Below are 72,089 nucleotides of genomic sequence, written 5' to 3' on the forward strand. Positions count from 1 at the left end.
CAAGCAATCTCCATAGACAAACATTGGCAGTAGAATGGCCTTACTGAAAAGCTCAGTGACTTTCAAAGTGGCACCGTCATAGGATGCCACCATTCCAACAAGTCAGTTAGTCAAATGTTTTGCCCTGCTAGAACTACCCTGGTCAACTGTAAGTGTTGTTATTGTGAAGTGGAAATGTCTAGGAGCAACAACGGCTCAGCAGTGAAGTAGTAGGGCAAACAAGCTCACAGAACGGGACCGCCGAGAGCTGACTACCGAGTTCCAAACTACATCTGGAAGCAACGTCAGCACAAGAACTGTTCGTCGGGAGCTTCATGAAATGGGTTTCCATGGCTGAGCAGCCACACACAAGCCTAAGATCACCATGCGCAATGACAAGCGTCGGCTGGAGTGGTGTAAGTCTTGCTGCCATTTGACTCTGGAACAGTGGAAATGAGTTCTCTGGAGTGATGAATCACGCTTCATCATCTGGCAGTCCGAAGGATGAATCATGGGTTTGGCAGATGCCAGGAGAATGCTACCTAACCCAATGAGTAGTGCCAACTGTAAAGTTTGGTGGAGGAGGAATAATGGTCTGGGGCTGTTTTTCATGGTTCGGGCTAGGCCCCTTAGATCCAGTGAAGGGAAATCTTAATGCTACAGCCTACAATTACATTCTAGATGATTTTGTGCTTCCAACTTTGGGGAAGGGGAAGGCCCTTTCCTGTTTCAGCATGACAATGCCCCCGTGCACAAAGCGAGGTCCGAGAAGAAATGGTTTGTCAAGATCGGTGCAGAAGAATTTGACTGGCCTGCACAGAACCTTGACCTCAACCCCATCAAACACCTTTGGGATGAATTGGAACACCGAAAGCGAGCCAGGCCTAATCGCCCAACATCAGTGCCCGACCTCACAAATGCTCTTGTGGCTGAATGGAAGCAAGTCCCCGCAGCAATGTTCCAACATCTCGTGGAAAGCCTTCCCATCAGAGTGGAGGCTGTTATAGTAGCAAAGGGCGGACCAACCTTATATTAATGCCCATGATTTTGGAATGAGATGTTTGACAACCAGGTGTCCACATACTTTTGATCATGTAGTGTGTATAGAGATGGGCAATGAAGAGGATTTTTTTAGGTGTCATTGGACTCAGTCAAAGGTTTACAGTTTCTGCAGGAGAAGAAAAAAGAGAGCGGTAGTATAAAGAAAAACAGTGGAGGAATCCTGGTGTCTTTGGTGACAGCATGGGGCAGACGCGGGAGGCTTTGACTCTCTCTCTGGCAGAGAGAGAACTTGCCTCCTTAGACAAATAGACTAACACACAACCCACATCCCTTTTTCCACCTCCGTAACCTGCTAATGTAGGAAATACAAGTCATTATTTGGAGAGGTCTGTGGTTAGAAGGTTCAATGATAAAACACAAGAATACGCTAGAGTTGGAAATATTCAACAACAAAAAAACATTTATACAAAAAAATGTACATTTACTGGTTCAGGTAACCCATAAACAAGGCAAAACACTTTGAAAGCTCGTAACGTGTGGTATATACCAAGGTCAATCATTTTGGGGGGAATGGGTGAAGCCTTTAAGAGCAAATTGTCTATCATTTCCGAGGGGAAAGAGTGTTGTCAGCCAACAAACTACTTTGTAATGACTTCTATCTGTCTCACTATTCAGCCTGCCCTAGAGTGTAGATGTGGGGGAGGGGTATCTGGAGAGGTTGGGAGTGGAAAGCACAAACATGTTCTAGCAAGGCAATAAAATCTTTTTTTCAACCCAAGACACATTTTTCTTGTATCATCACAATCTATCACAGCAGCCCATGCAAAATATTATTTTTTGCATGACCTAATGAAAGGAAGTGCAATGCAGGCAAAGTACTTTTTGTGGTTAGATGACAGTTGAAAGATTAGGGAAGCTTTGGTGTTCATCTGTCTGCATAACGTTACACACACATTGGCTTATCCTCACACACACCTCCTACCTCAGGGCCCCCCGGAGCTTACTGGCTCCTGACTCACCTGCACTGCAGATGCACAGGTAGTGTCAAGGTTAAAGGTGAGATCCTCTTACTGTGGTTGTCCAAACCAGGCTGAACTCTCTCCCTTTGGGCAAGGATCAGAGTTCCCTCTGTATTCTGCACTTCAATTATTTGACTTATCATCCCTCATCACATAAAACCCTCACAAACTTTTACAGATGCACAATTGAGAGCATCCTGTCGGGCTGTATCACCGCCTGGTAAGGCAACTGCACCGCCCTCAACCGCAAGGCTCTCCAGAGGGTGGTGCGGTCTGCACAGCACATCACCGGGGGCAAATGACCTGCCCTCCAGGACACCTACAGCACCCGATGTCACAGGAAGGCCAAAAAGATCATCAAGGACAACAACCATCTGAGCCACTGTCTGTTCACCCCGCTACCATCCAGAAGGCGAGGTCAGTACAGGTGCATCAAAGCTGGGACAGAGAGACTAAAAAACAGCTTCTATCTCAAGGAGTTCACACTAAACAGCAATCACTAACACAGAGGCTGCTGCCTACATACAGATTCATCATTAGCCACTTTAATAAATGGATCGCTAGTCACTTTAAAAAATGCCACTTTAATAATATTTACATATCTTACATTACTCATCTCATATGTACAGTATATACTGTATTGTATACCATCTATTGCATCTTGCCTATGCCACTCGGCCATCGCTCATCCATAAATGTATGGATATATTTACAGGGCGGCAGGTAGCCTAATGGTTAGAGTATTGGGCCAGTAACCAAAAGGTTGCTAGATTGAATCCCTGAGCTGACAAGGTAAAACATTGGTTGTTCTGCACCTGAACAAGGCAGTTTAACCCACTGTTCCTAGGCCGTCACTGTAAATAAGAATTTGTTCTTAACTGACTTGCCTAGTTAAATAAAAAAAACATGTACATATTCTAATTCCATCCCTTTACATTTGTGTGTATTAGGTAGTTGTTGGAAAATTGTTAGATTACTTGTTAGATATTACTGCACTGTTTGAACTAGAAGCACAAGTATTTCGCTACACTCGCATTAACATCTGCTAACCATGTGTATGTGACAAATAAAATTTGATTTGGATTTCATCAGTGCAGGAAGACCCCCTGACCCAAAATCTAAGGTTACCTGTTAGTTGACTGTCTATTGAAAGGCACTGAGCTTGACGCTATGTCAACAACATTTGTTCTGTTGAGGAGGGGAGGGGGGGCTTATTATTAGGGTGAGCGATGAACAGAAAATCCAGTGATATTTTCTTTTTAGATTAGGATTAGGTTAAGGGTTTATAGACAGAATTTATATATGTTTTTATTGTATGCCCCTAGTCAAGATAATACAGTTATGAACAATGTTTGATTCATTGAACACTGGTCACTTAAATAATGTTTACATACTGTTTTACCCACTTAATTTCCTAGTCAAGACTCATCCTATATAACTACTGCTGTACACACCTTTTCTATTCATATACTGTCTATACGCACCATCATATACATATATATTTATATTCCGGACTCTGACATGGCTTCTTCTGATATATTTCTTAATTCCTTTCTTTGACTCTTTTTGATTTATGTGTATTGTTTTGTATTGTTCGGTATTACTTCACTGTTGGCATCAGATACATAAGCATTTTGCTGCATCTGCAATGTGTATGCAACCAATAACAATTGATTTGATGTTTTATCTACTCTCTTGATCAACAGTTAGTCTATGCAAACTTCATTTGTTCAGATAGGAGATCTGAAATGGTGACCTCATGACAGAACCGCCTTCACATGACCCACAAATTTTCTGGCGATCCCAGTATGCATTTAAAAAATTCTTTGCTAATAAAAATCAGTGACCACATAACTTGTTCTAAAAGCATAGCCCTCCTGGGCGGCGCAGCGGTCTAAGGTACTGCATCTCAGTGCTTGAGGCGTCACAACAGACCCAGGTTTTATCCTTGGCTGTGTCACAGCAGGCCGTGACCGGGAGACCAATGAGGCGGCGCACAATTGGCCCAGTGTTAGGGGAGGATTTGGCTGGCCGGGATTTCCTTGTACAATCGCACTCTAGCAACTCCTTGTGGCGGGCCGGGTCAAGCAGTGCTGCTTGGCAGGGTCGTGTTTTGACCCTGCCAAGCCTCTCCTGAGTCCGTAGGGGAGACTGTAACTACCAATTGGATATCACTAAATTAGGGAGAAAAAGGGGTCAACAACAAAAAATAATAATAACATTTAAAAAAAAGCATAGACGCTAAAAGTAGATATACAGCTCCTTGATAATAACTTATGTTGACTCAGGCGCAGATGCATGCATGGCCTCCTACAGAGAGGGCTGCAAAGCAGCTATAAAAACACTGTGAGGATCCCCCTCTGTGCTCTGTCAGGTATCAATCATGGCCCGTAAGTGGGATCCTTGAGAGGAGATGTTATCAGGGCAGCCCCGTACACACTCACACCACTGGATCTATTATCTGCCTCCAGATAACAATCTCTTTGCTGTGAGTGGCCTACCCTGGTGCCATGTAGCCACACGCTCCCTACTGCTGCTCACTCATACAAACAAGGTACTAGGGTAACTAGGCCACTTCACCCCAGATAGGAGCACTTGATAAGCAAAGGTGCACACTTTCCACATTAGGCTTTAATCTTATCCATCATATTACAGGTTCTGTATTATGTCATGTTTCATGTTTTGTGTGGACCTCAGGAAGAGTAGCTGATGCTTTCGAAACAGCTAATGGGAATCCTAATAAAATACCAAAATACCAAATAAAGCATTTATCTAGATTCTGTTTTCAGATTTAATCCCAAAACATCAAGTTCAAGTTAAGTTTATTTGTCATATGCACAGGAACACATGGTGAACACAGTACAATGACATGCTTACTTGCAGGTTCACCTCTCGACAATGCAAAAACAATAAGAATAGAAAAATAATAAAGTAATAAAATAAAATAAATTGCAGCTCAATGGAATAACACAATAGGATTACATTTTTTGGGGCAGATGTATAAATACAAGGAAGGCACTCAAACAATTCACATTACAATATTTAGACGTGGGCTGGGGAAGGGGGATATGGAGAGCAAAGTGTTTTATGTAATATTTGGCAATAATAAATAGAAGTCAGGAGGCTACATCTGGATTTCAGTGGACAAATTAGTGTGAAATAAAACAAAAAACACGGTTTATTTAAGATCATAATCTTTCAGAAGAGGATTGCTCTAAACAAGGGGTGTATACTACACTGAACACAAATATAAACTCAACATGTAAAGTGTTGGTTCCATGTTTCATGAGCTGAAATAAAAGACTCTAGAAATGTTCCATACGCACAAAAAACATATTTCTCTCAATTTTTTGGCACAAATTTGTTTATATCCCTGTGAGCATATCTCCTTTGCCAAGATAATCCATCCACCTGACAGGTGTGGCATATCAATAAGGTGCACCTTGTGCTGGGGACAATAAAAGGCTACTTTAAAATGTGCAGTTTTTTCACAAAACAGAATCACACAGCTGTCTCAAGTTTTGAGGGATCATACAATTGGCATGCTGACTGCAGGAATGTCCACCAGAGCTGTTTCCAGATATTTGAATGTTCATTCCTTTACCATAAGCCACCTCCAACGTCATTTTAGAGAATTTGTCAGTACGTGCAACCGGCCTCCCAAATGCAGACCATGTGTAACCACGCTAGCCCAGGACCTCCACATTCGGCTTCCTCACCTGTGGAATCGTCTGAGGGAGGGAGGGGTGGTGGGTGCTGAGGAGTATTTCTGTCTGTAATTAAGCACTTTTGTGTGGAAAAACCCATTCTGATTGGTTGGGCCTTGTTTCCCAGTCGGTGGGTCTGGCTCCCCAGTGGGTGGGCTTATACATCCCAGGCCCACCCAAGGATGTGCCACTGCCTAGTAATGTGAAATCGTTATATTCGGGCCATTTCATCTATTTCAATTGACTGATTTCCTTTTATGAACTGTAACTCAGTAAAATCATTGAAATTGTTGTGATTATATTTTTGTTCACTATAGTTTGCAAAGGTTTTCAGGAGAGAGGAGACGTCTATAGCACTTGCCCAGTTTAGATTTCTACTAGACCACAGCACGTTGGGCCTAATGACAAAACAGGCCTAGTTGGTCTCGCCGTGTTAGGACCTTAATGAGGAACATGTGGAGCTGCCCAGACACAGAGGAAATCCAATCCTTCTCCTTTTCTTCCCCCTCTCCTCCCCCTCTCCTGCTGCTACACACTCCTCCTCACAGTCTCCAACATAGCTGCCTTCTCATTTCACTCTTCTTCTCTTCTATTGCCAGATTCCTGGGGATCTTTCTCGCTGTCTGACTCTCAAAACCCTTTCACTCTTCTTTACTTCTAGTTTCCTTACCCACAATACTCATTCTCTTCCAACCCCATGTTTTTGTCAGTTAGGCAACTCTCCCCTTATTCCTTTTTTAGTATGGGAATTTTTTTTAAATTGTTTCCACGTTTTCCAAAATATCTGCTCCGAATTTAGATTCAACAATGTCTGCAGAAAGAATGGGGTGTCAGCTATGACATGACAAATTGACTTTGAAAAATCTATTTTAATTATTGAACTAGAGTAAGTTAAGTGGATTTACACGCCCCGTAACGGAATTGTGGTAACAGAATTTCATCATGGGTCCCTGATCTGTACGACACAGAAATGCATAATTATGGATATGAATGTGTCATTCTCTTCTTCATGGTGATGTATCCTAAATAGGTACACAAAAGGTCGAAATATGTGTCACGCCCTGACCTTAGATATCTCTGTTTTTCTATATATTTTGGTTAGGTCAGGGTGTGACTAGGGTGGGTACGCTAGTTTGTATGTCTAGGGTTTTTGTATGTCTAGGGTTTTTGTATGTCTAGGGGTGTTGTATGTCTATGTTGGCCTGATATGGTTCCCAATCAGAGACAGCTGTTTATCGTTGTCTCTGATTGGGGATCATATTTAGGTAGCCATTTTCATCGTTTGTGTTGTGGGATCTTGTCTACAGTAAGTTGCCTTTGTGCACTCCAGTAGCTTCATGTTTCGTTTGTTCTTTATTGTTTTGTGAGTTTCTCTTTATTAAAATTATGTGGAACTCTATGCACGCTGCGCCTTGGTCTCATCATTACGACGAGCGTGACAATATGCAATATCTTAATTTGCATTATTCTACACACTGGCTATTATTTTAATGTGCTCTGCCTCCAAACAAGACAAAATTTGGTTGGTCCAGGCCGGACCAAATCTGAACCAATCATAGACGTCTATGTTTCACAAGTTTGGACATCAAAGTAAAGCTCAGAGTACAGTAGAGCACAGTACAATACAGAAGCTTGACACTACAAGCTTGGCACACCTGTATTTGGGGAGTTTCTCCCATTTTTCTCTGCAGATCCTCTCAAGCTCTGTCAGTTTGGATGGGGAGCGTAGCCGCACAGCTATTTTCAGGTCTCGCCAGAGATGTTAGATGGAGTATGAGTCCGGACTCTGGCTGGGCCACTCAAGGACATGTAGAGACTTGTCCCTGAAGCCACTCCTGCATTGTCATGGCTGTGTGCTTAGGGTCGTTGTCCTGTTGGAAGGTGAACCTTCGCCCCAGTCTGAGGTCCTGAGTGCTCTGGAGCAGGTTTCCATCAAGGATCTCCCTGTACTTTGCTCTGTTCATCTTTCCCTCCATCCTGACCAGTCTCCCAGTCCCTGTCGCTGACAAATATCCCCAAAGCATGATGCTGACACCACCATACCTCACCGTATGGATGGTATTGCCAGGTGATGAGTGGTGCCAGGTTTCCACCAGACGTGATGCTTGGCATTCAGGCCAAATAGTTCAATCTTGGTTTTATCAGACCAGAGAATCTTGTTTCTCATGGTCTGAGAGTCCTTTAGGTGCCTTTGGCAAACTCCAAGCGGGCTGTCATGTGCCTTTTACTGAGGAGTGACTTCCGTCTGGCCACTCTACCATAAAGGCCTACTTGGTGGAGTGCTGCAGAGATGGTTGTCCTTCTGGAAGGTTTTGCAATCTCCACAGAGGAACTCTGGAGCTCTGTCAGAGTGACCATCGGGTTCTTGGTCACCTCCCTGACCAAGGCCCTTCTGCCCCGATTGCTCAGGTTGGCCGGGCGGCCAAATAGCTAGTTGGCGGGCTTCCTCTTCTAGCAAGAGTCTTGGTGGTTCCAAAGTCTTCAATTTAAGAATGATGGAGGCCACTGTGTTCTTGGGGACCTTCAACGCAGCAGTCATTTTATGGTACCCTTCCCCAGATCTGTGCCTCGACACAATCCTGTCTCAGAGCTCTACGGACAATTCCTTCAACCTCATGGCTTGGTTATTGCTCTGACATGAACAGTCAACTGTGGGACCTTATATAGGCAGGTGTGTGCCTTTCAAATCATGTCCAATCAATATAATTTACCACAGGTAGACTCCAATCAAGTTGTAAAAACATCTCAAGGATGATCAATGGAAACACGATGCACCTGAGCTCAATTTCGAGTCTCATAGCAAAGGATCTGAATACTTATGTAAATAAGGTATTTCTGTTTTTGTTTTATAAAGTTGCAAAAATATCTAAAAACCTGTTTTTCCTTTTCATTATGAGGTATTGTGTGTAGCTTGATGACCAAAAATGTTAATTTAATCAATTTTAGAATAAGGCTGTAGCATAACAAATGTGGAAAAATTAAAGAGGTCTGAATACTTTCCGAATGCACTGTACGTGGGTTTTTGTTAATATCATTTCAAAGCAATGTTTCTTAAACCTACAGTACAGAAGGCAGGAAAATGTATCCAAAACAAAATACTTCAATATTATTGTTTTTTGATGTATTTCTAATACCTTTTAAGGCTTTTTAAGTAGATGTTTTCTAGACCTCTTTTCCATCTGTTTGACCAGAAATCAAAGCCTTTGCTAATTCCACATTTTTAGGGTGGAAAATGTATATACAGTTGAAGTCGGAAGTTTACATACACCTTAGCCAAATAATTTTAAACTCAGGTTTTCACAATTCCTGACATTTAATCGAAGTAAAAATTCCCTGTCTTTGGTCAGTTAGGATCACCACTTTATTTTAAGAATGTGAAATGTCAGAACAATAGTAGAGAATTATTTATTTCATCACATTCCCAGTAGGCCAGAAGTTTACATACACTCAATTAGTATTTGGTAGCATTGCCTTTAAATTGTTTAACTTGGGTCAAAAATGTCAGGTAGCCTTCCACAAGCTTCCCACAATAAGTTGGGTGAATTTTGGCCCATTCCTCCTGACAGAGCTGGTGTAACTGAGTCAGGTTTGTAGGCCTCCTTGCTCGCACACGCGGTTTCAGTTCTGCCCACCAATTTCCAATACCTTGACTTTGTTGTCCTTAAGCCATTTTGCCACAACTTTGGAAGTATGCTTGGGGTCATTGTCCATTTGGAAGACCCATTTGCGACCAAGCCTTAACCTCCTGACGGATGTCTTGAGATGTTGCTTCAATATATCCACATAATTTCCCTGCCTCATGATGCCATCTATTTTGTGAAGTGCACCAGTCCCTCCTGCATCAAAGCACCACCACAACATGATGCTGCCACTCCCGTGCTTCACGGTTGGGATGGTGTTCTTCGGCTTGCAAGTCTCACACTTTTTCCTCAAAACAAACGATGGTCATTATGGCCAAACAGTTCTATTTTTGTTTCATCAGACCAGAGGACATTTCTCCGAAAAGTACAATCTTTGTCCCCATGTGCAGTTGCAAACCGTAGTCTGGCTTTTTTAACCTGATGAGGATAGAGGGCGCTATTTACACTTTGGGGGAAAATCGTGCCCAATTTAAACGGCCTCGTACTCTATTCTTGCTCGTACAATATGCATATTATTATTACTATTGGATAGAAAACACTCTCTAGTTTCTAAAACCGTTTGAATTTTGTCTGTGAGTAAAACAGAACTCATTTGGCAGCACATTTTCTGACCAGGAGGTGGAAAGTCTGAAAATGATGCTCTGTTCAAGGGCCTGCCTATAAATGGGCATGATACGTATGAGTATACATGCACGTCATACACCTTCCCCTAGATGTCAAGAGGAAGTGAGAGAAGAAATGAAGTGTTTATCTTGGTCTGAGGTGGAATAAATCCTCTTGGCACGACGAGTCATCCATTTCCTGTTTTCTGGAAAGCGCGAAGATGGACCTGGAATTGCCTTCTGAAAAGCTGTCGTTATAGGCGACTACTATCTCCGGCTTTGATTTTATTTGATACATGTCACAATATCATCGTAAAGTATGTTTTTTCAATATAGTTTTATTAGATTATTGAAATTTTTTCGGGACGTTAGGCGTGTTGCGTTGTCTGTGTTTGTTGACGATGGAGAGCTTCGCGCCACTTGGCCAGTGTGCTTGCTAATTCAAGAGGGAAAAAGGACGTTCTAAATCCAAACAACGATTGTTCTTGACAAAGGACACCTTGTACAACATTCTGATGGAAGATCACCAAAAGTAGGACCCATTTTGTGATGCTATTTCATATATCTGTCGAACTGTGTACTAGTAGTTTTGCGCCCAGGTTTTGGCCACTCTCTCGCTATAACATAAGCCTTATGTCGTAATGAAGATATTTTTAGAATTCTAACACTGCGATTGCATTAAGAACTAGTATATCTATCATTTCCTATACAACATGAATTTTTTTGTAATGTTTATGAATAGCTATTTGGTCAGAATAGGTGAGAGTCTAATAGAAATATCCGCACATTCTGGGAAAAAGAAGCTACGTTAGCATAATGGATAACCACTGATTTCAGCTCTAAATATGCACATTTTCGAACAAAACATAAGTGTATGTATAACCTGATGTTATAGGACTGTCATCTGAGGAAGGTTTATGAAGGTTAGTGAAAATTAATATCTTTTGCTGGTTTATTCGCTAACGCTAACGTGCCTATTGCTATCGCTAACGTGCCTTGATGAATGAATGCGGTAGTGTGGTAGGCTATTGTAGTAAGCTAATATAATGCTATATTGTGTTTTCGCTGTAAAACACTTAAAAAATCTGAAATATTGGCTGGATTCACAAGATGCTTGTCTTTCATTTGCTGTACACGATGCATTTTTCAGAAATGTTTTATGATGAGTATTTAGGTATTCCACGTTGGTCTCTATAATTACTCTGGCTGCTTCGGTGCTATTTTTGACAGTAGCTGTGATGGTAGCTGCAATGTAAAACTGATTTATACCTCAAATATGCACATTTTTCGAACAAAACATAGATTTATTGTGTAACATGTTATAAGACTGTCATCTGATGAAGTTGTTTCTTGGTTAGTTTGGTTGGTTCTTGGTTAGTTAGGTTGGCTTTGTGCATGCTACCTGTGCTGTGAAAAATGTCTGTCCTTTTTTGTATTTGGTGGTGAGCTAACATAAATATACGTGCTGTTTTCGCTGTAAAACATTTAAAAAATCGGACATGTTGACTGGATTCACAAGATGTGTATCTTTCATTTGCTGTATTGGACTTGTTAATGTGTGAAAGTTAAATATTTCTAAAAAATATTTTTTGAATTTCGCGCTCTGCCTTTTCAGTGGAATGTGGGAGGAGTTCCGCTAGCGGAACGCCGGGGCCAGACAGGCTAATGGCGGTTTTGGAGCAGTGGCTTCTTCCTTGCTGAGCGGCCTTCAGGTTATGTCCATATAGGACTTGTTTTACTGTGGATATAGATACTTTTGTACCTGTTTCCTCCAGCATCTTCACAAGGTCCTTTGCTGTTGTTCTGGGATTGATTTGCACTTTTCGCACCAAAGTACGTTCATCTCTAGGAGACAGAACATATCTCCTTCCTGAGCGGTATGACAGCTGCATGGTCCCATGGTGTTTATACTTGCGTACTATTGTTTGTGCAGAGGAACGTGGTACCTTCAGGCGTTTGGAATTTGCTCCCAAGGATGAACCAGACTTGTGGAGGTCTACCTTTTGTTTTCTGAGGTCTTGGCTGATTTCTTTTGATTTTCCCATGATGTCAAGCAAAGAGGCACTGCGTTTGAAGGTAGGCCTTGAAATACATCCACAGGTACACCTCCAATTGACTCAAATTACTCAATTAGCCTATCAGAATCTTCTAAAGCCATGACATCATTTTCTGGAATTTTCCAAGATGTTTAAAGGCACAGTCAATTTAGTGTATGTAAACTTCTGACCCACTGGACTTGTGATAGTGAAATAATCTGTCTGTAAACAATTGTTGGAAAAATTACTTGTGTCATGCACAAAGTAGATAGTCCTAACCGACTTGTCAAAACTATAGTTTGTTAACAAGACATTTGTGAAGTTGTTGAAAACCGAATTTCAATGACTCCAACATAAGTGTATGTAAACTTCCGACTTCAACTGTATGCCTTAATAAAAAATTAAAATATATACTCTTAGCTTTCATTTGAAATCCAATTTGACTCGCTCCTATGAAAGGGAAAGGGGGATAGTAAATTGTCCAACTGAATGTATTCAACTGAAACGTGTGTTCCGCATTTAACCCAACCACTTTACATGTTGGTGCTCATGGGTCCTTTTACATGGAAATGACCCTATATACTATCACTCTTCCAATACCTATCTTTGCTTCATACCAAAATACCTCTGATTTCCCTTTTTTCCCTTTATTTCTCTAATTTCTCCAACTCACAAATGGAGCCCAACTGTTCCTTCTCACTGGCCTGGCATTCAGGCCTGCAGTTAAGCGGATGGCTAATTTTACCAGACTGACCTCATTTTTATATTGTATTAGAACAAGTGATCCAGTGTCAGTAGAAATGCACTGGCTTCAGATAAATATTTTTACATGATCACCCCTCCTCCTTATTTTGAGAGGAAGAATATGCATATTTGCTGGGACATGCAATGCCATATACTCAGGGGGTCTTTTTCATGTGAAGAATGAATCTGGTCACCTGGATTAATTAACTGTTTGCTTCACTGAGCGGTGTTTGAATGATGCCAAAGTCCTATCAATTCTTCAAAGACAAACAGAGAGTCAAAATTAATTTAGAGAGGATCCATTCACAATTCAGGGTAAAGCTGGAGAATTGTTATAATTTACAACTGGCGTCTTTCAGTTATTGTTTGGATTCAGTTACTAAAGTAGGCTAAAGAGATAACATAAACAGTGAAAAAGGTAGCTCTAAGCATCGGATTGGTTTCTTTTTCCTAAAACCACATTCAACAATAATTGTGTTCAATAAAACATTTCACTTTTTTTCTTGCAGGAAATGATGTCTCCGGATCCTGAAGATGTTGACAGGTGAGAGACAACCTGACAACCTTTGTTATAAATAAATCCACATCCGTTGCTACAGTATTTCATGTCTTATAGACCTAATGAATATCTGAAAACATGTGCAGCAGGGGGTTTGAAATGTGTCCGTTGAAGAACCAGCCATAAAGCAGATCAAGACCAAAATTAGCTGAACAAACATGGTAAAGTTGACCCTCAGGGGACAGACTTGGCAGAACAGAACAATCCAAAATTCCACTTGGGTTGAGATGTCTTCATTTCCCCCTCCACTATATACAGTGCCTTCGGAAAGTACTCAGACCACTTGACTTTTTCCACATTTTGTTACGTTACAGCCTTATTCTAAAATGTATTAATTTTCAATCTAAAAACCGTGTTTTTTCAGCTAATTATGGTCTTGATCTATGGCTGGTTTGTAAACAGACACATTTCAAACCCCCTGCTGCACAAGTTTTAGATATTCATTAGGTCTATAAGACATTAAATATTGTAGCAACGCATGTGGATTTATTCATAACAAAGATTGTCACAGACTGGAATATGTTCCGGGATTCTTCGAGGACGTTGTCCCCACAGTGACTGTATGTACATATCCCAACCAGAAGCCATTGATTACAGGCAATATTCGCACTGAGATAAAGGGTAGAGCTGCCGCTTTCAAGGTGCGGGACTCTAACCCGGAAGCTTATAAGAAATCCTGCTATGCCCTCCAACGAACCATCAAACAGGCAAAGCGCAAATACAGGACTAAGATTGAATCGTACTACACTGGCTCCGACGCTCGTCGGATGTGGCAGGGCCTGCAAACTACTACAGACTACAAAGGGAAGCACAGCCATGAGCTGCCCAATGACACGAGTCTAGCAGACGAGCTAAATCACTTTTATGCTCGCTTCGAGGCAAGCAACACTGAAGCATGCATGAGAGCATCAGCTGTTCCGGACGACTGTGTGATCACTCTCTCCGTAGCCGACGAAAGTAAGACCTTTAAACAGATCAACATTCACAAGGCCGCTGGGCCAGACGGATTACCAGGACATGTGCTCCGGGCATGTGCTGACTAACTGGCAGGTGTCTTTACTAACATTTTCAACATGTCCCTGATTGATTCTGTAAAACGAACATACTTCAAGCAGACCACCATAGTCCCTGTGCCCAAGAGCACCAAGGTAACCTGCCTAACTCCAACATCATCATTAAGTTTGCAGATGACACAACAGTGGTAAGTCTGATTACCGACGACGAGACAGCCAATAGGGAGGAGGTTAGAGACCTGGCCGGGTGGTCCCAGAATAACAACGTATCCCTCAACGTCATCAAGACAAAGGAGATTATTGTGGACTACAGGAAAAGGAGGACCGAGCACGCCCCCATTCTCATCGATGGGGCTGTAGTGGAGCAGGTTTGGAGCTTAGAGCACATCACCAAGGAACTTGAATGGTCCAAACACACCAAGACAGTTGTGAAGAGGGCACGACAAAACCTATTCCCCCTCAGGAGACTGAAAAGATTTGGCATGGGTCCTCAGATCCTCAAAAGGTTCTACAGTTGCAACATCGAGAGCATACTGACTGGTGGCATCACTGCCTGGTATGGCAACTGCTCGGCCTCCGACCGCAAGGCACTACAGAGGGTAGTGCGTACGGCCCAGAACATCACTGTGGCTAAGCTGCCTGCCATCCAGGACCCCTACACCAGGCGCTGTCAGAGAAAAGCCCTAAAAACTGTCAAAGACCCCAGCCACCCAAGTCATAGACTGTTCTCTCTGCTACCGCATGGCAAGCGGTACCGGAGCGCCAAGTCTATGACCAAAAGGCTTCTCAACAGCTTTTACCCCCAAGCCATAAGACTCCTGAACAGGTAATCAAATGGCTACCCGGACTATTTGCATTGTGTCCCGCCTGATTTGATTTGAATACCCTATGATGACGAAGCAAAAACAGGTTTTAGAAATGTTTGCTAATTTATTTTAAAAAATGTAAACTGAAATGTACATAAGTATTCAGACCCTTTTCTCAGTACTTTGGCAGCGACTACAGCATCGCGTCTTTTTGGGTATGATGCTAAAAGCTTGGAACACCTGTATATGGGGATTTTCTCCCTTTCTTCTCCGCAGATCCTCTCAAGTTCTGTCAGGTTGGGTGGGGAGCGTTGCTGCACAGCTATTTTAAGGTCTCTCCAGAGATGTTCGATCAGGTTCAAGTCCGGGCTCTGGCTGGGCCACTCAAGGACATTCAGAGACTTGTCCCGAAGCCACTCCTGCGTTGTCTTGGCTGTGTGCTTATGTAACGGATGTGAAATGGCTAGCTAGTTAGCGGGTACGCGCTAATAGCGTTTCAATCGGTTACGTCACTTGCTCTGAGACTTGAAGTAGGGTTTCCCCTTGCTCTGCAAGGGCCGCGGCTTTTGTGGGGCGATGGGTAACGATGCTTCGTGGGTGACTGTTGTTGATGTGTGCAGAGGGTCCCTGGTTCGCGCCCAGGAATGGGTGAGGGGACGCACTAAAGTTATACTGTTACATTGATGCTGTTGACCCGGATCACTGGTTGCTGCGGAAAAGGAGGAGGTCGAAAGGGGGGTGAGTGTAACGGATGTGAAATGGCTAGCTAGTTAGCGGGTACGCGCTAATAGCGTTTCAATCGGTTACGTCACTTGCTCTGAGACTTGAAGTAGGGTTTCCCCTTGCTCTGCAAGGGCCGTGGCTTTTGTGGAGCGATGGGTAACGATGCTTCGCGGGTGACCGTTGTTGATGTGTGCAGAGGGTCCCTGGTTCGCGCCCGGGTCGGGGCGAGAGGACGCACTAAAGTTATACTGTTACACTTAGAGTCGTTGTCCTGTTGGAAGGTGAACTTTCGCACCAATCTGAGGTCCTGAGTGCTCCGGAGCGGGTTTTCATCAAGGACCTCTCTGTACTTTGCTCCGTCCCTGCCGTTGAAAAAGATCCCTACAGCATGATGCTACCACCACCATGCTTCACCGTATGGACGGTGCCAGGTGTCCTCCAGATGTATCGCTTGGCATTCAGGCCAAAGAGTTCATTCTTGGTTTCATCAACCAGAGAATCTTGTTTCTCATGGTCTGAGAGTATTTTGGTGCCTTTTGGAAAACTCCAAGCGGGCTGTCATGTGCCTTTATACTGAGGAGTGGCTTCCATCTGGCCACTCCACCATAAAGGCCTGATTGGTGGAGTGATGCAGATATAGTTGTCCTTCTGGAAGGTTCTCATCTCCACAGAGGAACTCTACAGCTCTGTCAGTGTGACCATCAGGTTCTTAGTCACCTCCCTGACCAAGGCCCTTCCCCGACTGCTTAGTTTGGCCGGGCAGCCAGCTCTAGGAAGAGTCTTGGTGGTTCCAAACATCTTTCATTTAAGAATGATGGAGGCCACTGTGTTCTTCGGGACCTTCAATGCTGCAGAAATGTTTTGGTACCCTTCCCCAGATCTGTGCCTCGACACAATCCTGTCTCTGAGCTCTATGGACAATTCCTTCGACCTCATGGCTTGGTTTTTGCTCTGACATGCACTGTCAACTGTGGGACCTTATATCGACAGGTGCTTGCCTTTCCAAATCATGTCCAATCATTTGAATTTACCACAGGTGAACTCCAATCAAGTTTTAGAATTATCTCAAGGATGATTCATGGAAAACGGGATGCACCTGAGCTCAATTTTGAATCTCATCGCAAAGGGGCTGAATACTTATGTAAATAAGATTTTTTTTTAATGTGCAAACATTTCTAAAAACCTGTTTTGGCTTTGTCATTATGGGATATTGTGTGTAGATTGCGGAGGGATTTTTTTTCTTTCACCCATTTTAGAATAAAGCTGTAATGCAACAAAATGTGGAAAAAGTCAAGCAGTCTGAATACTTTCCGAAGGCACTGTATATCAACCACACATCGACAAGGACTGTGAGGACCTTTCACAAGACTGACACAGCACCTGAATCACACAATTGTGTGGGCCAGAGGAGCCATCATGTGTAAAGATAAACCAGTGATCCAATACCTGTCTAAGTTCAGTTGCTTCTAATAAAGTCAGAAGAGGTATGTCGCCGATGCACAGAATGTACAAATTGTCCGAGTTAATTCAGTTTTAAACCCAATTAAGAAATTATGCAGAGTATGATTGTTGATCTTCTTTACACCAATATTTGATTGGGTAATTGGTTGTCCATAAAATAAATTACAATCACATGACACGAGAACCACAGAAACACTGTGGTGGTCATGCATCAAAACCCACTGATTCTTTAAGCGCTGCTCTGTACAGGTGGCCCGGCTTTGCAGCTGTGCAAATGAAAGACGCAGTGTCGTTCGAGGCAAGGGATGGAAAGTTGGCCACAAATGGAGGAGTAACATACAAGTTGCTAACTGAAAATGTAATGGAAAAAATAATAGCAGAGGTTAGCTGAGAGAAAATAATTAATGGAAAAGTTTCTCTCCTGTATTGTGTGTGTTCAAATGACAAGCTGTTCATCTTTATAGAGATGTAATACTAAGGGGGAAATGCCACATATTGACCAGATTTACCATCTCTGGCAATGCTTAGTGACCTCCGGTATGAAACAACATCCAGGGTAACATATGAGCAATTCCATAATAACAGAGTGATGCTGAGACTTCTCAATTTAAAATGAATGCCAAACAAAAACCAAGGACAGCAAAGTTAAACAAACCAAGTCTATGCACAAGATGACTATTTCCACTGAAAATGTTACAGATTCGTCCGTCTAACTGCCAGAAGGTGAAGCGTGATTCATCAATCCAGAGAACGCGTTTGCACTGCTCCAGAGTCCAATTGAGTCGAGCTATACACCACTCCAGCCGATGCTTGGCATTGCGCATGGTGATCTTAGGATTGTGTGCGGCTGCTCGGCCATGGAAACCCATTTCATTAAGCTCTCGACAAACAGTTCTTGTGCTGATGTTGCTTCCAGAGGCAGTTTGGAAATCGGTAGCGAGTGTTGCAACGAAGGACAGTTTGTACGCACTACGTGCTTCAGCACTCGGTCCCGTTCTGTGAGCTTGTGTGGCTAGCATGGCTAGTGGCTAACATTAGCCAGCTTGAGCTAGCTAACGAGCTAGCATTCGAACTCGGTAGCACAGAGTAGATTCTCCATATAACGTTGAGAAATAGTGCATTGTGGGTAATTTAGAAGATATCTGGAAATTAGTTAATAAATATTTAAAAACAGAACTATGTTTTTACTTACAAGTATTTTTAAAATGTTTACTAGGCAAGTCAGTTAAGAACAAATTCTTATTTACAATGACAGCCTACACTGGCCAAACCCCGACAACGCTGGGCCAATTGTGCGCCGCCCTATGGGACTCCCAATCACGTCCGGTTGTGATACAGCCTGGATTTGAACCAGGGTGTCTGTAGTGATGCCTCTAGCACTGGGGTGCAGTGCCTTAGACAGCTGTGCCACTCGGGAGCCCGTCAGCAACAGGTGTGGCTGAAATAACCAAATCCACTAAATTGAAGGGGTGTTCACATACTTTTGGCCATGTAGTGTACATTTCAGCATCATTGTTACTGTAACGGATGTGAAATGGCTAGCTAGTTAGCGGTGGTGCGCGCTAATAGCCTTTCAATCGGTGACGTCACTTGCTCTGAGACCTTGAAGTAGTGGTTCCCCTTGCTCTGCAAGAGCCGCGGCCTTTGTGGAGCGATGGGTAACGATGCATAACGACGCCATAAAAGTTGCGGCTGTTGCAATGTAACAGTTTAACTTTAGTCCGTCCCCTCGGGCGCGAACCAGGGACCCTCTGCACACATCAACAACAGTCACCCACGAAGCATCGTTACCCATCGCTCCACAAAGGCCGCGGCTCTTGCAGAGCAAGGGGAACCACTACTTCAAGGTCTCAGAGCAAGTGACGTCACCGATTGAAAGGCTATTAGCGCGCACCACCGCTAACTAGCTAGCCATTTCACATCCGTTACACTACCTTAGAATTTTCCACATGCAAATCCATATGTGTGCATACATTAACACAGGTCACCTCTGGACAAGTATGACGTGACCTGCCTCTCCTTACAAAGCTTCAGCGTAATAGCAAAGTGACAAAAGTATCTTGAAGCTCACTCCCTTTATGCATTCATGCTGATATATGTGACACATCTGTATTCAAACCTTGGGTCGTTTACTACCATGTAACACCTAGCATGAATAGCAAAGCTAGACATTAATGACACCATTGTCATCCTGGGTGAGAATTTTCTTCAGCGGGTGGAGAAAGTAATGTAATGCTTAGAGCAGAGAAACAACACGATTGTTTGCATTGGGCAATTTGCTCCGCAGCTCTGTTGAGACCCAGGGAGCTCAAACAGGACAACTGCCACAGCTGAATGCGTTATAGTGCAGAGGGGCATGCTATGTGGACATAGCTACAACTCCTATCTCAAACCATCCACAGAAAGAGGTTCACTATTTCAGGCTTGAGAGAAATCACGTTGGCTGCAAAAAAATCATGCTATATTTAGGTGAGAAAAACTATAATTTTCATCATCACACTTTCCTGACCGGGTACATATTATTTTAACTCCCTCCCAAATACTACACAACAAATATTTTGTACCGCCTTCATTGTCTTTAGAAACACTTTCCATTGGCTTGGTCCCAATATTCCATGATTGCCACAAACCGCTTATGTAAATATCAAGTGGTTAACGAATAGTTAGTGTTTCATTGGCGAACAACCACCTCTGATCCCCGTCTACTCTGTTAGACCCCTCCCACGTAGAGCCGCCCTGAAGACTAGACCCCTTTTGAAAGACAGCGCAGGGGAAAGATACGAATTTTTGTCTAATTTCCCGCAGCTACAGCGTCGATGAGCAGCAGTCGAAGAACTCCATTCTAACTGAATGGATTGGCATGGGGAGAAGCGGACCTCAAAACTTGGCTAAGCGGCAGCTTTGGAATTATATTACTTTTACGATGGCTTTACTTTCGCTGTTGCTCAGACCAGGTAAGGCAACATTCATATATGTTCTCCTGTGTGCATGCAAAACATTTTCCCCGCACCCCGAATGGATGATGGAAAACTTTCTTGGCTGTGCTAAATGGTGCGAGATGAGCGAGACTTGTTCACAAAAACTCGCTTTCTTAAATATTTATGAACTAAAATATGGCAGTGTGTTTTGTAAATAGCTACAAGTTAAATCGGTCATCAGCGGTCTTTTGCTGTGTGCCTAGACCTTCAAATATAACGGTAGTCATTGGCCTATACCAGGCTAGCTAGCAGCCATCGTCGCGAACCAACAGGCTGCAGTTGCTAGTTAGCTGGCTAGCTAGACAACACGAGCTACTTCGGTCGAACTTTTAGCTACATTCGCTAAATCCGTCAAGTAACATGAATCACGAACAGTCTTCATTTATGTATTTTTTTTCACGATCGTAGTACTTTATCGATACTATATTCACACACAAAGTCTTGAATAAAGTTCGAGCTTGTAGAAGTCCGCTAATAAAGATCGTTAGCATTTGGCTTGATAACCTATTCACGTTGTATTCAAACATGTTGTTTGTACAAAGTAGCAACACATTGCTAATACGTTTTAACACGTAACACGCTAACCAACTGTTAATGCCGCGACTAGTTTACCTTGTAAAATTAAACGTTAGATGGTGTTTTGTTCATGCTTAATTTGTTACCATGCATGGCATGGTGTCAGACTTCTCGGCCTCTGAATGTGTCCATCGTACAGTAACTAGACTTTTTTTTTTGCCTGAGCTTTGTTGTGTGCATGCGCGATACATCGTCAGACGTTTGGGTGCTTTGTTACCAAAACATGCATCTAACTAACGAAACAAAGTGTTTATGTGGGGTGATTTGCTTTTTGACTTTAAATTACATTTGAACGTCTTTGAAAACTCGCATAATATTACCTACACAAGTTTCACTCACAAAAGAGTGGTAGAAATGGGAAGGTCAACAAATCAATGGGGCGTTGAGACGTGAATGTGTAACGTGTTGATGCTTTTCTCCATAGATCATTAGATACACTTCACATAAAGTTGGGCGCCATGAATTCTAATTTAATGGATATCAATTAGGGACGTTTACGCATTGCAAAACAGTAGCCTATGTTGTTAGTGATAGTTGAATCATTTTCAATGTAGTTCAGCATAATAATCATGGAATATTCATTGTCCATTAATCATCCCCAGTTAACTTATTACTTCCCCATAATGTGGTAGACTGCTATGACAAGGTTATTGTGCATTTTGGGTGTATACATGTACATAGCAGGATGATGATAATTCTTATAAAACTGGATATGCCATGCTTGCCTTGTTTACATACTAAAGCCATCCTCTATTCCACAGATTATTTCAGTTTATTTTGTTTCCCTTAAATTGTTCTCAATCCTATTGAAATATGTTGTTATAAATGCAAATTCTTCCTATTCTCTTCTTAATCCTTTCCCATGTTTTCCGCACATGGTTGTCACGTTGCCTCTTGTCAAAGGCTGGCCATAAAGAGCCTTTAGAGATAGACATGGTTGTTTATTGCTCTATCTGCCGTGATTGTCAAAAATGAACAATCATAACCGAGTTTGGTGACCCCAGTGCTTGCAGGGAGATCATTGGCGGAAATCAGACGAGGGATGGTAGAATGCTTCTGAGTTGACCTCTCACACTCATCTCAGTTTTGATTAACAGTTGCCAAGACCCATGTGGGCTTCAGTTACTAGAGAATGTATGCACACAGTTTGCAACCAAGGATCTTTTCGAACTCTCTGGGGGAAAATATTTCAATATTTTTATTATTGGCAAGTTCATTATGCCCGTTGGATTTAAAACAGTTTGGAGGACTTGTTGATTAGCCTATGTCAGATCTTCTTTCAATGTTGATAAAAAATATTGTTTATATTTATGTTTTCAGTCTTATTGAGGCTGTTTATTTAAGTGTGTGTTATGTCTGTGACATCTTATGACACTTGCACAGGCAATAAGTTGATGTAATGCAAATGCACCTGGCATCTAGAGCTTCAAGATAAGACTATAATATTCTCAAAACATCAAACATTGGAATACATAGTCTCCTTGTCGCCCCCAACATATTCACTGACAGATGCACAGTACTGAGTAATAACTTCACACAGGAAGTGCCAAATGTATACACTCCCAACATCTTTGGCCAGCTGTTGCTCAATGCTGAACAAGCATGGCTCTTTGTGCAGTTCCTCTTGGGTCTGAATTCAGCCTCGTATACAGTGGTCATGTGCCATGCTCCTTAATGCCCCCCATATTGACCCAGCAACAGCCAAACCATATTCAACACCCTTAAGCAAACTACACAGATTGGCTTCCTCCAGCAGTGAAGCACTGTGTTATTTCAGTGAGGGTGAGTTGAGGGAAATATGTTTTGACTGACCATTCCGGTGTGGGCTGGTGTAGTTGGGTTTTAATGAGCTCTTTATTGACGTAAACTCCATAGGTGGAAAAGTTTGGCTGTCCTGCTGCACGTAGCTAGGCTGTACAGCTAACGTGTTTAGACCCTGAAAATTCACTACAACAAAGTTATTAGGCAGTGAACAAACTAATAAGAGTGATTTCTATTGGACTTTTTAAAATTTATTATATGGTCGTTACAGTTGTGTTAAGCAGTTTTTTCATTATCAATGTTCATTCTTACAATGAGTTGAGACACAAAACACATTTGTATACACTACCATGAACTAGGCCTAGCTATATCTTCGCTTTGACTTACACACGAATGGTTCAAATTCTAAATAAAATACTTTCCCCCTAATGTTTCTGGTCACCTGTTATTGGGGGGGTTGTTGGCAACTTTAGCGATGATAAACATGTAACACCTGCCTACTGTTTTCTCCCTCCCCACAGCACACTGCCAGCAGTGCCGTATCCAGCGCTGCAATGCGGAGTACGTGGCCTCTACCTCGCCCTCTAGTGGTCTCCAAGAGGACTCCCTGTCCGATGTGGACTACTGCATCGCCCTGCGCGCCTACGCCCTGTGTACCCGACGCACGGCGCGCAGCTGCAGGGGCGACCTGGTCTACCACTCAGCTGTGTTCCGCATCAAGGAGCTCTTCTCCCAGCAAAACTGCTCCAGCGACGGGCCCACCTCCTCGGCCAAGGCCACCAGCACCTCCAGGCCGGCCGTGTCCGAGCTATGCGACTACGAGAGCCGTGTGCTGGCCTTGGGCCCCGCAGGCCAGGGGGAAAAGTACGCCCACTGTGGATTATTCGGGGACCCACACCTGCGGACGTTCCGCGACGAGTTCCAGACGTGCAAGGTGGAGGGGGCATGGCCTCTCATCGATAACCGCTACCTGTCAGTGCAGGTGACTAACGTGCCTGTTGTCCTGGGCTCCAGTGCCACCGCCACCAGCAAGGTAAGCTGTGCTATGGGTTCACATCTGGTCATGTTGCTGACAGTAATGTCATTAAAACACTGAAAAACTTAGGGCTCAATCATAACAAAGATACCTGAACTTTTAATGTACAGTACCAGTCAAACGTTTGGACATACGTACTCATTCAAGGGTTTTTCTTTATTTTTACTATTTTCTACATTGTAGAATAATTGTGAAGACATTAAAACTATGAAATAATACATATGGAATCATGTAGTAACCAAAAAAGAGTTAAACAGATAAAAATATATTTTATATTTAAGTTTCTTCAAAGTAGCCATCCTTTTCCTTGATGACAGCATTGCACAGTCTTGGCATTCTCTCAACCAGCTTCATGAGGTAGTCACCTGGAATGGATTTCAATTAACAGGTGTGCCTTGTTAACCTCTCTGGGATAGGTGGGACGCTTGCGTCCCAAGAGCCATGTTAAAATGTAGAGCGCCAGATTCAAAAAAATTATATAAAATTAAACTTGATTAAATCACACATATAAGATACCAAATTAAAGCTACACTCGTTGTGAATCCAGCCAACATGTCAGATTTCAAAAAGGCTTTTCGGCGAAAGCATAAGATGCTATTATCTGATGATAGCCCAATGTAAACAAGAGAGTGTAGCCTATTTCAACCATGCATGCGCTACTCAAAATGCGAATATAAAATATAAAACATGCATTACCTTTGACGAGATTCTTTTGTTGGCACTCCAATATGTCCCATAAACATCACAAATGGTCCTTTTGTTCGATTAATTCCGTCCATATATATCCAAATTGTCCATTTATTTGGCGCCGTTGTACCAGAAAAAGCATCGTCCAATTTGCACAGTCACGACAAAATATCTAAAAAAATTACCTCTAAACTTTGCCAAAACATTTCAAAGTACTTTTGTAATACAACTGTAGGTATTTGTAAACGTTAATAATCGATCAAATTGAAGACGGGTCAATCTGTTTTCAATAAAGGATATCAACAAACTCACGGTACTTTTCAAGTCTTGCTCAACTCTCAAACATAAATACAAGACGTCACTCCACTTCCGGGTCAATATCTTTCTCAGTTCTCTAATGAAAAATCTTAACCATTTTCCATACAATGGCGACATCCAGTGTAAGCAGTAGAAACTGCGTGGGTAGTGATTAGAATTCTGGTTTGCCCATGATAATCCATTGAACACAGTGACTTAAAAAAAAAAAAGTTGGTCCTCAGGGTTTTGACTGCTATATAAGTTCTGTTATACTTACAGATATGATTCCAACAGTTTTAGAAACTTCAGAGTGTTTTCTATCCAAATATACTAATAATATGCATATCTTATATTCTGGGGATGAGTAGGACGAAGTTGAAATTGTGCACGCTATTTTTCCATATGTGAAAACTCTGCCCCCTATCCCCAAGAAGTTAAAAGGTAATTTGTGGATTTTTTTTTTTTTTATGCATTTGAGCCAATCAGTTGTGTTGTGACAAGGTTGGGGTGGTATACAGAAGATCGCCTTAATAGGTAAAAGACCAAGTCCATATTATGGCAAGAACGGCTAAAAAAAAGCAAAGAGAAACTACAGTCCATCATTACTTTAAGACATGAAGGTCAATAAATCCAGAAAATGTCAATAACTTTGAGTGCAGTTGCAAAAACCATAAAGCGCTATGATGAAACTGGCTCTCATGAGGACCGCCACAGGAAGGAAAACAGAGTTACCTCTGCTGCAGAGGAAAGGTTCATTAGAGTTAACTGCACCTCAGATTGCAGCCCAAATAAATGCTTCACAGAGCTCACGTAACAGACACATCTCAACATCAACTGTTAAGAGGAGATGGTGTGGATCAGGCCTTTATGGCTGAATTGCTGCAAAGAAACCACTACTAAAGGACACCAATAATAAGAAGAGACTTGCTTGGGCCAAGAAACACAAGTAATGAACATTAGACCGGTGGAAATCTGTCCTTTGGGCTGATGATTCCAAATTTGAGATTTTTGGTTCCAAGCACCATGTCTTTGTGAGACGCAGAGTAGGTGCACGGATGATCTCCGCATGTGTGGTTCCAACCATGAAGCATGGAGGAGGCGGTGTGGGGGTGTTTTGCTGGTGACACTGTCTGTGATTTATTTAGAATTCAAGGCACACTTAACCGGCATGGCTACTACAGCATTCTGCAGCGATACTCTATCCCATCTGGTTTGCGCTTAGTAGGACTATCATTTGTTTTTCTCCGGGACAATGACCCAACACATCTACAGGCTGTGTAAGGGCTATTTGTCCAAGAAGTAGGGTGATAGAGTGCTGCATCAGATGACCTGGCCTCCACAATCACCCGACCTCGACCCAATTGAGATGGTTTGGGATGAGTTGGACCGCGGAGTGAAGGAAAAGTAGCCAACAAGTGCTCAGTATATGTGGGAACTCCTTCAAGACTGTTGGAAAAGCATTCCTCATGAAGCTGGTTGAGAGAATGCCAAGAGTGTGCAAAGCTGTCATCAAGGCAAAGGGTGGCTACTTTGAAGAATATAAAATGTACATAATATTTTGATTTGTTTAACACTTTTTTGGTTAATACATGATTCCATATGTGTTATTTCATTGTTTTTGATGTCTTCACTATTATGCTACAATGTAGAAAATAGTAAAAATAAAGATATCTCTTGAATGATTAGGTATGTCCAAACTTTTGACTGGTACTGTATGTCATACATTGAAGTCAACGGGAGATGGTTCAATATATAGAAATATTATCTCAAGTTAGGATTCAATCTGTCTCTACTGCCTCCAGGGACCCTACCTCTGACCTTCCTCTTCCAGACACTAGTGGAAAGACTGGGTCATTCAGTGGGTGTCTCACCCTGACCATAGAGAGCTTTTTATTCTCTATGTTGGTTAGGTCGGGGTGTGACTAGGGTGGGTCATCTAGAAAATTATATTTCTATGTTGGCCTGGTATGGTTCCCAATCAGAGGCAGCTGTTTATCGTTGTCTCTGATTGGGGATCATATTTAGGCAGCCATTTCCCCTTTGTGGGATCTTGTTTTTGTGTAGTGCCTGTGAGCACTGCATTTTTCTTCACATTTCATTTATTCATTTATTGTTTTGTTTTGCTTTGAGTTTCACATAGAAATAAAAGATGTGGAACCCAGAGCACGCTGCGCTTTGGTTCAGTTATTATGACGATCGTGACAGTGGGGTTGGATCAGGGACATGCTTGAGCGCTTTATCTTTAACACATGGGTAGTCATATGGTAGTGATTAACGCTTGCTCAAACATTTTCCTCTCCCACAATTGGATAACCTTTTTCAGCTCTCTAGTCAAATAATTAACAGATCTTTTTGTGTAAATATGGAATTATTTGGATAAATAACTACGTTTTTTGGTAGAAGCAGCATATTTTTGATTCTACTGATTGAGTTTGGCTTTTCATAATATAATCTGATCCCTGAAGTCTGAATTTAAGTCTGGTTCTTTGGCTATATTTATACTGAAGACATTACTTGGAGCTCAATGTATTATTTGTAGATATGCACTAGATGAATACAACACTTGGTAGACACTAAAAAGTAGGCCTATCAATTTTACTAGTGCTAGCCCACCTTGCCACATTTGCTTTTTTTCTAAGATAATCTATTTTTATCAGTACTGTTATTTTCAGCTCCATGTGAATTACAAGCAACAGCACCAACGATTTGGTTTTGGACTAGCCAGACTATGAGAAGACCAATAGAAATTGGCCTAGGCCAAATCATATAGGCTATATTCTATAAAAACAAAGTTATACTAACTGTGGTCTGCAACTTTCTTTCATATCAGAGTTTGTTGAAATCCATGAACCTCAAGGATTTTAGTAAATAACCTTCGTTAGATTGCATATGCGTTTTCAAAGTAATCCAAAGACTACTAAAAAGAGAACTGTTTGAACAGATTTCAGACCCAATTATTTAAAATAGTTTTGAGTGCATATGAGGGGAAAAATACAAAGCTGTAAGTCAGGGCGCCGGTGCCAACACCCGCATGCCCTCACCGTCCGCTTGAAATGGGGTAATTTTCAACTGTTACAGTAGAGAAAGGAAATCGTTCATCAAAAACGGTATCCCCTTAACTGTAAAGTTAACCATAGCCACCTCTTTTACGAACAGCTTTGATGAAATGTCGGCCTACTACAAAAAATCTAGACATGACTCCAGAGTTGTCAGAGAGTAGTCCAGACCCTGTGGCAGTTGTAGTGGAAGGTATTTCTGATTTATGGGTCTATCAGACAGCTGGGTTTGTTTGATCCTGCACTCTCTCAAGAAAAAGTATGGAGCCATACATATGCAATGGTTTATGACATTTACATTGATATTTGTTTTAGAAGGCACATATTGAGTAGGCCTAGTTGTTTCTTTGGGGTTGATTATCTCTAAATTGGTGGGCCAAGACATCATCTATGTGTTAGTGATGTTTTCTAGTCCATATTTACTGTCTGATTATGTTAGGTCAGTACCTAGTCACAGAAACACAGCCATTTTTCCAGCCAAAGAGAGGAGTCACAAAAAGCAGAAATAGAGATAAAATGAATCACTAACCTTTGATCTTCATCAGATGACACTCATAGGAGTTCATGTTACACAATACATGTATGTTTTGTTCGATAAAGTTCATATTTATATCCAAAAATCTTAGTTTACATTGGCGCGTTATGTTCAGTAATGTTTTGCCTCCAAAACATCTGGTGATTTTGCAGAGAGCCACATCAATTTACAGAAATACTCATAATAAACATTGATAAAAGATACAAGTATTATACATGGAACTTAGGGATAGGGGGGAGCATTTTCACTTTGGATGAATAGCGTGCCCAAAGTGAACTGCCTCCTACTCTGTCCCAGATGCTAATATATGCATATTATTATTACTATTGGATAGAAAACACGGACGTTTCTAAAACTGTTTGAATGATGTCTGTGAGTATAACAGTATAATATGTCAGGCAAAAACCCAAACAGGAAGTGGGAATTCTGAGGCTGGTCGATTTTCAACTCATCGCCTATTGAAATCCCAGTGGGATATGGATCTGTTTGCACTTCCTACGCCTTCCACTAGATGTCAACAGTCTGTAGAGCTACTGTGATGTTGAGCTGGATGGGAGCTGTTTTAGTCAGTGGTCTGGCAGAGTGCCAGGTCCTAGTCACGCGCATTCCAAATGATATCCACTTGTGTTCCATTACTTCTACAGACACAAAGGAATTCTCCGGTTGGAACGTTATTGAATATTTAGGATAACAACATCCTAAAGATTGATTCTATAGTTAGTTTGACAAGTTTATTCGAACTGTAATATAACTTTTGGAAGTTTTCGTCCGACGTTCACCTGGACCTGCACGAGCGTTTGGATGTGTGTACTAAACGCGCTAACAAAGTAGCTACTGCAATATGCAGTATGACCCCATAGACACTGTATATTGGATAGGCAAACCTACAAACCTCAGATTTCCCACTTCCTGGTTGGATTTTTTTCTCAGGTTTTTGCCTGCTATATGAGTTATGTTATACTCACAGACATCATTCAAACAGTTTTAGAAACTTCAGAGTGTTTTCTATCCAAATCTACTAATAATATGCATATCTTAGCTTCTGGGCCTGAGTAGCAGGCAGTTTACTCTGGGCACCTTATTCATCCAAGCTACTCAATACTACCCCCAGCCATAAGAAGTTTTAAATCAGGAATGGACTTTCATTCACTGGCATCTCTTTGTTTGTGTCTTCCAGATAACGGTGATCTTCAAGTCGTACCATGGCTGTACGGAGCAGAAGGTGTACCAGGCTACCACAGAGGACCTACCCTCTGCCTTCCAGGATGGCACACGGAGTGGCGGGGAGGGCGGCAGTCTGTGGATCGTAGAGAAGGGCGACTCCGGGGGTCGCCTGGTGAAGATCCAGGCCCGCTACATCGGGACGTCCATCATAGTGCGCCGGGTGGGCCGCTACCTTACCTTTGCCATCCGCATGCCGGAGGACACCCTTGACTTTTCTGAGGAGAACAGTGGGCTGCAGCTCTGTCTGCATGGATGCCCGCGCAACGAGCTCATCAAGGAGCACATGCTGGGGCGCCAGCCTCTTCACCCCCGCCTCCCAGGCTCCGGGTCTAACCCCGAGCTGGGGCCCCTCCTGCCCCCACACCAGATCTACACAGTGGAGCATGCCACAGCCAAGTGCAGAGAGACCCTGCAGGTGGAGGACGTGTACTTCCAGTCCTGTGTGTTTGACCTGCTCACCACGGGGGACCCTGAGTTCTCCATGGCAGCCTACGGGGCCCTGGAGGATCTGAAGGCCCTTCCTCCCAGCAAACTGAAGCAGAACTCTCCGAGGACTCCTCGTGTCCAACTCAACAGAGGGGGGCCACACATGCTGGCTACAGCCACCCCCAGTCTGGTCACATTCCTGCTCCTGGTTCTGCTGCTTTTGTAATGGGAAAATAGGAATCAAAGTTGAAGTGACCCCAGCTTGAGGACAGAGTGCCTAGAAGTCAGAGATGTTTCTCTTTTGCATTTGTGAATGTTGTGGTTCTTTTCCTGTCACTGAACCATTTGAAGGATTTAACACTCAAAAAGGATCCCAATGCTTCTTGTCCCCCATATACATGATGGCTGCCAGCATCTGCCACTTAATTGAGTATGAGTCTGAATGCACGCAATCATGTGGGATCTGTCGATGGTTAAGTGCGTAATGCTCTTTCCATTTTCACACTATTTGTAAATTGGATTAAGACAGTTACAGGATGCTTGAAATGTGAAATTCATCATAACACTGTTGTTGTCGTCTGTGAGCCTGGATGTAAGGCAGCTTATCAAAAATAATCTTTGTAAATATTTAATGTTTGTTGGGAATACGTCAAGATGCACACAACCCTGCCAGACATCGTAATCATAGAAAGTAGGCCTATCAGGCTTAAGATTGTGAAAATGGTCTATTATAGTTTCGAGACCTTTGTGGAAATTTAAGACACAATATCTTTACAGTATCATCATTTGGCACCTAACAGTTAACACTCCACATTTAGTTCCTCTGTGTTGTCATATTTACTGAAAATATGTATGTTTCTTAAATGGGATGATCCAACAACTAAATGAAAACACTACCTATCCATATGTATTTGGTTTCAGTGTGATATTCTCAGTACTTTTCACTGCATCCAAGTGTGATAGTTATCAGTTAGGTGAAACACTCCCTCTTCAAGCTGCTTGGCTTCCAGTTTTTAAAGGTAAAGAAACAAAATATCTATATAATAATATATTGAAAGAGTGTATATATATGTTTTATATTGTGTACATTTGCCTGTGTATAGATGTTTTAACTGTAATATGTTTTATTGTTGTGATTAGTTAGGTATTTTTAAATTCTAATATGTGTTTTACCTTATCTGTCATTTTCCATATTAAAAAGTGTTGGACACCACGGCTTAGTTTGTTTGGTATTTTTCCATCCACCTTTCAATGCTGTCTACTGCACTAGATGGGTTTTGCTAGTGCAAATCTGTCCATTTTCTGAGTTTCCTAAATGGTTGTATTTTGGATTTAGCATAGGCCATTGACTGTTTCTGAGTGAAACTAATAAAAATGCCTATAATTGGTGGGATAAAACACATAAGAAATTGTCACTGCCACAGCCTTTGCACCACTGATGGATAAGACCCACTTCTCAGTTTCGGATAAAGTGAAACACTTTCGAAAAACACCCTGGATATATTTAAAATGAAGGCATTAGGTGTTCAGGTTGTGTTGAACGAGGGGAACATTTGTGTCGTGGACCGTGTGGAAGGGATTTACTTGCCAACTGAACAAGCCAGAGATATTGATGGCTTTCCCTCTAGCCCGTCCAGCCCACTTTCCTGTTGATTAAATGGAGATCTACATTTAAGCAGTTCTGAAATTAATTTAGATTAAGCCAATTGGGTAACTAGTATTTATTTTATTTTTTTAAATGCCAAGATCTATGCCAAATAATTTTGAATTTGACAAATAGTGAGGGACACTGTTTTCTCTCAACAACTACAAAATATGGTTAACAGAAGGGTGTGTGTATAGCACTCTGAAAGTACCATTCATAGAAGCATAGTCAATGGTTATATTATGGTAATAATCCAGGTTTTCCAAGTCTGTAGGCTATAGGTGCCCTCTTCCTGCATACAGAACATGCCATGGTTATTATCCCACCGATTCCCTGCCGGGTTCCTCAAGAGTCCCCAAACTAACTGCTTCTATCTGGCTCTACTTTCTTTGTGTGTGTGTGTGCAGTGGTATGGGGTGTTTATGTGTGGTCTCTGTGTAAATGGTAGCTTACTGCTGAGCTGGCTAGTGAATCTGATCTCGTTTGCCAGACTAGGCTTCAAACAAGGTTTGGCCTGTGCTTGACAGTATTTTAAAAACAATAAATACACCACAGACAGCACATGCCATTGTTAGATACATAAATGTTCCCAGTTAGCTAGTCAGCATGCCCGGGCTGTATTTTATTCCAGTATTTATTCATTTTGCAATGTAGGCTAAGCCATATTCTCACATTGTTTGCTGTATACTAGTATGCACATTTCAGATGATACTCCAATGAGTCACAAGGGTATGGAGACGGGCAGGGAAATTATGAAATGCGTTACCATTTTATCATTATACTCTTAGCACACTCCAGATGCCCTAAATAATTTTGTTTTTGGGGTGCCTGCTTCATCACCCTTATTTTTTATATCATCTGAGGGGAAAAAATATGAAGAGAGTCAATTGTGTCGGGTTGTAAAACCTGTCACAAGATATCTTGTCTTGGCAGCCGAGCAGGCAGAGCACTAGTTAACATGCTGACGGCTATATGGGTCCAATTGACGCTTTAATGGTTATTTTTCTGCACTATAGAGCCCTTTCTGTTTTTATGACGTTTGTCAACCCTCCCACTTCAGTTGCCTTATCATTTTTCATTCCATAAATAGATGCGTTATGACTGTCCATGTTGTTCTTTGATTGTGAACATGGTGAGGGGAGATGAAATTTAAATTTTCCTAGCGGTGTTAAACATTCTCAAGATTCAGTCCTGATTCGTATCTGGGAGAACTAGTGACAGCATGACTACTGCCACTAAAACTGACATGCGGGCTCAGAATAGTGAAAACTTGAAACATTTAAACATCTGACAAGCCAGTACACAAATTAGGTTAGAAGATAAAAATAAATAAATACGTTTACAAAATATTTTTCTTTAAAAAAGATGTTCCTTTAGAATAGATGTCTTGCATGCTCAGAATGGTACACACATGTAGACTTACGTTATGTAAAGGATTGACATAAGTGGGTTTGTACATTTCAGCCATATAGATTGGCCATCACCCTACAACAAGTTTCCCTTCATTCCCCCTGTAAACAAGGACAATTAAAATGCTAATGAGTTGAGAACAAACCCTTGAGTGATTGATACTCTCGACGGAGAAATTAATTTGGTATTAACAGAGCAGTTGGCAAGATAAATAGATAGTGCTATGTGAGTCCTCTCCTTGATTGATAAATAGTTAGATTGATGACTGTTTTTATACAAAATTGAAAATGACTTGGCCTTGATAAGGACATAGAGTTCTGTATTATACAAGGTCAACAGAATGTTCTATGTCAAGTCGCTTTGCATTGTAGTGCTATTGAAATATTAGACTGGTGAAGTTATTGTTGGTATAGTGATATTATCTTCAGTCAAGATTATACTGAAAAACATGGTGCAAGACTCTCAATGTATGTATGCAATTTATTCCAAGCAATTTCTAAAGGCAAAAATGCTGAGATTCACTGTGGACACTGAGAATCTTTTTTAAAAGCACTTTCTCTTCAATCATTTTACATTTAGGGAGTAAATAATTAATTATATGAGAGTGTGGAACTCCTGTTTCATAGCTCAGCTACCTTTATGGACGGCAGCAAGTATCGGTAGTTCTCAAGTTTGTATTATTTTTGACATGTTTTTCATGGCCTATTAAATCACAACTCGTCCTGTTTTCCCATGAATCAGTGGCAGGTAGCTAGTGTGCTGTGCATAATGGTAAAAGAGTTATGCATTCAGGCCCTGGTTTGTGGGCCTAGTTTGTGGCCCTACCTTTGTGCTTGTGTAAGATACAGCAATTTGTAATTCAGCACATAGACACCACTCACACACTGTTGCATAGATCTCAGCAACAGAACAACATAACTTAACATCAGCCAACATGTTAGCAGTTGCTGTAGGTGGATGGTGTGTATGGGGAGGGGGATTCTGGATGATCCCAGCTATCTCAAAACACAGGCTTTCATACTTGAACAAGCCAATGTTTCTCTCTCTTCAATAATCAGGCTGACAGGAGGAACCCGAACATGTCTCTGATACAGACAACCTGATGCACGCATGGCCACTGACCTACATGTCAAACTACTCTGGTATGAGAGACAATAATAGTATAAAGGAGGGCTGACATTTCTACTTAAGTAAACACATACCCTCACGCCTGGCCCTAGCCTTTTGTGTTCCCTACGTGAGATTTGGCTGGGGGGCCCCCAACCTCGTGGCATAACATTTTAGTGGCCCTCTCTTGAAAGCGGAGAGAAAATATTAAGCTTAAAGTTAATTTCCTGCTATTCTAGACATTTTGCCTTGGGGTAGAGAGACATTTTTGCAGTTTTTAAAGCTAATATCCTGCAATTCTACACATTTTGCAATGTCATGCCCAGGGTTGGTAGGTTACTTTCTAAATGTAATCTGTTTCAGTTACTAATTATCTGTCCAAAATGTTAATCAGTAACATAATTTTTGGATTACCCAAACTCAGTATCGTAATCTGATTACATGTATTCTTTTGGATTACTTTCCATTTAAGAGGCATTAGAAGAAGACAAAAAAAGATCCATCAAACGCATTTGGTGTCATCATAGTGGTCTCTGACTTGTGGTCAGACTCACTCAGGTGGAAAAATCTTCAAACTGCGCCTTTTTACTGAAATGAATGTCATTGAGAAAACAGAAAGGTGTCATAATGTATTTTTTCTCAGACATAATTTCTGAATTTAAAAGTAATCCAAGAAGTAATGCAGTTTTCCAAAAGTATCTGTAATCCGATAACAATATTTTTACTGGTAATGTAACTGATTACTGTTCAATGTTTTTTTGTAATCAGATTAAGTGCAACTGATTACCTGTAATCAGTTACTCCCCAACCCTGCTAATGCCATGTTAATATGATATTTGAGTGACAATGACCAACAAAATCAATATGGGCCCCCTGGAGGTCAGGGCCTTTGGACACATGCCCTGCATGACCGGTTGGTATTCGGCCATGATTTCTACAAGTTTAGATAACTGGCTAGACTAAATACCAATCAAAAAATTGTTACCTGACATGACTAATTGAGTGTCTGTCAGTAGCTTGGTTTCCATCCAATTGGCGACAGATTTTATTGCCATTGTTATAAAATCCGCAAAAAGAAAATATGTGAATTTTCCCACCAGTGGTATGTTTCCACCAAACTGAATTGCTGCGGATTAAAATAAATCACATTTTCAACTCTACCAATAGCTTTGTCAAAAAGCTTTATGAATACATTTAATTGATAATGGCAGGACCACAGAGCATATCATCACGTGACTCCAAGTTTACTTCGATATGTTGGTTATTATATCAACATTTGTGCAAAAGGCATTCCCACCGCCATTTCCTCTCATAATACATTTTAAATACACAAAAGGTTCCCACCATGTTGAAGGAAAAAATGATCTGTCGCCATTTATAAAATTGTACCGAAACTTGCTGTTTCCATCACAGCTGTCGTGATTGTTTTTAATACGGTGTGACTTTACTCGCATAAAAACTGTAGATGGAAACCTGGTTAGTGACTGATAAAGCAAGAGAAAAACTGTGGATGGAAACCTGGTTAGTGACTGACATAACTAGAGAAAAAGTGTGGATGGAAACCCGGTTAGTGACTGACAAAGCAAGAGAAAAACTGTGGATGGAAACCTGGTTAGTGACTGACAAAGCAAGAGAAAAACTGTGGATGGAAACCTGGTTAGTGACTGACATAGCAAGAGAAAAAGTGTGGATGGAAACCTGGTTAGTGACTGACATAACTAGAGAAAAAGTGTGGATGGAAACCCGGTTAGTGACTGACAAAGCAAGAGAAAAACTGTGGATGGAAACCTGGTTAGTGACTGACAAAGCAAGAGAAAAACTGTGGATGGAAACCTGGTTAGTGACTGACATAGCAAGAGAAAAAGTGTGGATGGAAACCTGGTTAGTGACTGACATAACTAGAGAAAAAGTGTGGATGGAAACCCGGTTAGTGACTGACAAAGCAAGAGAAAAACTGTGGATGGAAACCTGGTTAGTGACTGACATAACTAGAGAAAAAGTGTGGATGGAAACCCGGTTAGTGACTGACAAAGCAAGAGAAAAACTGTGGATGGAAACATGGTTAGTGACTGACATAGCAAGAGAAAAGGTGTGGATGGAAACCTGGTTAGTGACACATAGCAAGAGAAGAACTGTGGATGGAAACCTGGTTAGTGACTGACATAGCAAGAAAAAAACTGTGGATGGAAACCTGGTTAGTGACTGACATAGCAAGAGAAAAGTGTGGATGGAAACCTGGTTAGTGACTGACATAGCAAGAGAAAAAGTGTGGATGGAAACCTGGTTAGTGACTGACATAGCAAGAGAAAAACTGTGGATGGAAACATGGTTAGTGACTGACATAGCAAGAGAAAAGGTGTGGATGGAAACCTGGTTAGTGACACATAGCAAGAGAAGAACTGTGGATGGAAACCTGGTTAGTGACTGACATAGCAAGAGAAAAACTGTGGATGGAAACCTGGTTAGTGACTGACATAGCAAGAGAAAAAGTGTGGATGGAAACCTGATTAGTGACTGACATAGCAAGAGAAAAAGTGTGGATGGAAACCTGATTAGTGACTGACATAGCAAGAGAAAAAGTGTGGATGGAAACCTGATTAGTGACTGACATAGCAAGAGAAAAAGTGTGGATGGAAACCTGATTAGTGACTGACATAGCAAGAGAAAAAGTGTGGATGGAAACCTGATTAGTGACTGACATAGCAAGAGAAAAAGTGTGGATGGAAACCTGATTAGTGACTGACATAGCAAGAGAAAAAGTGTGGATGGAAACCTGATTAGTGACTGACATAGCAAGAGAAGAACTGTGGATGGAAACCTGATTAGTGACTGACATAGCAAGAGAAAAACTGTGGATGGAAACCTGATTAGTGACACATAGCAAGAGAAGAACTGTGGATGGAAACCTGGTTAGTGACTGACATAGCAAGAGAAAAAGTGTGGATGGAAACCTGATTAGTGACTGACATAGCAAGAGAAAAAGTGTGGATGGAAACCTGGTTAGTGACTGACATAGCAAGAGAAAAAGTGTGGATGGAAACCTGATTAGTGACTGACATAGCAAGAGAAAAAGTGTGGATGGAAACCTGATTAGTGACTGACATAGCAAGAGAAAAAGTGTGGATGGAAACCTGATTAGTGACTGACATAGCAAGAGAAGAACTGTGGATGGAAACCTGATTAGTGACACATAGCAAGAGAAGAACTGTGGATGGAAACCTGGTTAGTGACTGACATAGCAAGAGAAAAAGTGTGGATGGAAACCTGATTAGTGACTGACATAGCAAGAGAAAAAGTGTGGATGGAAACCTGGTTAGTGACTGACATAGCAAGAGAAAAAGTGTGGATGGAAACCTGATTAGTGACTGACATAGCAAGAGAAGAACTGTGGATGGAAACCTGATTAGTGACTGACATAGCAAGAGAAAAACTGTGGATGGAAACCTGATTAGTGACTGACATAGCAAGAGAAAAAGTGTGGATGGAAACCTGATTAGTGACTGACATAGCAAGAGAAGAACTGTGGATGGAAACCTGATTAGTGACTGACATAGCAAGAGAAAAAGTGTGGATGGAAACCTGGTTAGTGACTGACATAGCAAGAGAAAAAGTGTGGATGGAAACCTGGTTAGTGACTGACATAGCAAGAGAAAAAGTGTGGATGGAAACCTGATTAGTGACTGACATAGCAAGAGAAAAAGTGTGGATGGAAACCTGGTTAGTGACTGACATAGCAAGAGAAAAGGTGTGGATGGAAACCTGATTAGTGACTGACATAGCAAGAGAAAAACTGTGGATGGAAACCTGGTTAGTGACTGACATAGCAAGAGAAAAAGTGTGGATGGAAACCTGATTAGTGACTGACATAGCAAGAGAAAAACTGCTGATGCACAACTCTAAGCAGCCGCTTATGTTGCTGTATACCCTCCCCTGGGTTGTGTCTTTCAGCAGGCCTGTTGTGCATTCTATTCACTGTATTGTGTAAAATAAAAAGGATGTTCCTTCATCCTATGCAATAAGTAATTCATGCCATTGATGCCATTGCAGTGGTAGTTGCACTGCTGTACAGTAAGGCAATACACAGTAGAGATTACCTGGACAGTTGTGTATAGTTCTGTTATGAGGCTGTGTCACTAAACTTTTAACAAATGGCACCTCTGCATCCCAGAGCCTGGAAAAACCCCACTCGGCATCTGCATCATAAATCTTGGAAAGTTACAATAATTTGCAATTCACTCCCTCATCAAAGGCAATATTACCCTAATTTATTATGTCCCTGCACACGGGGTGCGCAAAGGCTGTGGAGATAAGAGTTTATCAGGAGGGGGATTGATTTTCATTAACTTGATTGTAATAAAGATGAACTGCCGGGCTTGCACACTGACCAAGAGCCACACTTTATTATAATTGGGCCAATTTATTTCATGAGCCAGTGGTTCTACTTTTTTTGTCCTCCCTTTTCCCACTGCTCTTTAAAATGTTCTTCCTCCATTCATTACTGTAGTGTCACAGCCATACTGTTTCTGTCACTAAATAGCCTATCTTTAGATTTTTACTACACAGGCCAATTTGTCAAGTCAGTGATAACATATTTGTTTGTTTTCCTGTGTCTACCTAAGACATGGTATATTTTCATGGATATACTGTACTTTTTGTCAGTATTGCATGAAGGTGCTATCTGTTCGTGCAGCTGCCATGATTTATATTCATTGCACTGATAGCATAATGTGTGTACAGTATTTATGTTTTATGAGTTTCTTTATTTGTAACGCAATCATTTTGACTGTTCCTGCCCATTATCCCTCCATAAATATACGTGGTCGATGAAAATGTAGCATCATTCCCTCTGGTTTTTGTTACCCATCAAAATTGGTCTTAAAATATATAATTTCCAATAACCATACCATCAGAGGTAACCTATTAAATAGCAGAGCACTGGGCCCTCAGTATTTAGGATGACAGGTCATTTCAATCACTCTACACCTTGCCTCATTAGGTTTCTATAGGAGTATAAAATGGATACATTTCCCCTACTGCCTGGCTCTATGCTACACTGTGAATTCTAGAACAGACTCCTATCAGATATTTTCCAATGAATTATCACGAGTTTGTTTACGGAAGGTCTTGGAGGTGTTGCCCTAGAGATTGCATGTGATTGGTACTGCTGGTAATGTGCTGAAAGGGCATAAGGCAATCAGTGATAATGGCCATTTCAGCACACTCAATTACCCTATACCCATAGACATACACAGGGATGGACACCTGAAATGGCTGTTTGTGCAACGACTCCCCTTTTCTGTGGTGTAGTTATGCATTTATTACACATCTGAGAATGCAACATCCAGTTTGAAATTTTATTGTAAAATTGAAAAAAAGGAGAGAAAGAGAAAAGCCCCAATAAGCATTTCCTTTTATACATACCTTATCGTAACAGAACAATAAAATAAATACATTAAATAAATTATGAATTAAATAAATACATCAGTAAATAAACAATTAAAGAAATAGATTAATAAATACATTTACATATCAAGTTTCTTACCTGTTCAAATAAATAATTATAAAACCATTAAATCATTAGTAATTAATATGAAATAATCTAAGCAGCAAGTATTCAAGAAATGTCAACAAGGGGAAAAACGTTTGGTTTCTCAGGCTATTAAAGAACACATATTTTAATTGATTTATTATTTATAAAAAGGTACTGCTTTCCATTTCAGTTAACCATGCTGTACTGAGCCCATCAAGCAGATAGGTGGTGCTCTCCTCTTGAATTTTTTAAAAACTGTAAACAGCATTGTTCTGGTCCAGGTTTAGAGAATAGCACTGAAATGTTTCCCTTGCCCTATAACATGTCAATAAAGTCTACTAAACAGATTCAATACTTTTGTCATATATTTTTGTATGCTTTGTACTGAGAAACCAGAAGTTTAACATCTTTATGAAGCAAAAACCCTCCCCTCCCTCCCCATTCCACCCATTCAACCCACCCAAAGAAAGGACCTGTGCTGATTTTCCATAATATACAGATTTCATATTAATAATAAGCTACTATCCTTAGCATTCAAACCATAGGTAAATAATAATATTGTTAAAGCAAGTAGCTAGTACCATTATTATAATCTTTAACCCCCCAGCCCCCCTATTGAGCATGCTCAGATATTGAGTGAGCATCATGGTTGGAGAGATGGAATGACAAAGTTTGAACATGGCAGAATGTTGCGAGAATGAAAACAGTGTAAAACATTTCACTGGCTCAAGCACGTCGTTTCAATTTTAGTTAGTGCAATGAGAATTACTAGTGTTGCCTCCAAATCAGATAGGACAGCACCTGTAAACTCGCGCACAATGGGCAAATAATACTGGAATTGATATAAACAGTCTCCATCCACATCGCAATTATTGTACTCTTTAAACTTTTCCCCCTCCACAAAAATAACCTCACATTTCTCAAACTAATTACATTTCAGCCACAGTTGCCATCTTTAATTTGTATTACCCAAGCTGTTGAATTTAATTCGATTTTAACAATGTAAAAATCCCTCCAGTAGCTACCCTTGGGGCACATGTCTGTATATAACAGCTTCCTAAGGTGCCAAGTACAGACAGGGGAGGGAAAATGGAGGGAACCAACACAGTAACTCATGAAAAGACTGTGTTCAAATACCTACCTTGTCATTATGTTCTTAATCTATCTTGTTCTATAATTTGCGACTATTTCACCTACTAATACATCATCAAACATTTAATCTACTACTATTTACTACTACCAATTGCACTGCTGCATATGAATATTGTTCATCTTTCATCCGCTTCTCCCTTTTTTGGATATACAATCTGCACATTTTAATGTCTGATGGAGGAATTAAATAGATGTTTTCCCTTTATAAATGCATTCGACTGAGATTTGGCAACTCCGATGTTGATAAAGGCATTACAACACCGTGACAGCATACAAGAACTCTAGCCTGTTGTTGCTGTCAGTGGGCAAGTTCAGTATGCATTGTCCATTTGGTTTCAATGCTGAGGCATACATTCAGCACTCTTCAGAGAGCACTAAATATATATGCTGGTAGGGAATACTTGCTCAGTCAAATTGTCATTCTGGTTTGTTGCTCAGTCATTCAAACCCAAGAGATGCCATTTGCCAGTCATCAGGCAGACAGACAGACGGGATGTGTGGTGGAACAAAACAGTGTCTAAATAGGCAGAATGAGCAGAGAGAAGCTAGGCTGGACTCTGTCAACCTACAGGAGAGATAGAGAGAGAGAGAGAGGGAGAGAGACAGAGAAAGAGAGAGAGGGGGGGGAGAGGGGGGGGGGGGAAGAGAGAGGGAAAGAGAGAGGGAAAGAGAGAGAGGGAGGGAGATGCCTCTCAGTGGGAGATGGATAGGCATCAGAGGAGAATGAGTATGATAATAGAATAGCTTTGCGATGGAAATTAGAAAAGGGAATAGAATTGAGTAGAACTACTACTACACCGAAGAGACACATCTTCAAACCAATTTCATCCCAGACATATCATTAGTGTAAACCATGTTCATATTTAATTGGAATTGTAACTTCTACTGCTTTAACAGTTTACTTTTTCTAATCAATCTGGCCATATGTGTTGCCAACTACTAGAAAACACAGTATTGGTTGTTCAGGCTAATAGTCTGCTTTGGTGTTGTCCCTCTGTGGCAGAGTTTGTGTTCCTGGTTTTGACTCCCCTTCCGAGCAGCAGCTGCAGTAACTACATTTAAAGTCAAGCCTACTGCAGTCTAATTGATGGATCATTTTGCTATTAATTTGACCTCCTAAGGCTGCTAAAGCCAAGCTGTTCCTCATGGTAAAAGAGCTCTCCTCTCAGTGTGCTATTGTGCCCAATGGAAAGACTGCATCTGCTCTTTAGTTAAGTCCCATCTACAGCAAACAGGTAGGCCTCCGTTTGACCTCATTGTTTGCTGCTATGCTACATAGAACCATTTGTTTCCATTCCAGGAATGTATTAGATATATGTCATGTGTGTTAATTGATTGTGCATCTTTTGCCCTGCAGTGTTGCTCTCCATCTGATCAATATTAGCATTACCCTAATTATGATGCGCGTTAGCTCTCAGGTCCCCGTAAACTGATGGTCCCTATAAAAAGAGATGTGCTTGAGCGGAGATGTGCCCCTGCAGAGAGCAGCTGGAGAAGGTTGACAGCGGAAGGGGGCAAGACCCGGCAAGCCCTGCGCAGCTTGGATAGCAATTTTATAACCATTGTCAGACTAATTTGTATATTTTATTAACCAGTTAAAGGTGTTGCACTTCTTTACTACTACGTATTCACACTACTGGGTGGCACTTTTACCGCTGTGCTTAGTGGTCAGATTAACTGTATTGTCAGTGCTTTAATGATGCTGCCTCGCTTTTTCCTGACACGGAATGCCTTTTTCTGCAATGAAAAAGATGGGGGTCTACAATGACAATACATCACGATGGAATGCAGTGCACTGACAGAGGACTACAACAGCAGATGATTGAAGACATTGCTCAATACACTGTATGTCTTGAATGTTTGGTTTGACACAATTTACAGGATATCTTTTGGCACTACTGTGTTGAGCTTCATGTGCAACTACTCAGAGTTGCCTTATTGCTCCAACCAGAGAAGTTACTAGAGAGAGATATGTCGAAAATGAAAAGTGCAAAATTGGAATGTAAGGGTGAAGGATGACTGCTAAAAGCAAATCTGAACATGCCCGAAACAATCTCTAATCCACATATTCTACGTCCACTAAAATAGTATAGCTTTTAAAATATTTTTATATTTTTTATATTTTGTTTAAATATTCTCAAACCCAGTAACTATAAATGTAAAAGGAAAATAAACCAAACCCTTTTTCCTCCTCCAACCGGAAGCTAGTAAGTTTCTTCTTAAGTTTTAACTTGTAACATTATTAATTGTAGTTTGCAGTATTAGAATCAATAATAGTATATATTACCGTTTAGAACAATACAAATGTTTGGTCCTTTGGTCCCTTAGGGGTGAAATATTTTCAGATGTACTGTAGCTAATGGAAACCTCAGTGACCCGAGAAAGCCATAGTTCTGCGCTTGCTTAAAGATGGTGAGAGAATTAGAGAAAGAGGGAAAGAGTAAGAAAGTCCATCAGTGGGACAGAATAGCTTCTTTTACCACTTTTTCTTGATCTTCAAGTGTTAACCCTCATTTGTCCAGTATAGTAAAAGCCACAAGCGCCTTTTTCTTTATATATATGTGTATATAATACGTATATAGAAATCTATTTGTTGTTGCTGCTTTTTGTTTGTTGCTTAATTAACAATTCAAGTCTCAATGAGAAAAGTTCTGTTGTTAAGAGTTTCACATCTTTTTTCCATTTTTTACTTCTCTAGTCTGTCTTGCACTGTGCCGTTTGTTGCGTTGTTGTTGAAGTCCTTCTGTGTAGTTTCTGCTAACTCCACACCTCCTCCTATAGCTGCAGTACCCTATGTCTTCTTCATAAGTAAATGCTGATGTCTTCAAAAATTCCTCGTGTTGATGTTTAAAAAAAAAAAAAAAATTGTTTTCAAAGAAAAAAGTTGAACTCCAAGATATCTTCAGTTTTCTCAAAACCTAGAAAACAAATATCAAAGCATGTTTAGATCTAGCTTACTTTCTTTTGAAGTTATTTAGATATGTAGATTACATTTCTTGAGGTATAGATTTTACAGTTATTTGTAATTATTAAATTCTGCCCATGATATCAGTGTGATGGTTTGGAGAAAGCCAGCCCACATTTGCAATTCAGTCAATCTGTGTCTATCATGATGATGATAGATTTTCCCATTTCTAGTTGACAGGCATTCTATCAGTCTGAGTCTATAAGAAAGTCCACTGGGCTTACCTGTGCTGTTGCAGTGAATACTGAGGGCTAGGCTGTGTCAGTAAGGGCGGCTGGCATCCTTCGGTCGTTTCAACTGGACTTTCAACCTCTTCATTCCAATCTGAAAGCCGTTCATGGCTTGAATAGCTGCCTGTGCGCTAGCTGGGTTGTCGAAGCTCACAAACCCTATAGGAGAAAAGACACAAAGTGTATAAACCTAAAAAGCCAAAACTGTACAATACGAAAATGTAGCCAAAAAATTATTGAATTATGAGGAAACAGAGAAAGGATTTCAAACAATGCCCTTGCTCAATCTAATAGCATTATGCTTTGACTATTTATTATATCAATGTTCTTATTTTGATGGGAACCAAAGTAATGTTGAACAATATTGAACAATATATAACAATTTCTGTCATTTGAACCGTTTTGCTTCTCCATGTAGCTTTGTGAAAACACTCTCAAACGCTCTTCAATATATATCAATGAGCATGCGTTTGTGGTTGTGCCACTTGCACAGCAAAGCAGAGCCCACACAGATGAACACAGAGAGACAGGCCGAAGCAGAGGCACATGTGTACGGCCCTAGACACTCAAGCCCAAACTCATGCTGAGCATCCTGTTTCCATCAAGTGTAAGAATAAAGCCTAAAAAGTAAGTGACCAGAAATTGCAGTGGAGTGTGGCTCCGGTTGATGCACTCCCCAGTGTCTAGAGTGTCATTAGCAACAGTCGATGACCCATGAAAACCAGCAGGAGCCTCCCCAGGTCTCCTGCCACATGGGAGGGAGGTGTCTGCCTATAATGCCCCATTAGGGGGAAGGGTTAAGGGGGAGAGAGGGAGGGAGGGAGGAGGAGAGGATGAAAGGAGGACCCCGAGCCAACCGTGCCACAGATAACAGGGAAGGATGTGGACTTAAACCTCCTTTAAGGGGAGCTCTCCATGTCAACTGTTCTCCATGCACCATCAGTCTGGGTTTAACCCTCTTCCTGCTTTCTAGATGAATTACCCTACAAAGCAGCCCTGTCAGACCTAACATTATGTTGTAAATGCATAGTGTATTAGTCAATACTGCAAATAGGTCTTCTTTTATGAATTTCTATGTTATTAAGTTCGCCCTGAGAGCATGGCAGAAATCAGTTTTACCCAGGGATGTGCGGCTCCCTCAACTGAAAACAAATGCTGATCTATAATTGTCCTTTGACACATTTTTCATCCTTCATCACCACTTTGTTTTTTCAAGCCCAAAGTCAGGTCTGGTCTGTGGAGCCAAGTGGGACCAGATCCAGGTTGGGGTGTGAATCAGCACCAGTGCACCCTGGGTATTGACAGGTATTGGGGTTACAGAGTGGTGATCTTGATGCTGTGGCTACATACATCCTATTCCAAAGCTTTGTAGTAAACAGATAGATAAACGCTTTTCAAGCTCTGAGGACATCCCCACTGAGATAACAAAGGGATTATAGGCTACCAATTTGTTTAAAACGTTCACTTTTGTTGAAATAGCACAGGAATCATACTATCATTGCCTTGTTTGCAATACATGAAACTGTTTTAATTGATTGGTTGACAGAACAAATATAGACCACCTATTTATAACTAGCTTTAAAACTAGTACATCGCAAAAACTCACCGAAACATTTGCTCTGGTTGGTAGCTCGGTCCATAAAGACCTTGGAGGAGATGACGCTCCCGAAAGGCAGAAACATCTGCATGAGTTCATTATCTCCAAACTCCTGTGGCAGGTGGTAGATGAACAGGTTACAGCCCTCGGGCCCTGCGAACACACAGAAACCATGGAAACCACAATCAGACCTATTTACTGCTTTATGTATCACTGCCTGTAGACCCGTTGCTTCTCACTTGGTCAGGGAACAGATCTGAGGAGCACGACTAATGGAGTGGCAAAGAAATACATTTGTTCCGAGTTCTGTGACAGTATTTATAAATAATAACACTGTGCTTACCACCACAAATACAAATTGTGCATTTTCCAACTTTGATTTGATTTTGCATGGTGTGGCACCATGACATCACTGAGGTGGAGACTTGCTGATTGGTTTAGAAGGAGACGTTCAGAGGCAGCATTAAGCCTTCATTCAAGCTTCTAATCTAGTCAAACAATGGTGGAAATCAGACTATTTCATCAACACAAAGGCCTACATAATAATAATAATACACGCATACTTATTTGAGGAAAAACAGATTGGTAACGACTTAGAAATAGTGAATCCAAAATGACATGACATCCCACATAGTTGTCATCATAATCAGCTAAGCAGATTGAGATGTGACTAGAAATGTGTTTGAACCCAGTCAATGGATTACACAATGCAATCAACCAATACTGTAAATGCTCTAATGTAATCTCCATGTAGTCTACTTTTAGGAAAAGGTTGAAGCCAAAGTCCATCCTGCATCACATAGATGATGATGATTGATTAGTTTTGCCCCAGATAATACCATTATGCGTACAGAGTACTATGTAACACTTTAACTTTCAAAATGAGAACATTTAATCACTGCATTATAACACCTGGACAATATTACTAGGAAAGTGTAATAACAAAATATGAAATGCAATTGTATTTAACATAATACTCTTAAACCTGTAAATTGGAATATAGAAATATGACAATAAAGCAATAAAAGTGAATATTTACAATAGCATTGTAAAATATAAATATTATTCTCTCACCCTCACCTTCTCTCTGTTGCTGCTGCTGGATGACCTGTGATGGCTGAGGCAGAGTCTGACCTATGGGAGTCAGTGTGCCGGCTGGGTAGATAGCTGTAACACACGCACGCACGCACGCACGCACGCACGCACGCACGCACGCACTCACACACACACACACACACACACACACACACACACACACACACACACACACACACACACACACACACTTTGTATTGGTATATCTCATATAGATCTCTATACGTCTCAATACAGTATCTCTCTTGTTTTCGGTCAGGTATGCTGTGTATATGCTGTCAGTTATGTAGTTTGTCATTCAATGTTGCATTGCAAAATAATATGCACCTGTAAAGATACAGTAGCCATTCTGCTCCATGGTACACCAACACATCCCTGATTTTACTCCTGCACCATATTAGTGCACATCTCTCTCAGTCTGGGTCAGGGCTTAAGGGCTCGGGCCAGTGTGCACAGTACCTGTGCTGTGTATTGCTCTACTTCTCGATGTGTACAATACCTGTGTATTGCTGTACTCCGGTGAAGGCTTGCTGGAGGGTGTCTGCGGCGGTGGGGCTCTGGGTGGAGTAGGGCGAGAGACCGTTGGTATACATGGTCTCAACGGCGGGATGTCCGTTGTGCTGATGGTGGGGGATACCCGTGAAGCCGTTGACGATGGGAGTGACGATGTTGGGAGTGGTAATGTTGGCTGGTGGCGAGCTGAGGCCTGCTGAGACAAGGACATTTATACTTTTTCAGACTACCCCCCACACACATATATACCCACACATACACACATACACAATTTTGCTCACTACACCTCCTTTCCCTCCATCACAAGGACTGTTACATAGCAGGCGCTGGTGGTGAGACATCCCGCTGGAAAACTGGGACCCTGTAAAAAAATTAGCCTGTCTGTTGTGTTTCCGAGATACCCTGCTGGCTCTGAGTATGAACAGGATGAGGAAACCACTATGCAACTCCAGTAAAATCCTGAGAGATAGAGGAGATTACAGTGAAAGATTTGCTCAGAGTGGACAGGGAGAGCAAAACATAGACTCCTACCCTCTTTAAACATCATGAAAAATATCCAATAGTTTGACACACCATGAATAAGCACACACACACACACACACACACACACACACACACACACACACACACACACACACACACACACACACACACACACACACACACACACACACACACACACACACACACACACACACACACACACACACACGGTTGCAGGATGTTTCACGGTTCGAATAGAATTGGATGATCCTTTAAAACCAGCCTCTTGTTGAAAATGTGCAATCTTGGGTGGAATGTGAATGAGTCTATTTGAGGAGGATCTCAATATGGATGGTGGCTACTTTGAAAGTAAGCTCCATGGTGGAGCATCAGCCCTCGCTGAGAAATGGCCCCTGGGGTCCACCTCGGTAAAGACAGAGTGGTAAAGAGCCTCTATAGAGAAGTAAAGAGCCTCTACAGAGAAGTAAAGAGCCTCTATAGAGAAGTAAAGAGCCTCTATAGAGAAGTAAATAGCCTCTATAGAGAAGTAAAGAGCCTCTATAGAGAAGTAAAGAGCCTCTATAGAGAAGTAAAGAGCCTCTATAGAGAAGTAAAGAGCCTCTATAGAGAAGTAAAGAGCTTCTATAGAGAAGTAAAGAGCCTCTATAGAGAAGTAAAGAGCCTCTATAGAGAAGTAAAGAGCCTCTATAGAGAAGTAAAGAGCCTCTATAGAGAAGTAAAGAGCCTCTATAGAGAAGTAAAGAGTCTCTATAGAGAAGTAAAGAGCCTCTATAGAGAAGTAAAGAGCTTCTATAGAGAAGTAAAGAGCCTCTATAGAGAAGTAAAGAGCTTCTATAGAGAAATAAAGAGCCTCTATAGAGAAGTAAAGAGTCTCTATAGAGAAGTAAAGAGCCTCTATAGAGAAGTAAAGAGCTTCTATAGAGAAGTAAAGAGCCTCTATAGAGAAGTAAAGAGCCTCTATAGAGAAGTAAAGAGCCTCTATAGAGAAGTAAAGAGCCTCTATGGAGAAGAGCTTCTATAGAGAAGTAAAGAGCCTCTATAGAGAAGTAAAGAGCCTCTATAGAGAAGTAAAGAGCCTCTATAGAGAAGTAAAGAGCCTCTATAGAGACGTAAATAGCTTCTATAGAGAAGTAAAGAGCCTCTATAGAGAAGTAAAGAGCCTCTATAGAGAAGTAAATAGCTTCTATAGAGAAGTAAATCGTTTCTATAGAGAAGTAAAGAGCCTCTATAGAGAAGTAAAGAGCCTCTATAGAGAAGTAAAGAGCCTCTATAGAGAAGTAAAGAGCTTCTATAGAGAAGTAAAGAGCTTCTATAGAGAAGTAAATCGTTTCTATAGAGAAGTAAAGAGCCTCTATAGAGAAGTAAAGAGCCTCTATGGAGAAGTAAAGAGCTTCTATAGAGAAGTAAAGAGCCTCTATAGAGAAGTAAAGAGCCTCTATAGAGAAGTAAATCGTTTCTATAGAGAAGTAAAGACTCTCTATAGAGAAGTAAATAGCTTCTATAGAGAAGTAAAGAGCCTCTAGGGAGAAGTAAAGAGCCTCTATGGAGAAGAGCTTCTATAGAGAAGTAAAGAGCCTCTATAGAGACGTAAATAGCTTCTATAGAGAAGTAAAAAGCCTCTATAGAGAAGTAAAGAGCCTCTAGGGAGAAGTAAAGAGCCTCTAGGGAGAAGTAAAGAGCCTCTATAGAGAAGTAAAGAGCCTCTGTAGAGAAGTAAAAAGCCTCTATAGAGAAGTAAAGAGCCTCTATAGAGAAGTAAAGAGCCACTATAGAGAAGTAAAGAGCCTCTATAGAGAAGTAAAGAGCCTCTATAGAGAAGTAAAGAGCCTCTATAGAGAAGTAAAGAGCCACTATAGAGAAGAGCCTCTATAGAGAAGTAAAGAGCCTCTATAGAGAAGTAAAGAGCCTCTTTAGAGAAGTAAAGAGCCACTATAGAGAAGTAAAGAGCCTCTATAGAGAAGTAAAGAGCTTCTATAGAGAAGCAAAGAGCCCCTATAGAGAAGTAAAGAGCCTCTATAGAGAAGTAAAGAGCCTCTATATAGAAGTAAAGAGCTTCTATAGAGAAGTAAAGAGCCTCTATAGAGAAGTAAAGAGCTTCTATAGAGAAATAAAGAGCCTCTATAGAGAAGTAAAGAGTCTCTATAGAGAAGTAAAGAGCCTCTATAGAGAAGTAAAGAGCTTCTATAGAGAAGTAAAGAGCCTCTATAGAGAAGTAAAGAGCCTCTATAGAGAAGTAAAGAGCCTCTATAGAGAAGTAAAGAGCCTCTATGGAGAAGAGCTTCTATAGAGAAGTAAAGAGCCTCTATAGAGAAGTAAAGAGCCTCTATAGAGAAGTAAAGAGCCTCTATAGAGACGTAAATAGCTTCTATAGAGAAGTAAAGAGCCTCTATAGAGAAGTAAAGAGCCTCTATAGAGAAGTAAATAGCTTCTATAGAGAAGTAAATCGTTTCTATAGAGAAGTAAAGAGCCTCTATAGAGAAGTAAAGAGCCTCTATAGAGAAGTAAAGAGCCTCTATAGAGAAGTAAAGAGCTTCTATAGAGAAGTAAAGAGCTTCTATAGAGAAGTAAATCGTTTCTATAGAGAAGTAAATCGTTTCTATAGAGAAGTAAAGAGCCTCTATAGAGAAGTAAAGAGCCTCTATGGAGAAGTAAAGAGCTTCTATAGAGAAGTAAAGAGCCTCTATAGAGAAGTAAATCGTTTCTATAGAGAAGTAAAGACTCTCTATAGAGAAGTAAATAGCTTCTATAGAGAAGTAAAGAGCCTCTAGGGAGAAGTAAAGAGCCTCTATGGAGAAGAGCTTCTATAGAGAAGTAAAGAGCCTCTATAGAGACGTAAATAGCTTCTATAGAGAAGTAAAAAGCCTCTATAGAGAAGTAAAGAGCCTCTAGGGAGAAGTAAAGAGCCTCTATAGAGAAGTAAAGAGCCTCTGTAGAGAAGTAAAAAGCCTCTATAGAGAAGTAAAGAGCCTCTATAGAGAAGTAAAGAGCCACTATAGAGAAGTAAAGAGCCTCTATAGAGAAGTAAAGAGCCTCTATAGAGAAGTAAAGAGCCTCTATAGAGAAGTAAAGAGCCACTATAGAGAAGAGCCTCTATAGAGAAGTAAAGAGCCTCTTTAGAGAAGTAAAGAGCCACTATAGAGAAGTAAAGAGCCTCTATAGAGAAGTAAAGAGCTTCTATAGAGAAGTAAAGAGCCTCTATAGAGAAGTAAAGAGCCTCTACAGAGAAGTAAAGAGCCACTATAGAGAAGGAAAGAGCCTCTATATAAAAGTAAAGAGCCTCTATAGAGAAGTAAAGAGCTTCTATAGAGAAGTAAAGAGCCTCTACAGAGAAGTAAAGAGCCACTATAGAGAAGGAAAGAGCCTCTATTTAAAAGTAAAGAGCCTCTATAGAGAAGTAAATAGCTTCTATAGAGAAGTAAAGAGCCTCTATAGAGAAGTAAAGAGCCACTATAGAGAAGTAAAGAGCCTCTATAGAGAAGTAAAGAGCCTCTATAGAGAAGTAAAGAGCCTCTATAGAGAAGTAAAGAGCCTCTATAGAGAAGTAAAGAGCCTCTATAGAGAAGTAAATAGCCTCTATAGAGAAGTAAAGAAGTAAAGTAAAAACAAAAGTAATATGAGGCTAAATTAAATTGTGTTCTCAGTATATTCTTCATAATCCCACTAGTGCAATTGAAAGTACCTATATCAAATTTTGAGCAGTTTCACCCCCTTTTCTCTCTCAGAGATATACACTGAGTGTGCAAAACATTAAGAAAACCTTCCCAATATTGCGTTGCAATCCCCCACCCCTCACCTCTTTTGCCCTCAGAAGAGCCTCATTTGGTCAGGGTATGGACTCTACAGGTGTCGAAAACGTTCCACAGGGATGCTGGCCCATGTTGACTCCAATGCTTCCCACAGTTGTGTCAAGTTGGCTAGATGTCCTTTGGGTGGTGGACCATTCTTGATACACACGGGAAACTGTTGAGCGTGAAAAACCCAGCATGTTGCAGTTCTTGTTACACTCAAATTGGTGAGCTTGGCACCCACTACCATACCTCGTTCAAAGGCAGTTAAATCGTTTGTCTTGCCCATTCACTCTCTGAATGGCACACATACACAATTCATTGTCTCAAGGCTTAAAAATCCTTCTTTAACCTGACACTCATGCAGCCAACCGCTGTGACCAGGGGAATTGCCTGGGTCCCGGTGAGAGCTTTTGTGTCTTTTGCACCATTTCTTTGTTTAAGCTCCCTGCAATTGCTTGTTTTCTGCCGACCTGTGATGAATTAGTCTGCAGCTCTGGCCCATTCTCTTGCGGGGCCCCAGGAGACTGCTGCTCCCCGTTCTGAGGGCTCAGACAGCCAGTCTGGCAGACCACACGCACTCTACTGTACAGCGCCATAATGCAGCCTCTCCATCATCAGGCAAATTCATTTTCCAAGGCTTAGCAGTGGGTGGCGGCCGCCGTGTGCCTCAGGGTCAGCAGGCAGATGCAGTGTGGGATAAGAGCCCAGAGAAAGGAGATTATAGAAGTCACAGGTTGGGAGATTGTGCTGGTTGGGCGGCACTGGTGGACCTTGGGGCCAGGGAGAGCCCAGTGTATCATGGAAGAGAGACAGCAGCAGGGAGCCATGTCCACCACGTGTAATGTGAGAGAGTACAGATATAAATAGAGAAATAAATAGCTTTAAATAATTAACACTACTCAGCTTAAATCAAAGTTAATTCGTCACATGCATCTACAGGTGTGGACTAACAGTGAAATGCTTACTTAAAGGTCCCTTCCCAACAATGCAGAGAGAAAGAAAATAGAGAAATAATAGAAAAGTAAAACACGTAGTAATAAAAGTAGTAATAGATACACAATGAGTAACGATAACTTGGCTTTATACAAGGAGGACCAGTACTGAGTCAATGTGCAGGGGTACGACGTAATGACTTGTCTATATACAAGGAGGACCAGTACTGAGTCAATGTGCAGGGGTACGAGGTAATGACTTGTCTATATACAAGGAGGACCAGTACTGAGTCAATGTGCAGGGGTACGAGGTAATAACTTGTCTATATACAAGGAGGACCAGTACTGAGTCAATGTGCAGGGGTACGAGGTAATAACTTGTCTATATACAAGGGGTACCAGTACTGAGTCAATGTGCAGGGGTACGAGGTAATAACTTGTCTATATACAAGGAGGTCCAGTACTGAGTCAATGTCCAGGGGTACGAGGTAATAACTTGTCTATATACAAGGAGGACCAGTACTGAGTCAATGTGCAGGGGTACGAGGTAATAACTTGTCTATATACAAGGAGGACCAGTACTGAGTCAATGTGCAGGGGTACGAGGTAATAACTTGTCTATATACAAGGAGGACCAGTACTGAGTCAATGTGCAGGGGTACGAGGTAATAACTTGTCTATATACAAGGGGTACCAGTACTGAGTCAATGTGCAGGGGTACGAGGTAATAGCTTGTCTATATACAAGGAGGACCAGTACTGAGTCAATGTGCAGGGGTATGAGGTAATAACTTGTCTATATACAAGGAGGTCCAGTACTGAGTCAATGTCCAGGGGTATGAGGTAATGACTTGTCTATATACAAGGAGGACCAGTACTGAGTCAATGTGCAGGGGTACGAGGTAATAACTTGTCTATATACAAGGGGTACCAGTACTGAGTCAATGTGCAGGGGTACGAGGTAATAGCTTGTCTATATACAAGGAGGACCAGTACTGAGTCAATGTGCAGGGGTATGAGGTAATAACTTGTCTATATACAAGGAGGTCCAGTACTGAGTCAATGTCCAGGGGTACGAGGTAATGACTTGTCTATATACAAGGAGTACCAGTACTGAGTCAATGTGCAGGGGTACGAGGTAATAACTTGTCTATATACAAGGAGTACCAGTACTGAGTCAATGTGCAGGGGTACGAGGTAATAACTTGTCTATATACAAGGAGGACCAGTACTGAGTCAATGTGCAGGGGTACGAGGTAATAACTTGTCTATATACAAGGAGGACCAGTACTGAGTCAATGTGCAGGGGTACGAGGTAATAACTTGTCTATATACAAGGAGGACCAGTACTGAGTCAATGTGCAGGGGTACGAGGTAATAACATTGCTATATACAGGTAGGACCAGTACTGAGTCAAGGTGCAGGGTATCAGGTAATAACATGTCTATATACAGGTAGGACCAGTACTGAGTCAAGGTGCAGGGGTACCAGGTAATAACATTGCTATATACAAGGAGGACCAGTACTGAGTCAATGTGCAGGGGTACGAGGTAATAACTTGTCTATATACAAGGAGTACCAGTACTGAGTCAAGGTGCAGGGTATCAGGTAATAACATGTCTATATACAGGTAGGACCAGTACTGAGTCAAGGTGCAGGGGTACGAGGTAATAACTTGTCTATATACAAGGAGGACCAGTACTGAGTCAATGTGCAGGGGTACGAGGTAATTGAGGTAGATATATACACATAACTAGGAATAAAGTGACATAGTGAAGAGTAGCAGCAATGTATGTGATGAGTAAAAAAAGTTAGTGCAAAAAGAGTCAAGGCAGATAGTCCTGGTAGCTACAGTATTTGGTTAACTATTTAACTAACTATTTAGCAGTCCTATGGCCTGGGGGTAGAAGATGTTCAGGGTCCTCTTGGTTCCAGACTTGGTGCATCGGCACCACTTGCCGTGCGGCAGCAGAGAGAACAGTCTATGACTTGGGTGGCTGGAGTCTTTGACAATCTTTTGGGCCTTTCATAAACACCAGTATATATCTCTGAGAGAGATAACACCTTTATTGACACCAATATATTGACACCTATTGACACCTATATTCACATTAATACACTGAGTGTACATAACTTGTCTACAAAACATCTTTCAATGACATAAACTGACCAGGTGAATCCAGGTGAAAGCTATGATCCCTTATTGATGTCACATGTTACCCACTTCAATCAGTGTAGATGAAGGGGAGGAGACAGGTTAAATAATAATTTCTAAGCCTTGAGACAATGGATTGTGCATGTGTGCCATTCAGAGGGTGAATGGCAGAGGGTGAATGGACAAGACAAAATATTTAAGTGCCTTTGAACAGGGTATGGTAGTAGGTGCCAGGTGCACCGGTCCATGTCAAGAACTGCAACACTTTTCATTCTCAACAGTTTCCCGTGTGTATCAAGAATGGTCCACCACCCAAACGATATCCAGCCAACTTGACACAACTGTGGGAAGCTTTTTTTCATCTTTTTTAAAATTTATTTCACCTTTATTTAACCAGGTAGGCCAGCTGAGAACAAGTTCTCATTTACAACTGCGACCTGGCCAAGATAAAGCAAAGCAGTTCAACAAAAACAACACAGAGTTACACATGGGACAAAAAATTGTACAGTCGATAACAGAATAGAAAAATCTGTATACAGTGTGTGCAAATGAAGTAAGGAGGTAAGGCAATAAATAGGCCAATAGTGGCAAAGTAATTACAATTTAGCAATTTACACTGGAGTGATATATGTGCAGATGAGGATGTGCAAGTAGAAATACTGGTGTGCAAAAGAGCAGAAAAACCAAAACAAATATGGGGATGAGGTAGGTAATTGGTTGGATGGGCTATTTACAGATGGGCTATGTACAGCTGCAGCGATCGGTAAGCTGCTCTGACAGCTGACGAGTCAACATGGGCCAGCATCCTTGTGGAACGCTTTCGACACCTGTAGAGTCCATACCCTGACAAATTGTAGCTGTTCTGAGGGCAAAAGGGGTGTGTGTGGAGGGGGGGGGGGGGGGGGGGGGGGGGGGGATAAAACTCAATATTAGGAAGGTGTTCCAAATGTTTTGTACACTCAGTGTATATCTCTGGGGGGTGAAACTGCTCAAAACCTTTGGTATACAATAAGTACTTCGCTATGGACAGGTGGGATTGTAAAGAATATACTGAGAACATGATTTCATTTAGCCTCATATTCTTTTTGTTCACCTGCTGCTCAGATATTAGGAGCAGGCCTCAGTAAATATCTTTCTAGCTTGAGCATGACAAAGATTGTTCTCCATATGGTGCCATACATAACAAAACATTTCATTTTATACTCCAGCGTACATATAGCCTCACATTGTGAAAATCATATTCATCGTGTGTTTGCAAAGCACACACAAGCATGTGAATATACATATGCTTGTTTACTGAAGGCATTGGCCCAAAATAATGACATGTTGTTTTGTACTCCAGAATGTGTAATAGGATGCTATGGGTCAAGAGATTGCTTATATTACACAACTCTGTCTTATCTGTCAGCTTTCTACAGTTATTATGCCATGAAGTGACTCTACTACATAGTCCACTTGGTTTTATGCTATGAAAGCGTAATTACATTTACATTATTGCAGTCTATTCTTTGGGAAAATTGTGGATTTACACCCTATTATGATTGCACTGAGAAAGAGGCCAGCCATATGCAAAATAAGTATTTATTATGCTAATTATCAAATCAACAAGGAGCACTGGACCCATATTGGAGAGGACCACAGTCATTATGTACACAAGGACAGTCTCTTAGTGAAGCAAGAAATAAGCATTCATAACTGATGTTTTCATTTCGTTGATTTAAGAAACTAGGTGCAATCGTATATAATCGTATATAATCTAGTTGTTCAAATGTGAAGGTAAAACGGTCTTGGTGTAGATTAAGTTAGCAAGAAATCTACAAAATGTTGCTACTGATCATTACAATCCTATCCATTGTAATGTGATGAAGTCCAGCCTAAAAAAAGGAGCTCTATTTTAGATGATGGTGAGTCTTTATATGGTAGATATTTTATAAAATGTGATTCAGTGTCGTGGTCTGTATGCAGCAACCCTGGGAGGACAAATGGGGCTTGTGCCAAAAGGGGGATTCTGTCTGACCTGGAATCCCATGGCTAATGTGACACACAGCAACCCAAGGTGAGGCAGCCCTGAGCCCAGGCAGGCAGGCAGGCAGCCCAGTCAGGCAGGCAGCCCAGTCAGTCAGACAGGCAGGCAGCCCAGTCAGGCAGCCAGGCAGCCATTCCCACTGAGGTGTAGTGCTGCACGGAGTCCTTCAGGTGGTCACAAACACTATGTCAAACAGCTCATTAGCTTCAGCTGTGGCATTAATCACTTTGTGGAATCGTCCTGCATCATGTTTTTGACCCCAATCTAAACCCACTTTCATCAATGACACAGTCAGGGCTGAATTGAATGGGAGTGCGGTTAGGCAGGGCCCTACATGGAACATATGCATTCAGCCCATGTAGTGCAGCGCTCTGGAACATAACATTATGTGACTTTGATTATACACTTCCTGCTCATGTGATTGACCTAACAAAGCACTCTTGACTGCCATTTTCCTTTCACACCCCTCCCCCTATCTATCCCCTGGGATCGGTACATCTTTTTTTACCGTTTCATTTTGATTTCTTTTGTAGCTCAGGAAGTGCACCTGCTGAACATTATTTTCAATAAGCATCATCATGTATCATTGTAAGGACACATGCTCTAATCAAGTCAACCATCTGGCCGGCTGCTTATGCGCCATCAAGCTGAAATGCTTTACATCTGTTGATCAAATGGATGTTTCATTGTTTTCAGAGAACTCCCCGTGGCCCTTTCCTGCAGTCAATGACCAAAAGCACCCTCTTTGGCCTCATGGGTGGAATGTTATTCATATTTTTCATATTTTCATAATTAATAAAGATGATATAAAATAACATAAAGCAAAAATCCGGTGTTTCTTTGTCAAACAGTTTTGCTTACATTTCAGTCTTCTGTGATGTACACTACCGTTCAAAAGTTAGGGTCACTTAGAAATGTCCTTGTTTTGAAAGAAAAGCTCATTTTTTGTCCATTAAAATAACATCAAACTGATCAGAAATACAGTGTAGACGTTGTTAATGTTGTAAATGACTATTGAAGCTGGAAATGGCAGATTTCTTATGGAATATCTACATAGGCGTACAGAGACCCATTATCAGCAACCATCACTCCTGTGTTCCAATGGCACGTTGTGCTAGCTAATCCAAGTTTATCATTTTAAAAGGCTAATTGATCATTAGAAAACCCTTTTGCAATTATGTTAGCACAGCTGAAAATTGTTGTTCTGATTAAAGAAGCAATAAAACTAGCCTTCTTTAGACTAGTTGAGTATCTGGAGCATCAGCATTTATGGGTTCGAATACAGGCTCAAAATGGGCAGAAACAAAGACCTTTCTTCTGAAACTCATCAGTCTATTCTTGAGAAATTAAGGCTATTCCATGCAAGAAATTGCCAAGAAACTGAAGATCTCATACAACGCTGTGCACTACTCCCTTCACAGAACAGTGCAAACTGGCTCTAATCAGAATAGAAAGAGGAGTGGGAGGCCCCGGTGCACAGCTGAGCAAGAGGATAAGTACATTAGAGTGTCTAGTTTGAGAAACAGACGCCTCACAAGACCTCAACTGGCAGCTTCATTAAATAATACCCGCAAAACACCAGTCTCAACGTCAACAGATTTGAGATGCAGAGTTGCAAAGAAAAAGCCACATCTCAGACTGGCCAATAAAAAGAAAAGATTAAGATGGGCAAAAGAACACAGACACTGGACAGAGGAAGATTGTAAAAAAGTGTTAAGGACAGACTCATCTAAGTTTGAGGTGTTCTGATCACAAAGAAGAACATTCGTGAGACACAGAAAAAATGAAAAGATGCTGGAGGATTGCTTGACGCCATCTGTCAAGCATGGTGGAGGCAATGTGATGTTTTTGGGGTGCTTTGGTGGTGGTCAAGTGGGAGATTTGTACAGGGTAAAAGGGATCTTGAAGAAGGAAGGCTATCACTCCATTTTGCAATGCCATGCCATACCCTGTGGACGGTGCTTAATTGGAGCCAATTTCCTCCTACAACAGGACAATGACCCAAAGCAAAGCTCCAAACTATGCAATAACTATTTAGGGAAGAAGCATTCAGCTGGTATTCTGTCTATAATGGAGTGGCCAACACAGTCACCGGATCTCAACCCTATTGAGCTGTTGTGGGAGAAGCTTGACCGTAAGGTACATAAGAAGTGCCTATTAAGTCAATCCAACTTGTGGGAGGTGCTTCAGGAAGTATGGGGTGAAATCTCTTCAGATTACCTCAACAAATTGAGAACTAGAATGCCAAAGGTCTGCCAAAGGCTGTAATTGCTGCAAATGGAGTATTCTTTGACGAAAGCAAAGTTTGAAGGACACAATTACTATTTCAATTAAAAATCATTATTTATAACCTTGTCAACGTCTTGACTATATTTCATGGAAAACAAGGACATTTCTAAGTGACCCCAAACTTTTGAACGGTATTGTATATAAAGACTAAATCTGACATATATAGACCACCAAATGCTACCAGTCAGTATCTGGATAACAACTGTGAAATGGTTGATAACGTATGTGATATCAACAGAGAGGTATATTTTCTGGGTGATTTAAATATTGACTGGCTTTCATCAAGCTGCCCACTCAAGAAAAAGCTTCAAACTGTAACCAGTGCCTGCAACCTTGTTCAGGTTATCAGTCAACCTACCAGGGTAGTTACAAACAGCACAGGAATGAAATCATCAATATATATTGATCACATCTTCGCTTATGCTGCAGAATTGTGCTCTAAAGCAGTATCCAGATCCATCGGATGTAGTGATCACAATATAATAGCCAATAGCCATCTAGGAAAACCAAAGTTCCAAAGGCTGGGCCTAATATAGTGTATAAGAGGTCATACAATAAGTTTTGTAGTGATTCCTATGTTATTGATGTAAAGAATATCTGTTGATCCATGGTGTGTAATGAGGAGCAAACAGAAACTGAAATTGCTTATTCCAGTGGCTAATAAGCATGCACTCATTAAGAAAATGACTGTAAAAAATGTTAAATCCCCGTGGATTGATGAGGAATTGAACAATTGTATGGTTGAGAGGGATGAGGCAAAAGGAATGGCAAATAAGTCTGGCTGCTCAACCGATTGGCAAACTTATTGCAAATTGAGAAATCATGTGACTAAATTGAATAAAAATAAGAAGAAACTACACTATGAAACCAAGATAAATGAAATAAAGAATGATAGTAAAAAGCTTTGTAGCACCTTAAATTAAATTCTGGGAAAAAAGGCAAACTCAGCTCCATCATTCAATGAAACAGATGGCTCATTCATCACAAAACCAACTGATATTGCCAACTACTTGAATGATTTTTTTCATTGGCAAGACTAGCAAACTTAGGCATAACATGCCAGCAACAAATGCTGCCACTACACATCCAAGTATATCTGACCAAATTATGAAAGACAAGCATCGTAATTTTAAATTCCGTAAAGTTACTGTGGAAGAGGTGAAAAAAGTATTGTTGTCTATCAACAATGACATGCCACCGGGGTCTGACAACTTGGATGGAAAATGACTGAGGATAATAGCATTCGATATTGCCACTCCTATTTGCCACATCTTCAATTTAAGACTAGAAAGTGTGTGCCCTCAGGCTTGGAGGGAAGCAAAAGTCATTCCGCTACCTAACAATAGTAAAGCCCCCTTTAATGGCTCAAATAGCTGACCAATCAGCCTGTTACCAATCCTTAGTAAACCTCTGGTAAAAATTGTGTTTGACCAGATACAACACTATTTTACAGTAAATAAATTGACAACAAACTTTCAGTACGCTTATAGAGATGGACATTCAACAAGCACAGCACTTACACAAATGACTGATGATTGGCTGAAAGAAATTGATGATAAATAAATTGTGGTGGCTGTTTTGTTAGACTTGAGTGCGGCCTTTGACATTATCGATCATAGTCTGCTGCTGGCAAAACTTATGTGTTATGGCTTTACACACCCTGCTATATCGTGGATGAAGAGTTACCTGTCTAACAGAACACAGAAGGTGTTCTTTAATTGAAGACTTTCCAACATAATCCAGGTAGAATCAGGAATTCCCCAGGGTAGCTGTCTAGGCCCATTACTTTTTTCAATCTTTACTAATGACATGCCACTGGCTTTGAGGAAAGCCAGAGTGTCTATGTATGCGGATGACTCAGCACTATACATGTCAGCTACTACAGCAGCTGAAATGACTGCAACACTTAACAAAGAGTTGCAGTTCATATCAGAGTGGGTGGCAAGGAATAAGTTAGTCCTAAATATTTAAAAAACTAAAATAATTGTATTTGGTACAAATCAGTCACTAAACCCTAAACCTCAACAAAATCTTGTAATAAATAATGTGGAAATTGAGCAAGTTAAGGTGACTAAACTGCTGGGAGTTACCCTGGATTGTAAACTGTCCTGGTCAAAACATATTGATACAACAGTAGCTAAGATGGGGAGAAGTCTGTCCATGATAAGGCGCTGCTCTACCTTCTTGACAGCACTGTCAACAAGGCAGGTCCTACAGGCCCTAGTTTTGTCGCACCTGGACTACTGTTCTGTCATGTGGTCAGGAGCCACAAAAAATTACTTAGGAGAATTGCAATTGGTTCAGAATAGGGCAGCACGGCTGGCCCTTGGATGTACACAGACAGCTAATATTAATAATATGTATGTCAATCTCTCCTGGCTCAAAGTGGAGGAGAGATTGACTTCATCACTACTTGTATTTGTGAGAGGTATTGACATGTTGTGATGCACCGAGCTGTCTGTTTGAACTACTGACACACAGCTCGGACACCCATGCATACCCCACGAGACATGCCACCAGAGGTCTCTTCACAGTCCCCAAGTCCAGAACAGACTTTGGCATGCACACAGTACTAAATAGAGCCATGACTACATGGAACTCTATTCCACATCAAGTAACTCATGCAAGCAATACAATTAGATTTAAAAACCAGATTAAAAAAACACCTTATGGAACAGCGGGTACTGTAAAGCAACACAAACATAGGCACAGATACATGCATACACACACACACAATATTATACGCACTATACACACACAAACACATGGATTTTTGTACTGTATATATGTGGTAGTGGTGGAGTAGGGGACAGAGAGCACACAGTATGTTTTAAATTTTTTATAAACTTCCTTAATTTTGCTGCACCCCAGGAAGAGTAGCTGCTGCCTCCATAATAAATACAAATACAAATGGTACAGGTGTTTTCTTTTTTAAAGCCCATAACCATGTGTGTGAGGTGTATACTTTTATTTCAAAGTAGATTTGTTTAAGACTACCAAGAAACACTTTGTGTGACACTGATTTAGCCCACAGCTGTAAAAGGTTTTAACCTTTGAGGCTCTCTAAACTTTTTTGGCTGTCCTACACAAGCTTTATTGATGTTGTTGTGTTTTTATGGCACAATGATAGGTAGGTGGGCGCAGAGGTGATTCAGATCATTACAAAAGAGGATAATGCTCCACGTTTACCTCAAGATCAGGCAGGCTTTGAATGGTAATCTTTACGGCACTGTTTGTGGTCTATGGAAATGCAGGCACTGCATTGCGGGATTTAGTGAGGCACCTGTCATCAGCCACTGATATGTTATGCACATCTCCAGTTCTTAAAGAGAGATTTAGGCTAAGGTTATCAAGATAGAGGCTCACACTTTTTATAGTTGATGTCTAGGCCGCATATTTGGCACAGCTGAATTGTGGGACATATCTAAGTATAGTGGCAATGCATGGAATCAAGATAAGAGTCCATGAGACCAACTTGATGCATACATTTAAACCACTCCCAGAGGGTCAGCATCACTAAAGAATATGAAAGCATGTCTTTGACGTTACAATGAATTATTCCACTTATTTAGAGCATTAGTCCCAAAGTCTCTGAATGGCTGTAGAAACTCTCAGCCCCCTTAAACAGACAGCCTTGCCAGTAATGTCATGTGTTCCTTCAATGAACTCTAAATAAGTAATGGGCTGGTCGACATGTGAAAGGGGAGGCTGCTGCAGATATACACCAGTCTGCTGCTGCGTACATACACCCGTCTGCTGCTGCGTACATACACTAGTCTGCTGCTGCGTACATACACCAGTCTGCTGCTGCGTACATACACCAGTCTGCTGCTGCGTACATACACCAGTCTGCTGCTGCGTACATACACCAGTCTGCTGCTGCGTACATACACCAGTCTGCTGCTGCGTACATACACCAGTCTGCTGCTGCGTACATACACCAGTCTGCTGCTGCGTACATACACCAGTCTGCTGCTGCGTACATACACCAGTCTGCTGCTGCGTACATACACCAGTCTGCTGCTGCATACATACACCAGTCTGCTGCTGCGTACATACACCAGTCTGCTGCTGCGTACATACACCAGTCTGCTGCTGCATACATACACCAGTCTGCTGCCTACCAGAACAAACGCCAATGAATGAATTCATTTATTAAATAAACATGTATTTCATATTTATTGTAGTCTTTGGAAATTCAAGAAAAGCCATCTGTTCTTGCTGGGATTAATAACGCATTGGATTCAATAATAAGGTCATCAGCAGACTGTAGTTTACACTGAAGCGTGTCCACCTCTAGAACACACACCAGGGTTCCAGAACACACACCAGGGTTCCAGAACACACACCAGAGTTCCAGAACCTACACCAGGGTTCCAGAACACACACCATGGTGAGTTCTTTTCAATACTACAGGCCCATTCATTAAGCTCCTTGCATTGTGGATTGATACATCACTGACTCAACCCCCCCCCCCCCCCACAAAAGCCTGTTTTGGTTATGAATATCATACAGATATCATGAGGCCCTTTGAGAAGGTTACATTTATATGAAATAATATATTTTTATATATCCTGGCATTGACTATGCACTTTTGTATATTTCAAATCGGTATTATGTATTTACTGCACACATAGTCCATACAATATGTGCATATAAAGTACATGCGGTGGTCCCGTCTCTTGTTCTTTCATCACAGTGGTATTATACTGCAGTCAAACACAACACACACAATGCAGTGTAATTCTGTCCTGTATTATCAACAGAGAAGAAGCCCCTCAGCTACACTTTTAATCACTTTCTTTGATTGATTATCCGTGTGTAAAAAAGTGCCCACTTTGCACTAAAAATGTCACTGTAAATATTTGACAAATAGCCCCTCTCCAGCCTCCTCCAACAACTTAACTTTGCAAATGAGTGCATATACATATACAGTAAACAGCACGTGTATATTGGCATGTTCCATCATACATACATGCATTAAACCATGTCAGAGAGAGAGAGAGAGAGAGAGAGAGAGAGAGAGAGAGAGAGAGAGAGAGAGAGAGAGAGAGAGAGAGAGAGAGAGAGAGAGAGAGAGAGAGAGAGAGAGAGAGAGAGAGCGAGAGAGAGAGAGAGAGAGAGAGAGAGAGAGAGAGAGAGAGAGAGAGAGAGAGAGAGATGGTCACTGACAGAATCCATTCTGTGATATTGATTTTCACAGTAGAAAGTAAAGGTGCTTCAAAGTGTGTCATGTCAGACTGATGCACCATCTTAACTGTTGATTCCCTCATTGATATACAGTTATTCAGTTATACAGTTACCAAAGTCACAATACTGCAATGTCGGGAAAAATACAAATAAACACAACAAAGACTTGTGTATTATTCATTTCGATGCATGCTTTGTAAGAGAAGATCTTGTGGATTCCTCAGGTTGACAAAAATGAAGTTTTGCTGAATAAGCAAATGTTATGCAGTAGCTATCTCAAAGTCCTCTGTAATGTGTCTGTATAGAATGATGGGGCCGTTTGTAATGGAAAACAGAGGGAATTGCATGCAGATCCCCACTGGGCACAGACGTCAATTCAACATTTATTCCACGTTGGTTCAATGTAATTTCATTGAAATGATGTGGAAACAACATTGATTCAACCAGTGACGGAGGGGAAATTAGTGCCTGTACCTGTAACAAATCTATTATGCTCCCGATTCGATTTACCGCACCAAAATATATCTGCATACACAACATAAATATGCAAATCACATCAGATTACATTTTTCTCTAACTGAATAATTTGGGATTATCAGTAGTAGGCAGGATAAATCTACTTTTTCTCTTGGCCTTGCTGCAGTCTGAGTTCCCTCTCCCCACACTCACACGCACTCACACAAACACTCACACAAAGGGAATGAAACGCATTGCTCACCCAGCGCCTGATGAAATTCAGCCGACACTGGGGTCATGGAGTTGTGTTGGAGACCATTGATGTTGAGCGCCCCCATCTGGTGAATCTGGGTGGCGGGGAAGGCCACGCTGGGAGTCAGGTAGCCCCCGTGGCTCGCTGCCATGATGGCTGCCTGTTGCTGCATGAGCTGGGGGAACAGGAGGGAGAGATGGAGCGAGATTAGTATGGATGGTGGGAGAACAGAGAAAGATTAGTATGGATGGTGGGAGTACAGAGAAAGATGAATGGATGGTGGGAGTACAGAGAAAGATTAGTATGGATGGTGGGAGAACAGAGAAAGATTAGTATGGATGGTGGGAGTACAGAGAAAGATGAATGGATGGTGGGAGTACAGAGAAAGATTAGTATGGATGGTGGGAGAACAGAGAAAGATTAGTATGGATGGTGGGAGTACAGAGAAAGATTAGTATGGATGGTGGGAGTACAGAGAAAGATGAATGGATGGTGGGAGAACAGAGAAAGATTAGTATGGATGGTGGGAGAACAGAGAAAGATTAGTATGGATGGTGGGAGAACAGAGAAAGATTAGTATGGATGGTGGGAGAACAGAGGAAGATTAGTATGGATGGTGGGAGAACAGAGAAAGATTAGTATGGATGGTGGGAGAACAGAGAAAGATTAGTATGGATGGTGGGAGAACAGAGAAAGATTAGTATGGATGGTGGGAGAACAGAGAAAGATTAGTATGGATGGTGGGAGAACAGAGAAAGATTAGTATGGATGGTGGGAGAACAGAGAAAGATTAGTATGGATGGTGGGAGAACAGAGAAAGATTAGTATGGATGGTGGGAGAACAGAGAAAGATTAGTATGGATGGTGGGAGAACAGAGAAAGATTAGTATGGATGGTGGGAGAACAGAGAAAGATTAGTATGGATGGTGGGAGAACAGAGAAAGATTAGTATGGATGGTGGGAGTACAGAGAAAGATTAGTATGGATGGTGGGAGAACAGAGAAAGATTAGTATGGATGGTGGGAGAACAGAGAAAGATTAGTATGGATGGTGGGAGAACAGAGAAAGATTAGTATGGATGGTGGGAGAACAGAGAAAGATTAGTATGGATGGTGGGAGAACAGAGAAAGATTAGTATGGATGGTGGGAGAACAGAGAAAGATTAGTATGGATGGTGGGAGAACAGAGAAAGATTAGTATGGATGGTGGGAGAACAGAGAAAGATTAGTATGGATGGTGGGAGAACAGAGGAAAATTAGTATGGATGGTGAGTGAGAGAGAGAGAGAGAGAGAGAGAGAGAGAGAGAGAGAGAGAGAGAGAGAGAGAGAGAGAGAGAGAGAGAGAGAGATGGGAGTTGATGGATGGATAGTGCATGAAAGTGAACAGAAAGGAGAGCGGAATAAAATAATGGGAAGGGGATAAAAGTCTGTAAAGCGATGTTTAGTGAATCTGTCTATCCTCACAGTGAGTGGGCTGTCAGCAGCTGAAGGAATGGTTCAATAGCTGTCTGTTGGGCTCATTTAAATCAACGGATTGACATGTGCATATTATTCCTATCTCTAGGGAGAATTGAATTGAATTGCATTTATCTTCCTTTGTCAAACTTCTCTGTGAGTGTCCCTCTCTGGTTGTGTAAGGTAAAGTGGAGGGGCAGTGACATCTCTCAGTGGCTGCGCTCGTTGAGCTCTTTTTCATTTGCTGCGGTGCCACTGGCGTGTCATTAGCAGCGACCTGTAATGGCAGTCCATTTATACTGGACACACTGTTAAAGAACTGGGCTGACACCCTCTACCACTTAGCATTAACACACACACAGCTAAACCCATTCTCTATCCAATACTGCCTAGAATATACCCCCACACACACATACCTAGTATTTCTGCTCTTAGTTTTCTCTCTGCAGTGCAGAGGGCCTAATTCCAGAGAAAATCCATCACTGTACAATGGTGTTTGCAACCTCTGGACTAGAGGGTTTATCTGGGGAATCAATGCTATTGTGTGGGGCATGTACTTCATGTTCAGGGAGGCAGCTACAGTATTTGGAGGAAAAACATGAGCATGGTGGGACTATCCCATTGCTCCTTATTCCTGTTTAATAACCCACAGCTCCCTCCGTCCAGTTGAAAAAGTGGATCCCCCCGAGTCTGACTTAGCTAAGCAGAAATCACTCCGCCACTATAGCTAGCTCTGATGCTAATGACCATATTGTGCGGTTGAGGCAGAAGATGCCACTCTCCCTGTATTTGCGTGGAGTCCCTGGATAGGAAAAGCCAATTATTTTCCCTCAATGCCCCTGTCAGGTAACCTGAAAGTGGCTGTCCCGCCACAAAGCGGCTGTCCCGCTGGCACCTCATCCATTAGCCACATGCCTTACCAGCGCTATCTATTAACTCCTTTTGTCATTTGCATAATTGTATCAACGTGACAAATGGGGATCATCCATTCTGCTCTGAATAAGATAAATTGCGATTTTAGGGGTTCAGAAAAGGACATCTAAACCAAAGAAAACAAACAATGAGAGGCAGTCAATGTGAGAGCTGTGCTTGCTGAAGGATAGGGATGGTGTTAATGCCCTCATTAAGATCAGACTAGGGTTGTAGGTTTGGGGTAGAGGGCCTCTGATCTCATTGGCCCCTGTATATGTCACACCAGTCACTGGCTTTTGTCCCCCTCTCAGGCTCTTCTGCCTGCTTTCAATAGGCTCTTGGGACTTGGGCTTACTTGAATGAGCTTGAAATCTATTTGCCAGTGGCCTATACAAGCTGATAAAAGCTGCAGAAGGCCTAGATGGTAGAATAACAGAGTGGGGCGGAAGGCCTCCGTATATCCCTTCCTTTACATGCATTGTATAGATAATGCAGTCCTTCATGTCAGCTGCCAGACTGTCATGCATAACACCATGGCATTCAGTGATGTTTTTCAGAATTACAATGCAGAAAGTTGGAAGCTCAGGCCTGTAATTATGTTGGAATGAGAGTGGGAGATACAAACTGGCTCTGATAAAAAGCCTTGGTCCACCAACTGGAAGTGTTGACAGAGATATTCAGAGTAATTTGGTCAACCAACTGGAAGTGTTGACAGAGATATTCAGAGTAATTTGGTCAACCAACTGGAAGTGTTGACAGAGATATTCAGAGTAATTTGGTCCACAACTGGAAGTGTTGACAGAGATATTCAGAGTAATTTGGTCAACCAACTGGAAGTGTTGACAGAGATATTCAGAGTAATTTGGTCAACCAACTGGAAGTGTTGACAGAGATATTCAGAGTAATTTGGTCAACCAACTGGAAGTGTTGACAGAGATATTCAGAGTAATTTTATTTTTCTACAACGTTCATCCACATTCAGAAGCCATTGCTACGGTATATTTATCCTCGGCAGTAGATAGCAAAATGTCTGTGGCAGACAAAGAGCTAAATTACATTGAACCAAGTCTTCATCATCATGGCCATAACCTTTTCTTGCTACGACAAGAAAAATAAAGGAAAAGAAGAAAAGAAACAAAGGGAGAAGAAAAGAAGCAGGGAAAAAGTTGCCCGTGCTACAGCATCCATTTACTGTCAGGCATCTGCTATTTTGTTGCAACCTGATGGTTTTATTCTCCCCTGGCGCCAGCAGGCAATCACCTCTTTATCACATGGCAATTATCTCTGTAGCACTGCTCTGTGACTTGCTAACTCTCAGCACTGTCACATGTGACCCTTCCAGCCAGTCCTGCACAGGTACTGAGGAGGAGGAGAGAATGGGGGAGCTAGGGAGGAGAAGTGTGTGTGTGTGTGGGGGGGGGGGGGGGGGGGGGGGGGGGGGGGGGGGGGGGGGGGGGGGGGGGGGGGGGGGGGGGGGTCGGTGAAGCAAGCAAAAGAGAAAACCCCGGTTATTGAGGTCTTGGACCTGCAGATTGCCTGAAACTGCAGACTGGTGTGCACTCCAGCAGAGAAAACCTGAAGACAATGGAGTCCACTGCAACTTCCTGGACTGAGCTTAATGGCTTCATTTGTTACCATCATGTATCTCCTTAGTGGGGTTTAATAGGGTTTGTTTAATCCCTGCTGCACTTTGCTGTGTGTGTGTGTGTGTGTGTGTGTGTGTGTGTGTGTGTGTGTGTGTGTGTGTGTGTGTGTGTGTGTGTGTGTGTGTGTGTGTGTGTGTGTGTGTGTGTGTGTGTGTGTGTGTGTCGGTTTGGGAGGGTGTCACACTTATAAGATAATTTTTTAATGAAATTTCAAGATCCGTACAGTTGCCTTACCTAAATAAATGTTTTCTCTCTTGTATTGTGTTTGGGACCTTTAATTAGGCATCATATAAAACATCCTGCTAGTTATTGGCTGTGCATAGTTCCTGCTTGTGCAAGGAACTGACTGGTGATGTTGATTAGACGAGAGTACAGGCAAATCAGTTCAATATCAGTTGTTAGGTCCTCTCTATCATGGATGTTTTGTAAAACACATTCTCAATTTACATTTAGTTTTTATAGTTGATCATTTCCTGATCTGTTAGGTTGGGTTGTGTTGAAAAGCATCAGCTATATGTATTCTGACTAGTTCCAACAGGGGGCAATGTTTGTCAATGTGAGTATTACACTCATGTGCCTCCTACATCTACCCACACATAACTTTACCAATTGCACATTGTTAAAACAACTCCTTTCTCAAGTCATACATTTTTCGCACATTCAAGCTAATACATCTTTTTGGGTGATTTTGTGCCTCTAGTGTCGCACATCTCCAAGCCTTCCCTTCTCACACTGACTCGGGATTGGGGCTCCCGAGTGGCGCAGCGGTCTAAAGCACTGCATCTCAGTGCTAGAGGCGTCACTACAGACCCTGGTTTGATTCCAGGCTGTATCACAACTGGCTGTGATTGGGAGTCCCATATGGCGGTACACAATTGGCCCAGCCTCGTCCCAGTTAGGGTTTGGCTGGGGTAGGCCGTCATTGTAAATAAGAATTTGTTCTTAACTGACTTGCCTAGTTAAATAAAGGTTAAATAAATTGTAAAAAATTCAGCAAGCTGAAATGGCTGTTCTTAAGAATATACACATGGATTGAGATGAGAGGAAGTAGGGACTCAAATCATGTACAAATATGCTCCATGTCTATTGACAGACGACAGGGAAAAATAGGTAGCTCGTTTTTTCGTGTATTTACACTGCTTCTTTAAAACAACTATTATCAGCCATTTGGAATGGTATAGGACTATCTTCCTTCTCTCTCCCTATGTTTCGTGAAATCACAAATGGGATGTCATCTGTCAGAACAGTGCTGCGTCTATCTTGAAAATGGCACATTTCTCATTTTTGGCACATGTTGTCAGTGTTGTATCCCCCCCTTCCCTGGTTTGACTAAAATCCAATTTACAGGCTGTCAGCTACACTCCATAATCCTATCCACTGCTGTATTTGTGAAGCAGCTCTTTGAATTTGCATTTTACTGTACTGTGTGTATATATAGGATCCCTGTAGATGTCTGTATTCCATAGCTAGCTATATATACTGGCAAACGAAAGGAGGAATACATACAGGATCTTCTGAGATAAAGTTATTCTCTGTCATTGTGGGTTTTCTTCTTGGGAGGGTGTAGTAGTTTATTAAAAAGTAAAGAAACATTTAAAGTGTATCACCCTGTTGCAGTTAAAGACTGTAACTAATATCTAATAAATGGAACTATAATGACTGTAACTAATATCTAATAAATGGAACTATGATGACTGTAACTAATATCTAATAAATGTAACTATAATGACTGTAACTAATATCTAATAAATGTAACTATAATGATCAAATATCTAACATGACTAGAAACGTATCATTCACAAAACTTAAGCAATGGATTTGCATGTACCCACCTCATTGTCATGCTGCAGCAGTGCCTGGAAAAACAAGACACATGTTGTTGTGTGACATAGAGTTAGTGACAGAGTATGTAGCTGTGTGTGTATGCATATGTATATGTGTGTGAGTGTGTGTGTGTGATGGGGTGCGTGGGGCTCTGCCACAGTAAGTAAGAGTCATGGCCAACCTGAGCGGGACACAATGCTCTCCCAGCAGACCACCACCGCCTCCACCACTCCTGAAATATTTGCATTTCTTCACATTTCCCGGGTATGGGCTGCATTTCATGAATTGTAATGAAGGCATGAGTTTTACTGGAGAGAGCACAGAGATGGCCTCGCAATTACTCTGGGACGGTCAATTTACACATTTCATACTGGCCCCCATGCCTGTGATATGAACGTCAGGAAAATGGGGAAGCCCCTGAGACTTGGGCAGCCTCAAAAATTCATCCTGCCATTTAGAGAAGAAGAAAAAAATCTGCCCGTGCATACAAATAAGTAAATAAAGAAAGAATGTAATTATTTAATAAATATATACATACTCTAACAGCTGTGACTGGGGTTTAGGTTTTTATCTGTGTTGGACTGAACCCTTTTCTTAATTCCATTTCCCTTTAAGCGGCAGTAACTCTGTACGCAGGCTAAAGAGGTGTGCGTGGAGATAAGATTCCTATGTAATATTCTGAGTCATCTCTGGCCCCTGGTGCAGCTCTGGGGCCCTGGGGAGAGGAGATGGGAGCGGAGGGTGGAGCAGCACGGGACAGGTGAGCTCATCAAAGAGCCTGGGGTCTGCCATGTGTGGATGGTGCCCTGCCCTGGGGGGTGTTGAGGGATAAGAGGGGTAATGGGTTGTGTTAGTTAACTCACGGCCCTGCCCTGGAGGGTGTTGAGGGATAAGAGGGGTAATGGGTTGTGTTAGTTAACTCACGACCCTGCCCTGGAGGGTGTTGAGGTGTAAGAGGGGTAATGGGTTGTGTTAGTTAACTCATGGCCCTGCCCTGGAGGGTGTTGAGGGATAAGAGGGGTAATGGGTTGTGTTAGTTAACTCAGGGCCTGCCCTGGAGGGTGTTGAGGGATAAGAGGGGTGATGGGTTGTGTTAGTTAACTCACGGCCCTGCCCTGGAGGGTGTTGAGGGATAAGAGGGGTAATGGGTTGTGTTAGTTAACTCACGGCCCTGCCCTGGAGGGTGTTGAGGGATAAGAGGGGTAATGGGTTGTGTTAGTTAACTCACGGCCCTGCCCTGGAGGGTGTTGAGGGATAAGAGGGGTAATGGGTTGTGTTAGTTAACTCACGGCCCTGCCCTGGAGGGTGTTGAGGGATAAGAGGGGTGATGGGTTGTGTTAGTTAACTCACGGCCCTGCCCTGGAGGGTGTTGAGGGATAAGAGGGGTGATGGGTTGTGTTAGTTAACTCACGGCCCTGCCCTGGAGGGTGTTGAGGGATAAGAGGGGTAATGGGTTGTGTTAGTTAACTCACGGCCCTGCCCTGGAGGGTGTTGAGGGATAAGAGGGGTAATGGGTTGTGTTAGTTAACTCACGGCCCTGCCCTGGAG

General features: G+C 41.6%; 2 protein-coding genes across 21 annotated transcripts in view; one reads left to right on the top strand and one right to left on the bottom strand.

Moving 5' to 3' along the window:
* Window positions 1-20,046: 20,046 nt before the first annotated feature.
* On the top strand, window positions 20,047-31,081 carry LOC120052429 (RGM domain family member B-like). Its single transcript, XM_038999314.1, has 3 exons — window positions 20,047-20,246; window positions 23,129-23,640; window positions 29,396-31,081. The coding sequence occupies exons 1-3, from the start codon at window positions 20,153-20,155 to the stop codon at window positions 30,092-30,094; spliced, it is 1,305 nt and encodes a 434-aa protein (XP_038855242.1). The 5' UTR covers window positions 20,047-20,152; the 3' UTR covers window positions 30,095-31,081.
* Window positions 31,082-43,938: 12,857 nt separating this feature from the next.
* celf5a (cugbp, Elav-like family member 5a) overlaps window positions 43,939-72,089 on the bottom strand; it is a 362,637-nt gene continuing 334,486 nt past the window's right edge. For 8 of the 20 annotated variants that reach the window (XM_038999326.1, XM_038999324.1, XM_038999325.1 and 5 more), the window contains 7 exons: window positions 64,742-64,879; window positions 61,311-61,329; window positions 47,429-47,438; window positions 47,099-47,298; window positions 46,585-46,671; window positions 45,571-45,657; window positions 43,939-44,066 (listed from right to left, as the gene is read on the bottom strand). In XM_038999326.1, the coding sequence (XP_038855254.1) occupies window positions 43,939-44,066; window positions 45,571-45,657; window positions 46,585-46,671; window positions 47,099-47,298; window positions 47,429-47,438; window positions 61,311-61,329; window positions 64,742-64,879 (669 nt within the window). Of the gene's footprint in view, window positions 44,067-45,513; window positions 45,658-46,584; window positions 46,672-47,098; window positions 47,309-47,428; window positions 47,439-50,499; window positions 50,521-57,742; window positions 57,747-61,310; window positions 61,330-64,741; window positions 64,880-72,089 lie in introns of all 20 variants that reach the window. The other 12 variants (XM_038999337.1, XM_038999335.1, XM_038999336.1 and 9 more) reach the window with 4 other exon arrangements.

This window comes from Salvelinus namaycush, chromosome 8, assembly GCF_016432855.1.
Source record: "Salvelinus namaycush isolate Seneca chromosome 8, SaNama_1.0, whole genome shotgun sequence".
NCBI lineage: Eukaryota > Metazoa > Chordata > Actinopteri > Salmoniformes > Salmonidae > Salvelinus > Salvelinus namaycush.

Excerpts from the sequence above, each read along its gene's own strand:
- LOC120052429 (XM_038999314.1), top strand. The coding sequence starts at position 20,153 with ATGGGGAGAAGCGGACCTCAAAACTTGGCTAAGCGGCAGCTTTGGAAT. Across the intron at positions 20,247-23,128 it reads TTCGCTGTTGCTCAGACCAG|CACACTGCCAGCAGTGCCGT; the intron begins GTAAGGCAACAT and ends CCCTCCCCACAG. Across the intron at positions 23,641-29,395 it reads GTGCCACCGCCACCAGCAAG|ATAACGGTGATCTTCAAGTC; the intron begins GTAAGCTGTGCT and ends TGTGTCTTCCAG.